Source organism: Poromitra crassiceps (genome assembly GCF_964638095.1).
Source record: "Poromitra crassiceps genome assembly, chromosome: 14".
Lineage (NCBI taxonomy): Eukaryota > Metazoa > Chordata > Actinopteri > Beryciformes > Melamphaidae > Poromitra > Poromitra crassiceps.
In genome coordinates this window covers 23,182,158-23,254,246 of record NC_139633.1, presented here as the reverse complement: position 1 = coordinate 23,254,246, position 72,089 = coordinate 23,182,158, and the positions used below count along the sequence as shown (strand labels likewise).

At 43.8% G+C, this 72,089-nt stretch overlaps 3 protein-coding genes across 4 annotated transcripts in view; 1 reads left to right on the top strand and 2 right to left on the bottom strand.

Annotated features, from left to right (window-relative positions):
* Positions 1-2,531, top strand: part of smndc1 (survival motor neuron domain containing 1) — a 6,821-nt gene extending 4,290 nt beyond the window's left edge. The window contains exon 6 of the mRNA XM_083651033.1: positions 1,600-2,531. Within this exon, the coding sequence (XP_083507159.1) occupies positions 1,600-1,737 (138 nt within the window). The 3' untranslated portion in view covers positions 1,738-2,531. The remainder of the gene's footprint in view (positions 1-1,599) is intronic.
* A 2,368-nt stretch (positions 2,532-4,899) lies between these two features.
* Positions 4,900-15,675, bottom strand: LOC310789392 (max-interacting protein 1-like; the record flags this gene model as incomplete). The annotated part of the gene is made up of 6 exons (XM_083651032.1): positions 4,900-5,063; positions 5,977-6,151; positions 11,302-11,416; positions 13,753-13,782; positions 14,153-14,258; positions 15,441-15,675. 6 exons carry the CDS (start codon positions 15,673-15,675, stop codon positions 4,900-4,902), a joined length of 825 nt encoding a protein of 274 aa, XP_083507158.1.
* Positions 15,676-22,404: 6,729 nt separating this feature from the next.
* add3b (adducin 3 (gamma) b) lies at positions 22,405-54,808 on the bottom strand. 2 transcript variants are annotated; one of them, XM_083651030.1, is made up of 15 exons: positions 54,671-54,808; positions 42,820-43,040; positions 41,275-41,419; positions 40,325-40,476; positions 38,561-38,641; positions 37,659-37,808; positions 32,225-32,368; positions 30,366-30,464; positions 28,568-28,741; positions 26,265-26,531; positions 25,926-26,042; positions 25,530-25,619; positions 25,174-25,297; positions 24,608-24,703; positions 22,405-24,354 (listed from the first exon to the last, which is right to left on the bottom strand). In XM_083651030.1, the coding sequence occupies exons 2-15, from the start codon at positions 42,997-42,999 to the stop codon at positions 24,107-24,109; spliced, it is 2,067 nt and encodes a 688-aa protein (XP_083507156.1). In that variant the 5' UTR covers positions 43,000-43,040; positions 54,671-54,808; the 3' UTR covers positions 22,405-24,106. The 2 variants fall into 2 exon arrangements, with proteins under 2 accessions (XP_083507156.1, XP_083507157.1); XM_083651031.1 differs by lacking the exon at positions 54,671-54,808 and adding an exon at positions 44,027-44,162.
* Between the last annotated feature and the right edge of the window lie 17,281 nt (positions 54,809-72,089).

Below are 72,089 nucleotides of genomic sequence, written 5' to 3'. Positions count from 1 at the left end.
GCTGGAGGAGACCTGCTCGGAGGAGACCTCTCTCTCCGTTAACGGAGAGAGAGAGAGAGAGAAGGAAAGAGAGATAGTGTGTGTGTGTGTGTTCGCGCGTTGCTCGATGCATAGCACAGACAGAGAGGGTTTACAGAGAGGAAGAGATCTCTGCGCTGCGAGTGCACAGCGCTACTGTGTGCGTGCATGCGTGTGCGTGATGCGATTAAATCTTATGACGTGATAAGATCATGCATTTTAGCACCGCGCGCTCCGCTCTCTTCAATGAGGTAATGGAAATCAAGACCTTGTAGAAAAGTGGCAATTTTAAGGCTTTGGGTTGAAAGTAATGGCTCATACTTTCTGAGCCACACAATTACTCACATAAGACCCTAAATAACATTGTTAGAACGTTTTTGTGGATTTTGGTTTCCAGGAACTTTAAGGACCTCTAATTTAGTACGCATTAGGGCCACAGACCCCCATTTGATGATATTGTGTCTCGGACGCAAATCTGAAAATACTTTTACTCTTATATGATATATGACTTTGTCCAGAATTCCCCCTTTTTTTTTTTCTTCTTCTTTTGTAGGTAGAGCGGTAACAGTGAAACTATAATCGAAATAGCCATTCTTCTACATTCTCTAATTGTTAGGTTCTTGTAAATGAAATAATGACGAGGTTTAACAACCCATCAATTGGGACCCCGTCAAAGCCCCTTAAAGACCCCTGGTCGTCACCAGACTCCATGTTGAGAACCACCACACTCGTCGTCGTATTCTCCCCTCTCCCCCAAGTATAAATCCCCCCTATCTGAAGCATGTAAGGAGAGCCCCCCTCCATTTTTTAAAATGAATTTCAGGCAACTGATCTGACCATTGAGTTACTGCAGCATTGGTCTATTAGTGTTTAGGATGTATTTATTGAGAAGTTAAGCTCCACTTTCATGAGTGAAGTTCCCAGTGGGGACTCTTGGGAGAGATGTTCGCTACTACAGAGACTCTGCAGAGAAACTGTACTTTTGATTATTTCATCTGGGCTGCATTGCGGTACTTGGCCATGCCACCTGTGCTAAGTCAATGCCTTTCAAAGCAGCTGCTTTTGCTGCCTGGCCCTCTGTGTGTAAGTAATCAAGTTCCCTCCAGGGATCATAAAAGTTTCATGTTATAATAAGACCCCAGCCATAACTTGTGTAGCGTTACAGCTGAGGTTTAAACTGCTCACTTAGGTGGCTGTCTAGCATCAATGTGTGCTACATCAGTAAACATACAAATAGTAACATAGCGTATAAGAAATAAAAAGCAGTTCAAGCACCATTTAGATTTGAGTGAGAAATTATAAAAAATAGCCTAATGAATGTAAATTTGGCTTCAAATTTGTGAACGTTGGCAGCTATTCAGCCAGCTAATTAGCTCACTGCTTGTCCTTCTGTGTGCTGTTGCATAATGCAGTGTGCTGTGGGCCTGGAAGATTGTGGAACTTGAACAAGTTGGCACACAGCGAGTCCATTAAATGAAGCCCATGAATTGCTGTTTAAGATCGACTTTGGTAGAAGTAATCTATAACCTCAAGATTTTTGGGGGGTGTTATTTTAATTAAATTTCTTTTTGTGTTTTGCAGGTCAAGAGGAGCATATTTGCATCTCCAGAAAGCGTGAATGGGAAGGTGGGAGTGGGAACTTGTGGTATTGCAGATAAACCCATGACCCAGTACAACGACACATCCAAATACAATGTTAGACATCTAATGCCCCAGTGACCTAGTATGTTGTGTAAATAATAGTCCACTGTATACCAGCTGTATCAGTGCTTTCCATTGTGTTTATACATGATTTAAGTTTCTCAAGTAAAAGCTTTGAAATGAATCGCTTGCACACCATTGGTTGAATTATTGATGTAGTTTTCTTATATATTATGTAGGCAGAACAACACAATTCCAAATGGATGGAATTCCCCCTGTTGTGTAAGAACGGGAAGTGGTGTTTAGGATTTTCATAGAACTTGCTGTTATGTATTTGGATGTCACAGAGGCCAAATACCTGCTAAGATTTGTATAATTGATTTTGCAGGCTGAGCTGGATTTTAAACACTGACCAGTTCTTCTGTACAGTATAATATTTAAAAGCAGATATCGGTAACACTTTATAATATTCAGTCGTAAGTCATTTTTAAGCCTTTAGTTAATGAACTAATCATTTACAAAACCTTACATTTGTACATGATTAATAAGTGTTTTGTTAACATGTCACAGATGTGTTGTAGTCATCTATAAACTTTTAGTAAATAAAGTGTTCATCTGAAAATGTGTTAAAGCGGCATTCTTTCGAATGGCCTGCAGGGGGGTGTTCCATTAGTTTGTGGACTTGTGTTTTGAAGCCTCAAGTATGTCATTTTGGCTGTTGCCATCTTGGTTCTTGTGAAGCTATATTAATATTTAAATGATTAGTTCATCATTTACTAAAGGCTTAAAATGACTTACGATTGAATGGCTAAATTTACATTTCATATTTGTACATAATATGCAAGTGAAATAAACATTGTTTTTTTTTCAGATTTTTTGATACTTGCTTCCCTATCATTTTTTTTAATTCATGTTTCCCTTGTGGTATTGTTTGTTCCTGTAGATGGCAGTGTAAAGACTTCTACCTGGTAGTATATTTATGTAATGAGCTGCATGTCATAGCTGTTAATACCATACAAACATATTTTTCTCCATAAAAATCAGGGACCCCCCCCCCCTCCTCCTGTTCAGCTTTGTTAATTCAGGTTCATTTATGGACAGTATTACATCTCACTTGATAATATACATGGAATACTTATATTTTCTCTGAATAAAATGTGTCATTTACTGATGTGGAGCATGTGCTATGTCAACATGAGAAATGCACTGAAGTTGAAAAGCTAAACATAGGTACGCTTAAAAAAAGAGAGACGGCACTTCACTGTGGTGTACTTCTGGGTGGTAGAGGTTTATTATGATTCCAGGGACAGTGATCAGGAACCGTAACTAAGTATATTAGCAGGGGACCAGCAGCACGTTTTGCAAAAGTCACCTTGGATGGCTGACGACTAAGCACAAGAGAAAATGTTCTGGGGTGTGCTTAGACATACTTTCTCACAAGTCTTTTTCATAGTGCATTTTTACATTTTCCCAAACACATGTTGGGGAAAGAAAAGACCTGTAACAAGGAGCTTTGTGCAAGAGTCCATTTATCCATGTTAAGACACATTTTGGTGGTGATGATCTACTTGGGACTTGTAGCAGAACAATGCAGATACGTATGGTCATATATTGTGGAAATGTCTTATTTGGTTTCTTGGAGTAGAGCAGGATAGCAGTGCAAATCTACGTGTCAAATCGACATTAAATTGTTGATGGGAAGTCTCCAAATGTAGCCCGACTCCAAATGAGTAGGATTTTAACTTTTGAATACCTTTCTGCTACAATACAAAAAAGGACGATACAGTATTAAACATTGGTGGATTATAAACCAAAATTACTGTTCTTTCTGTAGCATTTGTGTAGTTCATGCTACAGACATTTTTAACGACTTGTCGATCCAAAGCACATTACAACATAATTAGAAAGGCTACATTAAATACACATGCACCATAGTTTTTTTTTTCAACCATTACAATCATTTTTTTCACCGCTGATTATTAATAACTGATATCCACTGTAGCAAGTAGAAAACTAGCAAACTTCAACTTGGTGTTGGACGGACAGAAACTGTGTGCCAAACAAAGCCAACACTAAATATTCAGCAAAACAAGGTGTTATTGCTTGAGCCTTGTGCTTGGACAAGTGCAGGGGTAGCTTATTACTGTCTAAATAAAATGAAATAGAATTTTCTTACAGTTGAATGAGATGTACATTTTTTTGTTTCTTATTTTATTTAGTATTTTTTTTTTTTATAAAATACCACTGAGTACATTAAGCCCGTCTTGTAGCACTGCATAAGCTTTGGTGGGGATTATGTCCAGTAATATCGGTAAACAAGGTGGCAAAACATTGAGAAAATAACTTAACGGCAGAGTATTTTTTTCCATTCTTTTTTCATTCAAGCATGACCAAGACCTAGCTACAGTACAATTAAATATAACAAAAAAATAAATACTACACATATGATCATCATAATATGCAAAATAAATTAGAATATCATTGGTGGGCTGAACCACCTGTTTGGATAAGACTGTGTTTCAGTCATGAAAAGGTGTGCCACATGGCTCTCGGATGGTTATGGGTCCTAAAGCAGCGGTTCTACAAATGTAAGAAACATCTTGGAATGCAGGTATCGTAGCCCTTGCCACTGGCTTGTTCACTGACAAGAAGTGCTGTTTGGTTAGATAAGGGCAATGTTTTTACAAGGCAAATGGAGCAACCTTTTTCAATGGTGAGCTTCTAGCTGGTATTGGGCTTTTCCCCCCGCTGGTTTCAGGAGATCAACTTGACTAAAGGTACAGTTGTCCTTTCACATGTTTGACATACGTGTGGATATGAGTCCTCTACAGGTTCAGATAGGATTCATATAGAATGCAGGTACAGTTGATTGAAGCTGGTTATAGGAAAATTGACTTTCAGGTGATTATTTTAAATTTGGAATTGAGGAAATTGTATATTGCCGCAGAAGTTAAACTGGAGGTTCACTGTAGTGGAAAATGCCAGTTTCAGATTGTTGTAGAGGAGCCACCTAGTTCTTGGTAGGAGACCACTTTAAACCTTTAGATTGAGTTGAACTTAAGGCTGGTTCTTGGGTGAAGGGTAGAAGTTTCATGCTTCAGGTAAAGTTGGGATTTAGGCTGGTTCTTCTTGAGACGATTATCTTAAATTGCGAGGGCTAATGGAGCTGTAGGCTGGTACTTTAAAAGGTGAAAGCCATATAAGACTGCAGCTGAAGTGAACGTATGGGCTGGTAGTACTTTAAGCAGAGAAGGCCAGTTTGAGACTGCAGGTGGAGTAGCCCTCATCACTGACGGAGCTCTGTCGGCTGCTGTGGTCGTCCAGGTCACTTCCACCACTGGTGCTCACACTGTCCATTTCTCCATGGGAGAACTCAGTGCTTTCCACATCCACCTCAATCTCCTCTGTTTAAACATAAAGACAAAAACAGCACAGCAGGTGAGTGGAGATCTTAAAAAAGTGTTCTTAGCACCTCTCGGTAACAACATGGTAATAAGGGGGATAATACCGAAGTAATACTTAGGTAATACTGTACCATGTAATTACCAACCATGTAACCATGCAGTAACCAGTAATAGCTTGGTATTAAGACTGGCGGGCTGCTATCAGCGGCGGCAGATTAGCCAGGTGATCCCTACGTCTCTAGATGTTTGGTTTAATCTAAACATTACCATGAATCATTATTTGTTTCTGGCCCTGTTAGCCTATTCTTTCTTAGTTAAAATGAGCTAAGTGGGTGGTGTCTGTGGTGGCGGTGTCTGTCACGATTATGATGTCATCATCAGTGATGATGCCATCAGTGATGCACTTGAGCAAATTGTGATGTCATCAGTGATGTCACTCGAGCAACTGTGATGTAGTATGAGCCGATGGCGCACAGTTGCATGATGCTGCCTAGGTGGGTGGGTGGTGCCTAGGTGGGTGGGTGGTGTCTGTCTGTCTGTCAGTCAGTCACGATTTTGGGAGTCCGCGGAGCGGGAGATTTCCATAACTGCAGCCATGGCGCGCGCATCATCTCCAGAGTCTCCACCCTAGGAATCTCGCACGCGTCGCGTGCAAGATTCCATGTTACATACATTTCAGTCTAATTACTGAAGATATGCCCATTGTTAATACCAAGCTATTACATAATTATTACTTCTTTTTTATCACACAATTACCCCCCTATTACCATGTTGTTAGTTACTGAGCTGTAATGTAAAGTGCTACTGGCTTACACATTAGAAGCACTGAGACTTATGGAAATACAAACAACACGATGCCACCAGTAAGCTGAGTTTGCCCTTCAATGATAAAGGCCCTGATTTGGAAACAAACCTCTGTCAGACTCGGTCTCGCGGTCAGAGTCCATGGGGGAGCCCAGGCTGTCCATGCGGACCCTCTCCCTCTCCCCAGGGGTCTGCAAGTGGGCTAGCTGCCTCTGCAGGTGCCTCTGCTCCCTCTCCAGGTTCTCCAACTGGTGCTGACTCCTCCGCTCCATGTCTTCAAGTTTCTGAGAAAGAGAGAGAGAGAGAGAGATGCTTAAGAGTTATTACCTAACTTTTGTGAGAGGTAATGAGTGTTTAGTTCCGAATGTGTCACGCTTGATATCTATGTGATTTTTTGATTTTGATTTTTTTGCAGAAAAGTACAAAACAAAATTGTTCATTAATAAGAAGATGATACTGTGTATCTACCAGCTGATTGTGTTGAGAGCATAGTGGAATTGTCTTGTATGCAGTGGGGTGAAGTTAACATGTAGTTGCCTCTGGCATCACGCCTGCCTGACACCCCCTGTGCCCTCTAATAAATCATTAAGCTAACGAGGACAGCAAGGTGCCGGTTGGATGCTAGACCTGAGAAACAGCTGATAGCTCTAAGTTAAAGGCAGCAGGAGGATGGATGAAAGTGCTGGTTGGATGCTAGGCATGATGAACAGCTGATAGCTCTAAGCTAAAGGCAGCAGGAGGATCGATGAAGGTGCTGGTTGGATGCTAGACCTGAGAAACAGCTGATAGCTCTAAGCTAAAGGCAGCAGGAGGATCGATGAAGGTGCTGGTTGGATGCTAGACCTGAGAAACAGCTGATAGCTCTAAGCTAAAGGCAGCAGGAGGATCGATGAAGGTGCTGGTTGGATGCTAGACCTGAGAAACAGCTGATAGCTCTAAGCTAAAGGCAGCAGGAGGATCGATGAAGGTGCTGGTTGGATGCTAGACCTGAGAAACAGCTGATAGCTCTAAGCTAAAGGCAGCAAGAGGATGGATGAAGGTGCTGGTTGGATGCTAGACCTGAGAAACAGCTGATAGCTCTAAGCTAAAGGCAGCAGGAGGATCGATGAAGGTGCTGGTTGGATGCTAGACCTGAGAAACAGCTGATAGCTCTAAGCTAAAGGCAGCAAGAGGATGGATGAAGGTGCTGGTTGGATGCTAGGCATGATGAACAGCTGATACCTCTAAGCTAAATGATGGATGCAACGAAAAGATGACAGGGTGGATGAGGCAGGGTAATTGGATTAAGGCTCTTGATATACTGTACGTCGTACGTGAGCAAATATGAGGCTCCGCCTATTCCACATTTGGTACCAAAAATCAATACTGCTTTAGCCGTATCCCTCTCCTCTCCTCCCAGAACCAAGCTGAAACGTCCCCTTGGTCACACCAGTTTTAGTTCATTTGTGGTGTCAATAGTTACTATAAATTAAGTGCTCTCTGAACCTCACTATTAATCATATGGAAATACAACCATTCACATCTGACCATGCCATGAGTAAAAATTGCTTCGTACAACTGTCCAAATAAATCCTGACAGTGTATGCCAGCCAATTTACAGAAGAGGATTTACTACTGGTAGACAAACATGGGCAACTGCAGGGCGTCTATGCAGCTTGCTGAGGAATAGCAACTAAATGCTTCTTCCACTTGAGTTGCATGGAAATTAAAATAGGATGATATTGAACCTGTATATTTTGCAACTTTATTTATAGGCTACCTTTCAGTTGAGTAGACCTATTTAACTGTAGGGAGAATGTAATTGATTGTACAGTATGTGAATCCGCTTGCATAGCATGTCCAGACATGCATGTTGCTTTGTTAGAAGAATGTATTATCACCTGCATCAAAAACAAATGATCAGTAGTTCAGCTGTGGTTTTTCTTGCACAGTATTTTTGTGAGCCTGTTCGTGACTGTCATTATGCGTCACGCGACGGACGCTAGAAAGCACGCTCAGTTTCTAGTAAAGTGCTGCTTGGTGGGTCGTCGTCTACATGTCATAATGGAAAAAATAAAACCCCATGACTCAGAAAACATTTTGAATCGTGTTGAAAGAGGTATGTACCTTTCTGAATCAAACAACAAGAATGAGTTTGGCACAGTGTTCCCTCCATACAAGAGAGAACAGCACCTATCCAGGCTTAACTCTTAAAAACACACCACACACAGTGGGCAGTGGTGGGCCAATGGTTAGAGAAGCGAGCTTGTGACCGCGAGGTCGTCGGTTCAATCCCCGGGACCGGCAGGATAAATCTGGGGAACCCCAACTGCTCCAGTGGAGCTGGAGTGGCCAGCAGATCAGACTGTGGTTGTACTGGGCAGCGTTCAGGTGTGAATGTGTGTTTAAATGTGAACAGGGCGCTCCTGAAAAAGAGAGCGTTGCTCTTAGTGAGACTCCCCCTGCATAAATAAATATAATAGTTGGGGGCTTCACCCTTTATGCGAACTCTGATTCCAAAAATAGAACAGGACAGCATCCAGGAACCCCACTTCCTCTTCCTGGGCTTCAAACCGGCCAGTTGAAAGTCAGCGTGTGACATCATCACTGTCACTTTGTCCATTATCCCCCCCATGGACTGAACTCCCATTGTCTCACTAGACATAACAATAACACTAGCCATGATCTTTCTCTAGCCATAACAGAGCCAGAGCCATTCCTCTCTGTGGACTCCAGCACATCTGCCAAGCTGTACATGTTGCCCGTGGACTGGTATCATTTATCATTTTGGGGGTAGGGGATTCTCCTTTTTGCAAAATTTTGAGGCAAGACCCAGAGAGAATCAGGCACTGTATGATCCCCAATGACAATGCAAGAACTTTCTCAAGACCAGTTGGTCTGAACTGACCATGCAGGACACAATTTGAGCTACGCTTAAACAGACTAGGGTTAACCCTAACCTTAACCTTATAACTTTAACCCTAACCTTAACCTTAACCTTAACCTTAACCCTAACCTTAACCTTAACCTTAACCTTAACCCTAACCTTAACCCTAACCTTAACCCTAACCTTAACCCTAACCCTAACAGACACAGATCTGTCATAGCCTGGGTAAACCCATCCCCCACATGACCTGCTCTCAGAGTTCTCAGTCACTAGTGACTGAGAGCAGGTCTGAGAGCAGGTCACGTTGGGGATGGGTTTACCCAGGCTAGATCTGTCACCTCTGCCTCCACAGTTACACCATGGTGTGAGTTGGCTTCAGTGGCTGAATGTAAGCAGGCTGCCCAAGCAGACAAAGGAGGTAGAAGAAACATTCCCGCCTTTTTTCATCTGTGTCCCGTTGTGACCACATGTGTGACAAAGTCGGATTCCGTTTTTCCAACATCAATTTCAAGTGTTTCCAGAGATCGTAAAATGTCTGCCAAAGTATTCCAGAAGGCTATTCATCAACGTCTTAGCTCCGCTCCTGTGGATCTTTTTGCTGCCACAAATCTGGCCACAAAGGAGGACTCCGTACTTTGGAACACTGGTGAGCTCGCCGGCGCCGCTAAGGTGACCAATAGGTGACCGCTAGTTTTCTTTTCTCTCTTCTCTTTCCAGTGTAAACTGAGCCCCAAAAAGAGCGCAGAGGAGATTCGGAGGCGGACTGGCTGCTCTAACATCTATGAGGAGGAGGGCCCTCCAGTCCACTGAAATGTCATTCTCAACACAAATTAAGCTATCAGAGATAGCACAACTATACATTCCATTCCTATAGTGTGCATACAGTGGCAGCTACCGTTACAAAACAAGCGGGAGTGGTATCATATGTCTTTATCCACGGATCACTTTCAGCCAACGAGGACTGGACTGAGATCCTAATGCAGCCAGGAATGTTTAGACTTTCAACGTTCAAATGGATTTTCAGGCTCAAACTGATATGGAGCTGAAATATTCCCTATGTAGAAAGAGCTGCACTGTGATTAAGTCTGGTGCTAAAGTTTTGTTCTTCTGTGAACTGATATATGGACAGTACAGTAGTACAGTGCAGTACAGTACAGTACAGTAGTACAGTACAGTACAGTACAGTACAGTAGTACAGTACAGTACAGTACAGTACAGTAGTACAGTACAGTAGTACAGTACAGTAGTACAGTACAGTACAGTACAGTAGTACAGTACAGTAGTACAGTACAGTATAGTACAGTAGTACAGTACAGTACAGTACAGTAGTACAGTACAGTAGTACAGTACAGTAGTACAGTACAGTATAGTACAGTAGTACAGTACAGTATAGTACAGTAGTACAGTAGTACAGTACAGTAGTACAGTACAGTACAGTAGTACAGTACAGTACAGTACAGTAGTACAGTACAGTAGTACAGTAGTACAGTAGGCTACAGTACAGTAGTACAGTACAGTACAGTAGTACAGTACAGTACAGTAGTACAGTACAGTACAGTACAGTAGTACAGTATAGTACCGTACAGTAGTACAGTAGTACAGCACAGTATAGTACAGTACAGTAGTACAGTACAGTATAGAACAGTACAGTGCAGTACAGTAGTACAGTACAGTAGTACAGTACAGTACAGTAGTACAGTATAGTACAGTACAGTAGTACAGTAGTACAGCACAGTATAGTACAGTAGTACAGTACAGTATAGAACAGCACAGTGCAGTACAGTAGTACAGTATAGTACAGTACAGTAGTACAGTAGTACAGCACAGTATAGTACAGTAGTACAGTACAGTATAGAACAGCACAGTGCAGTACAGTAGTACAGTACTACAGTACAGTAGTACAGTACAGCAGCATAGTACAGTACAATATAGTACATTATAGTACAGTACAGCAGTACAGTATAGTACAGTAGCTTGTAGCTCAAGGCTAAACCAGAGACTGACTCAGAGAGTGAGAGTTAGGGCAGTAAAATATAATTAACTTTGACTTTACAATGAAGTCTTCTGCTGTGCAAATACAGCACTCTGCAGTTACATTAGTGCATGTCCATATAAATAAAATGGATAAAAGAGAGACTTCCTAGTGTAACACGGGCTTCTTCTGTGGTAGTCGACTTTAGATCTACAATGGCTGTAAATATTAAGTCAGGTGTATCTTTAGTTACTCAGGTAAGTCAAATATATTTTTGCTTTGTGACTGTTTTGATTTGAAACTGAACCAGGCGCAGGAGGATTTGCACCGTGGATGTTTTGAGCATTTTTGTGCTGCTAAGCGTAAATACTTAAAACAAAAGTTATATTATAAGGTTATATTGCCAAAAGTCATGCCTTAAAATACTACCATCCCACACAGGTATTGCCCAAACGTTAACGTGTGTGCAGTCAGCAAAAGGAAGGAGAAGGAACAGTGATTCTTATAATTACATTAAGTTGTGTTTACAACCTGATGCATGTAACCCCTGACCCCATGAAGTAGCCATAATGGAAAGGCTGCTTGGGCTCGCCCACCTTGATATGTGCTTTGGCCTTATTGAGCAGTCCCAGTGTGGTGTGCCGACTGCAGTCTGGTCCCAGAGGTATGAGCGACTTCAACCTCTCCAAACACAAGCGGAGATGTGCTCGCCTGTGGGAGGAGAGACACCATAAAGAACGGTTGAATGTGTTGTTTTCTTGTTCTTGTTAGTGACAGCCTACACAGGGATATCATCGGTATTATAGGGCGAATTCAGGGTGAATGGGACATTTTTTGAATTTCCCCCTCGTGGAAGCTTTCTTGCCATGAATTTAAAAAAAAAATATCCCAACACATGATACATATCTGTAATACTGAAGATGTTACGCATTTGAGGGGGAATGAAGGTTACATCATATTCCAAGGAGGCGTGGCATACCCTTTTGTGTCAACTGACCCAAAACCTTTTTTTCTGTAACATTTGGGTGATTGGGACAGGACGTTTGGGTGAATGGGACAGCACGCATTATGATTGATTTAGGCTAGTCTAGTAGTAGTAGTATAGTAGGCTAGCATATTTACTGCACAATTTAATTCATACTTTGATATAATTTCACATGCACATCTTCCTTTTCCTGTCCATCTTTATAAATGAAGACTCCACGTTCATTTAAACTTAGGGTGACCAGATCCCAACAAACCAAATGTGGGAAACTTGTGTGGGACAATGTGGGACACCATTACCGATCCTTTCGAGGTAGTCTAAAATTGAGATATATTATATACAATTATAAAAGATCCTTCACTTGACATGGTTTTACTGCTTGTGGTTGTGCACTGTAACGGCAGACTAAACGATTAATTCCTGAATGGCTGTATTTGTGTCCCGCTACATTGGTCCTGATCAATTGTAATTATGACAATAGTTACCTGTCCCTCCCCCCAGTATTATGGTTAATAATTGTATTTATTTAATTTTTGCTATTCTATGGCAGCCAGCCATGGACCGCCATCTGTAAATAATCGTTATCGTTCATAATTGTAAGTATTAATAATCGTTACTGTCCAATTGAATAGGCTACGCACAAAAGCTGGGGTGATGCATTAGTCTAATGGGAACCTTCGCATCAGTTTGTTGTTGATGGGGTGCAACACACAAGGAAGATAAGATGTGTCCTACTCCCTCTGATGAACTGTAATTGTGTGTGTGTGTGGGGGGGGGGGGCATATTTTGACAAGACGATCATGTTTGTGCTGACTGAATTTGTTATTGAGATATGAATGTTTGTGAAGCTACTTAACCCAAGACAGTTAGTGTGTAAATGTTACTTAGCAGCATGCTAGCACAGGCTACACCTATCGAACTCCACCAACACTTATGAATGTATTTCATTAGTATTAGTGTTTTCTTGCAGAGCATTTGTTTTGAGAACCTTGAAAAGGTTCTAGCCCATTGAACTGTAGTTGTGGCCTTGTAGTCAATGCATGAAGGCATTGATTTATCTCTTTATCCATTCTGCTGGTTAGCTACGCTCAACTGACCAATCGGAAACCCTCCTGCAATTACATATGGATCTGTTTGGGGCCAGCTTTAAAAGCTGCTGAGGTCAGCCACATTCTCTGGTTCTGATCCACCAAGGCCTCTGGGCCTGTGTTCTGACATACGACATACTGTACTGGCCAAGGACAGTCACTTTCCTCTCAAATAATAGAGTAAAAATGTAGGTCAAGTTGTGATGTCATCTCTCCTGTCTGCATTGGCCACCATTTTGCAATGAAAGAGTCAAACATGAGAAAGAAGCCATCATAATTGCCTGAACTCATACTGAGATTCTCACATTGGTTGCTCTTTGGAGACAAAGCGGACATGTCATTTGAGAAGGAATATGTGGCCTGATGTTTGTTTCTTCTTCAAATCAAAGGACCAGCTTAGCCCAGCAGCAATATAAGCAAGCTGCTGTTAGGTTTGCAGCTGAGAATCTCTCAGGAAGGAGCTCTGTTGTCTGGAGACAGACAGATCCCATTTGCCGAGTGTGGAAATGTCTGAATGTCCCCCAGGAACACTGTGGCTGGGTTACACCTCTCTCTCATTTGCCTTGCAAAATGGACACTTCTACCCAACAACCCAAAGTTAGTGATACAAAAATGGCTTCTTTGAAGTCCAGTAATGATAATAATCTGGATGTATGGTCAACATATTTAGCATAGTACCAGGATAATGTAAAAATGGCAGCCTGGAGAGTGTTTTTGGATTAAGCTCATATTTGCTACAGCAGTGTTAAGGCCATGACAATGCTGTATCCATCCTGTGTGACTTTTGCATGTCCACATTCTGAACTGGAAATCTTCTGCATTATGGTGAATTAAAGTATGAGTGAAGTAAAAATCTCAAAGCCATCTCATCGCGTCTCTCATTGCCTTTCTATGTAGTCTTTACCTTTCAATACTGACTTTTGTTTGGCGAAAAACATAAAAATTTCACACTTCAATTGATTTTTTTTACTCACCTATTCTTTTCCAGTTCATTGTGTGCTGACCTGTTGAAAATAAATATAAGGAACTGTAATATAGTCTCAACAATGCAAAATAACTCACACCATACAATCTGGATACTGTATATGGACATATAAATTCCAACAGCTCTATGTTATTACTTATATTATTATTATATTATATTATTATATTATGTCATTTAGCAGTATAAATGTATAATCATGTTATAAAACAATTGTGATGATATGATAGTAATACATGATTAATTTATAAACCAACCAAATCAACTTAAATGATGCAGGGAGGATTTAAAATCCCAATATTTTTTAATCCGGATATACATACTGTAAATGAAAATAACCATATCACCTCTGCTACATCTGTGTGTTGACATTCTCAAGACATGTAACTTACCTATTGTGAATATTATCCATTTTCTTGTTCTTGAATTTGCGTTGTTTCTGATGATGTGATGATGTCTGAGTTGCAGGGTATGTTGAAGCATACCCATGTTCACATTCTGTTGATGAACAAACAAACAAAAAACATTAAATTCACAGTTTTTTGTTTAAAAGCTTCGCAAAGTTTTTTTTCTCCAAATTTGATGTTAATTTGTATTTGATCTGTGACACACACACACACACACACACACACACACACACACACACACACACACACACACACACACACACACATTCCTGGAATTTAAAAAGCTAATTATAGGCCTAATGAATAGGCTATAGGTTGATAGTAAAACAATTTCTCTGAACCAGACATTAGCCTACAGTCCTCTCAGATGGTGTATTGTCTATTCTATTCTATTCTATTCTATTCTATTCTATTCTATTCTATTCTATTCATTTTTGATGAGGAGCCTACAAATCCCATGATCCCTCGCAACCGACCCCCATGAGTCCGACCCAGTAACATGCGACGTTTTAGAGATGAACCTGAGCGTGATTGGCTATCCGCAGTGACTCTCTCACTGGGAACATGAGAGCAGACCAATCAAAACGTTACAATTTGTTCCATGTGGAAACCATGTGAACAACAGATACAAGGAAGCGCAGTCTGCAGCCCTGATGCATGAGCATGGGCTTTGAATTGGAAATTTTGATAGGGGGAAAGATTAAATATAACTTCTGCCATTTGACTGTGCAGAAGGTTCAATGAATGAATGCTATATCTTTCCTTCACATACAGGCACATTGTGAGTGGAATAATAACCCATATTTCAATGTCTTGAAATGAGCTGCAATAAACATTAAAGTTTGAGTCTCAAAATAGCCACAATGTATTAAACTAAATATGCACTACACACACATGCCCAAGTAAAATAAATAATAGACTATAACATGCTTATCTCTCTCACATAGCTGCAAAAGACCAATTGCTAGCACATTATTTCTAGACTAGGTTGGAGAGATCTATTTCCTTTCAATTCCATGTCCAAATCGATGCATTTGCAGCCTGCTTCCCAACATCTTCTGACTTGTATTATGATTATGACTCACATGGTTACATGAGCGGTGGGTCGCCTATAGGCTATAATGCTAATGCTACCGTTTTCCAAAAGCAGGTGAAATATTGTTCGCTGTCAGGGCAATTCATCTGTCCGCTGCGCGTCTTTTGTCGCCTTCTATTGTTGTCTGCCCTGCGCATTTACGTGAATATCCCACACAGCCCATCATGGCTTACTTACTTCCGTTGTTCTTTTCCACATTTTCAATGTAATTTGCTGCATCGAGCAACACTTGCACGTTTTTCATAAAAGTGCCGATCTGGTCCATTGCGGAACATTCGGAGTATAAAACGTCGTTGAAAGAATAGTCGGACATCTCTGTGAAATCCTGCTGGTCCATGGACGCGTCTGACTCCGACGAGAGCAGCACCTCCTCGGCTCTCAGCTCGCTGTGCTGTCGCATGTATTTGACCATGTTGCCTCGATAGATTGTCGCTCTTATAAGACAAATAAACGACAACGGTGCTCCTGGCTGGTCCCGGGCGGCTGTGTGTGTTGCACTGAGCGGATGACTGAAATGAACTAGGCTGGATGGAATTGCAGTCCTTAGCCTCAGCCACTTGCCCTACTTGGTGGATAATCCCTCCCACTAACGCATGCACATTGCATGCATTGTCAACAGTGGCATAATAAATCCTCCGACCTTATAAATACTGCAGGAGAGTAACAAATAGGCCTGACACAGTTGTAAGGTGACTGTCTATTGATGTGTAATAGTCTACTTTACTGCAATGTTTCAATAGCAATAAACCTATTTAATGATGTACAGTGACCTTAATTACAGTTTATTTTCATAACATGCTAATTATGTATAAAAATAGGCTATGTGCAGAGTGAAATAAAGACAAAGCCACATGGCAGTAGACAATATCAGGTCTAATCAATGCTGTAACCTGGATATCAAGGGCAGCCTCCAGGGTTGGCCTCTGTGTTATAGTCTAAATATGTGATGACTTGATGCCTCTGTTTTGCTTAGTGGGTAGACCATGATGGGGATTTGTGTCTTGTTTGAAAACACGATTACCCCCAAACTTTTATTCTTGATCTGACATTTGCACTTTGTGCAATGGTTATAAACATATTTCAATCATGAGAGACCAGTGGGTAAAATCTAACAAGCAAGCTTTATTCACAAAATGGCATGGCTGCTAATTTTTGGCATAATGACTCCGTGATAAGATGTCGCTCCTCTTGTGGTGAGAGAGGGGCTATATTATACAGCTCACGTCCTGTTTGGTGATTGGCTCAGCAGACGGAGATGTATGACATCACAAATGACATCACAGCAGCAGTTATGCACCGATGACATCAGAAAGTATGACATAATCAATGACATCACCGATGTTTTGACAAAATGACATGGGCTGATTGGCTATTGAGGATGGGGTGATATATGATGACGTGACTGGGTCGTCATTCATGAAACTCGTCCATGAGAGTCGGTGATTGGCTCAGCAGACGGAGATGTATGACATCACAAATGACATCACAGCAGCAGTTATGCACCGATGACATCAGAAAGTATGACATAATCGATGACATCACCGATGTTTTGACAAAATGACATGGGCTGATTGGCTATTGAGGATGGGGTGATATATGATGACGTGACTGGGTCGTCATTCATGAAACTCGTCCATGAGAGTCGGTGATTGGCTCAGCAGACGGAGATGTATGACATCACAAATGACATCACAGCAGCAGTTATGCACCGATGACATCAGAAAGTATGACATAATCGATGACATCACCGATGTTTTGACAAAATGACATGGGCTGATTGGCTATTGAGGATGGGGTGATATATGGTGACGTGACTGGGTCGTCATTCGTGAAACTCGTCCATGAGAGTCGGTGATTGGCTCAGCAGACGGAGATGTATGACATCACAAATGACATCACAGCAGCAGTTATGCACCGATGACATCAGAAAGTATGACATAATCGATGACATCACCGATGTTTTGACAAAATGACATGGGCTGATTGGCTATTGAGGATGGGGTGATATATGGTGACGTGACTGGGTCGTCATTCATGAAACTCGTCCATGAGAGTCAGAGGAGCGATTCAAAGCAACCCTTCCACAGTTCATCAAATATCCTATTTCTCCTTATTCCCACCTATGTTGCGATATCTGCAGTCTGCATCAGATCACTGTGACCACAACCAGTGACCACTACTGTCTGACAGTGACCACTGTCACAGCCAGACATGACAGCTGTGTGTTTCAGAAGCCAGCTGAACGTTATGTTTGGCTGATCTCTACAGTAAACATTGTTCTGTCATACTACAAGGCTGCAAAATTGGGCCCTAATTGGATGCAATTGTGTGTGTCTGTCAATCACTGACAACGTCTATTGTCAGGGTTCAGTCAGGTAAGGTGTCCTACATTGAAAGCAAGGTGGTGAGACTTTGAGGTGATTGATTACTCCCCTCCCCCAAAGTCAGGAGTGTTCAGGATGTCCCCGTGGACGTGAATTCAATACATTCAAATGACCCGAGAGGCAATTTGAGATTATTTGCCTACAATAAACTCATTGTTTTCACAAACTAGCGCCTTTCTTAAAGTCTCTTGTTGCCAACCAAACCCCCCCCCCGGGTGTGTTGGTCCAGTTCTAAGACCATCTAAATCTAAGATGGCAATAAATCAGTCAAATTAAATGGTGAAATCCTTTAGGGGTGCCTCACACCCAGTGGGCGACAGCATGTAGCCTACAGTAGCTATATGACAGCATGTAGCCTACAGTAGCTATATGACAGCATGTAGCCTACAGTAGCTATATGACAGCGCAAAATGTCTATAAATTATTTCACCATCCAAAGCTAACCTTTTAAGTTAGCCATCCACTGAAAAAGTAACCTTGAAATTGAATTCCCTTCTATTCTGTTGTCCCTTTGACTGATTAAGAAGTCATTTTTCTTCCCCATGCAGACTGAGAGGCATGGAGGGGGACAGAGGGGAGAGGGGCCTGCCTTTGAGGGGGCAGCCATGCGTGCAAGGCTGTGTTGTACCTCCGAGACAATGGGTGCAGATGGCTGGCCCGCTGCAGATGTGGCCAGGCCTGTAACGGACGCCTGTGAGAGAGAACACCCTCCCATGGAGTCTATTTCAGCTGCCTGGCAAGGCCTGACACACACAGACAGCCCTACAGTCTGCACGTTCAAACACACACACACACACACACACACACACACACACACACACACACACACACACACACACACACACACACACACACACACACACACACACACACACACACACACACACACACACACACACACACACACACACACACATTTGAAAGTGTACCCTATACTGATACCATAAAAAGTTAAAACTAGCAAACATAAACCCAAAAACCAAATGTGCTTACGTTGGTAACACTACAATAAGGGCACATTAATTAATTGATGCTTAATAATGCTTAATAAGCATTAACTAGCCCCATTAACTAACCATAACCTATTAAATAGTTAACTGTTAATTGAGAGTTATTTAATGCTTATTAAGCATAAACTAACCTTTACGTTAACAGACTACTTTCATGCCCACATACAAAGGTACTTTATCAAATGACTAATACATAGAGATCTATTTTTAGCTACTATGCATTTTTACATTTAAGTTAACACTCCTTCTCTTGATCCTGGATTTCCCTTCCACTCTGTCAAATGGCAACATTCATGTGAACATCAAACCTCATGCAGTCAAAAAGATAGCTAAGCTCAATAGAGGTATACATCAGGGATGGGCAACTTTGATGATAGAGAGGGCCACAAAAAAAATTCCTCGCTACCGGAGGGCCAGATTGTGACCGTGCACTTCCACCAGTAGCCTACTGTAACACCATCACTTTATAGCTACTAATTTGATGAAAAGGACTGGTAATCAAAGTTTATTATATCAACAATTATATTTTTCATATTTAAATGTAGTAATTCTTCCATTCAGATGGCACCAGAAACTTTGCTCTAGCTTTAAAACAGCCCGCTACAGCAATTTGATGGGGTACATCACCCAAATATGTCATATTAATCAGATTAGTAATGTTTCATGTGCAATGCGCATCCTGGATAATAGTTTGTTACAATAGCGTTAGCTCAAATGCTAACGTTAAACTGTATGTGGATGGACAATGCTAACGCCATTAGCGCCATGTTCTGGGACGTACAGGAAAATAAAAACACAGATTTGGGTTGTCTAACCTAACCTAACCAAAAACGTCCGCCTTGTTAAAAAAAATAAAAAAATAAATTGAAATTGAAATTGACCCAGGGGCCACATTGAGTGAGGTCGGAGGCCGCATGCGGCCCGTGGGCCGCCAGTTGCCCACCCCTGGTGTACATGGACAGACATGTCAGTGAGGGTTGCAAGCTGACAGCCTTTGAGCAGGAAAAGGCCCGTGTGTGCTGAGTGGCTGTGCAGGCTGCAGGCGGGCTGATCCGTGTGTGCTGAGTGGCTGTGCAGGCTGCAGGCTGGCTGATCCGTGTGTGCTGAGTGGCTGTGCAGGCTGCAGGCGGGCTGATCCGTGTGTGCTGAGCAGTGTTGGGGGTAACTCATTACAAAAGTAACATATTACATGTAATATATTACTTTTAGCAGTAACTCAGTAATATAACTTATTACTTATAGGATTTAAGTAATATTATACCAGTTACTTTGTCAAGTAACTCAAGTTACAAATTGAGTTACATTTCATTAAATCAAAGCACATATTTAAAAAAGATACAATCATTTCCTAATCAAACTGTGTGTTTTTATGCAAATAACCACTATAGATGACAATAGCAAAGGAAAATAATAACATTTAGAATTTTGGATTGTTTACACTGACTTCAAGGCAGTTTAAATAGTTTTTCGGGATGGTTCCGGGGCGGCGATGTCATTCTGCTGCTGCGGTTGTTTTGGTAAAAGTAATGCAAAAGTAGTGTAATAAGTAACGAGTTACTCTACAAAGAAAGTAATATTGTAAAGTAACTTATTACTTTCAAATAAAAGTAACTAGTAATATGTAGTATATTACATTTTGAAAGTAACTTGCCCAACACTGGTGCTGAGTGGCTGTGCAGGCTGCAGGCGGGCTGATCCGTGTGTGCTGAGTGGCTGTGCAGGCTGCAGGCGGGCTGATCCGTGTGTGCTGAGTGGCTGTGCAGGCTGCAGGCGGGCTGATCCGTGTGTGCTGAGTGGCTGTGCAGGCTGCAGGCCGGCTGATCCGTGTGTGCTGAGTGGCTGTGCAGGCTGCAGGCCGGGTGATCTGTGTGTGCTGAGTGGCTGTGCAGGCTGCAGGCAGGCTGATCCGTGTGTGCTGAGTGGCTGTGCAGGCTGCAGGCGGGCTGATCCGTGTGTGCTGAGTGGCTGTGCAGGCTGCAGGCCGGCTGATCTGTGTGTGCTGAGTGGCTGTGCAGGCTGCAGGCCGGCTGATCCGTGTGTGCTGAGTGGCTGTGCAGGCTGCAGGCGGGCTGATCCGTGTGTGCTGAGTGGCTGTGCAGGCTGCAGGCGGGCTGATAGCGACAGCATGGAAAGCTGACCCACTGGAGGTTGGTGGAGAATGTGACCCCAACTGGAGTAATCTGAAAAGCCTGTGGATTACACCAGTGGCTCGGCTGTCACAGAGGAGGCAAAGTCACACGGGGTGTGTGTGTGTGTGTGTGTGTGTGTGTGTGTGTGTGTGTGAAAGAATGTGCCAAACATCCCACACTGGTCTCACTCAGCAGGGAGTATAAGGCATGATGTGTGTTGTTGAACAGAGAGCTGAGTAATCTATCTCTGTCTGTCTGTCTGTCTGTCTGTCTGTCTGTCTCTGTCTGTCTGTCTGTCTGCCTGTCTGTCTGTCTATCTGTCTGCCTGTGTGTCTGTCTGTCTGTCCATCTATCTATCTGCAGGCCTTTTCAACTGGCAACTCAACTAGCCCTGATCTACTCTATCTATCTATCTATCTATCTATCTATCTATCTATCTATCTCTCTATCTATCTATCAATCATCTACTGTATCTATCTATCTATTGATCTATCTATCTATCTGATGCTAGTGGTGGGTTGCTCTCAGTCAGATCCAGTGTTGTGTGGGTGTGTGCTCTCTCTTTGTTTGAACACAATAGCTGCACTTTGGCCCGAGGTCGCAGCAGAAGGACACTGCAGTGTGTCACCTGCTCCTTAACGCTGTCAGGAGACGAGGAGGAAGAGGTCAGCGTTAAGCTCGCTCATCCCACAACATGCTTACGGGATTGTTCACTTTGGAGTCTGCTCAGCTGCCTGCTGCCCTGCTTCCTGTGTCCTTTGTAGTAGCTTATACAGCTGGAAGAAATGACAGAAGAATCCTTTTTCCAACGTCTTTTTCTTCCATATCTGCATTTTCCTGATCAGAGACCATTCATTCCCCATGAACTGGAATGTAAATCCTATAATGGCAATCAAACTGTGATGTGGTTTTCTTAACTTCTGCTTGATTTCTTATTTTGAAATACAAGGAAAGTTATTATTGTTCTATTTCTCCTAAGAAGTGTGTTCTTAATCTCTGGCCCTCTGCTCTTCCCCTGTGTCACCTCACAGGCAGGCAGCCAGTGGGTGGGGGTGGGGAAGGTATGGTTCCTGTCACTCCCCTAACATGAACACCTGTTGGAGACACAAAATCCCCTCTTTGTCTCCATGGCCCCTCTCAGTGGATTACCATGACAACAGCCATTCATATCATGGCAGAAGACTGATTATACGCTTCCACACGGACAATTATCACTGAACAGAGCACATTGTTTTAGGGGGACGCTGCTATTTTCTTCACTGAACGCTGTGCAAATAGTTTGGTAGAAAGCTTTAATTCGTACCTGGGGTGTTATTTTGTCTCTAATAATGAGGGGCGTTCAGAGTCTCCAAGCAGTATGGTTAGCTGGCCTTTCATACCCATCATAATGAAATATAGCAAGCGAAATAAAGATATGATGAATAAAACATGCTACTTGGAATATAGCATCGTGAAATGAATGCATAAATCTTCAAAATAATCAAAAACCAGTCCATGTTTTGAGCTATATTGTCAAGGTAAGATGTAGCGAGGAACACTTATAGCTTTCAATCAAAGAGCAAGAGAGCAATAAAACTATTAAGTAAACACATCCCAGTTTTTATTACATCAGGTGGAATGCAATTTTAAAGGGACTATCATTGAGGCAAGGGGGCTGTTATGCAAAGGACCATAACCTATGCAAATGCCCAGGCGATACAAATAGCAATGTAAACAACCGGGGAAATACAAGCACTATAGGCACACAAATTACTTTAGTAATACAATCTGTAAACATGATCTACTGTGTATATTCAGGTACGAATGTAAATAAGGAGCTTACAATGAAAGGCATTATGACAAAGGGCATGTTGGAATATTGATATTAGATTGTACTGTCACATTTCCATATCTCGTCTTTAATACCTTCATTTTGGTTTAGCGTTACAAAAAAAAACGTCACAAAAACATTCTATTTACAAAGGCAAAGAGCTTTCTCCCTTTGTGTCAAAGCAGGTCATTCACATTATTGACTGGGATGTTAATATATGGTCCTCTAAAATACTTTATATCAATCTCAAACAGTGGCTACAAAGAAAAAGCTTTCCACAGCAATATTGCCATCAACTTACTATTTGGACACAGTCAAAAATATCCATGACATCATTTAACTTTCGGGATTCGGGCCTGGCACTTGTCACGGTCAACTCACGCCCGTGCTCATTAGCCGATTAGCTTCCAACTCTGTAAAATTAATTGCTAAGTTCTCACTGATAATAACCATCAATATGCAAAAATATGTCTTAGGCCTTTACGATCCTTAACTCACTCTCAGTCACAGTCAGTTACTATCCTTAACTCACTCTCAGTCAGTCAGTTCCTATCCTTAACTCACTCTCAGTCAGTCAGTTACTATCCTTCACTCTCCGCCAGTCAGTTCCTTGTCACAATTACAATTAAGCAGCAACCATGGGAAAAAGCATCACTGACATTATTGCAATAACATGCCTAACTTGACTTATTTTCTGTATTATCACCAATTATAGAATGTTATAAAACAGTCAGAAGTATGTAAAGAATATCAAATCATTTATTGAACTATCAAACACTAAATTGTATATCCTAAACCAACATATTTTTTACAAGATAGTATAACTATGGATAAGTCCAGATAGAAATCATACTGCTTAAAGGCTCAACTTCAGATTTCCAGCTGCTGTGACTGTTCACTGGCATGATCGTTACTCATAAATTGTTTAACAATTTTCTCACCTTTCAAAATACATTCAAAAATGAACTTGCGCAAAAATAAAATATAAAATAAAATAAATCACAAATACTTAATAAGCTTAAATTTGATGTATCCATGAAGTTCAAAGCGTGGTTAGTGTTTTGTGCCATCAGTTTTCTTAAACCCAATGAAAATATGGGTAATAAGAACCACCCGTTTGCAGCCTTAGGTTCACTTTCATCTTGTTTAATTTTGCCGAGCTGGCAGAAGCAGCCGGCTAAAACCTCTCTGAGGAAAAACATTCATATTACCATCTGCTGGCACGTTTTGGAAAAACTCTCACATGAAATAATAGCTGTGAATGAAAGATGTGTTTAACAAAGGAAGCAGGGTATGGCCTTGAATACATTTCCTGTGAAACCAGAATGTTCCCCCAACTGAGGGGAAAACCACACTGTCCTGGGAGATTTTCTCTCTTTTTTTCCTGACCAAATTATATTCAGTCATATGTGTTATTTTACTTCCCTTCAAAAAGCTGAGAATCAATTAACAAATCACATCTAAGCCGGCGATTCACTTATCTTTTTTCCTTCTTTCAGTTTTTGCACTTTTAGGCTTCTGTGTTTTCTATCTCCTTCTGCTTTTTCTTGCTCTTTTTCAGGAACGAAGGTGTGCGGAACTTTTTCTTTTTCTTGGGGGACTTGCTTTGGCTCTCTGGGGTCTGCTGCTTGCCCGTCTTCTCCGTGCTCATTATGGAGATTTCAACCGTCTCTGTGGTGCTCACGCTCAGCTTGGAGACCTTGATGCTTAGATCCTCCTCCATCTCTGCCAAGTGGTCTGTCCCATTGGGCATTGTCTCTGGCAACAGATGAAACCAAATCAGTGAGGAGGGATGTGGGAAAATAACTGTGTGCATACAGGGTACAAGGCTGTGGTGATAATGTTACAATGAGAGTGTCCATACTGTGGCAGACAATACAATGGCCTTTTATTTCAATTAAATTATATTAGACAATGTAAAAAACACATACTAGCCGACAACAGTTGTTGTTTGCTTGGAGCAAACAGTTAACAACTAAATAACTTAAATACCTATTGAGCATCCAATTACCTTGCTTAACTGGAGTCATTAAGGGGGAGAAGGAGAGGGAGATGGTCGAACCGTCGAATGTGGTCATCTCATCTGCATCAGTGGCATCATCCTCATCTGCAAAATGATTCAGAGGGCAATTATTCAGAGGTCATTCATCAAAGCTGGTGTGTTCATGTGGTGTGAGCTTTACCAGATGAACACATGTATTTATTTTTAGAAGTTAAAAAAAATTTCCTTCTGGTTTTTCTCCCTTTTTCTCCTTCGCCAATTCCCCCCTGCTGTCATTGCTCCACCCCCTCCGCTGATCCGGAGAGAGCCGTAGACTAGCACATGCTTCCTCCCATACATGTGCAGTCAGGACTTTCACTGACAAGACATAGTGCGTGGGGGGTGGATCACGCTATTCCCCCCAGTAACCCCCCCCATCCTCGAACAGGCGCCCTGACTGACCAGAGGAGGCACTAGTGCAGCGACCTCCGCGGTGGTAGGCGAGTGCTGTTACCTCACAGTGGTATTAGTTGTAGCTATATATAGATACCACTATATATAGATACCAATAGGCTGTTCAATACAAACATGACTACCTTCTTGTCCTTGCTGCTTTCGCTCTACTGTGCTCTTGTATTCCTCCAGCAGCTTCTCCGTCAGCCCGCTGAAAGGGTTGGGAGGAAGAGAGCGAGTCTGCTCCTCATCCTCAACGATGAAAGCCTGAGAGAAGAGGAGCATACAACCATATTAGGGTCACCTGAGGTTGATGTACCATATTTTGTGATCACAGAGCCACAGAGACTTGTCTTTCTATCCGTATCTCAAGACTAGCAATACGTTCAATTAAAAACTAAAACAACAGGCTATATTATTCTTTACGACGTGGGATGGTTGAAGCGTCAGTGATGTGCCACTTTATTGTGTGTGTGTGTGTGTGTGTGGATGTACTCACTGGTCCTGGTATGGTGTCCACAACGATGCCTGCGAGTAACTGAGACTTGGGTCCTGAAGTCATCTGGACACCTCTGTGCAGGTCTCTTATCTAAGTAATTGAACAAATGGGTTAAGGGCCTTGCTCAAGGGCACCTAGGTGGTAGTAATGAGGGAGGGGAAAACGCTGCTTTTTCACTTTCCCCACCCAGAATCCTGGGGATTGAACCGACAACCTTGCAGTTACAAGCTCTCTTCTCTAACCATTGGGCCACCACTGCCCAGAGCAGTTTCCATAGCTGATGAAAATGAGCCAAACAACAGTGAGAGGTGTTTGTGGGTCTTTGGTGTGCTGGACTGTAACACTTGGTGTGCAAATGTAGTGTGAAAAGAGTGACGATGATGTTTTCAGACTGACCCGGTTCCTCTTGTCCAAAGCCTCTGTTGGATCAGTGTTGAGCGGAACAAACTGGTTCGCGTCCTCGATCCTTATCGGGGTGCCGCTGCTGATGCCCGGCTCTGAAGACTTCATCCACTGAAAAAAGGAGGCCAGAATCATGAGGGGAAAAAATGAGAAACTGTAGATTTTAAAGGGTGCATTTTATTAAACTTGCCACAAGAGGGCAGGCTTATATAGAAGAACGGCAGCTTCTTCTCTCCAGTTACAGGGTTACAAATACCTTGTGAGGCCAAAACAACACTGGTGGTAAGGATTTAGGAAGTGAAATTCACAGAGAGGCTATTGTCTTCCACGCACCGTGGTTTTGGTCCTGGGGCTGCACTCCCCGCTGGGCGAGCGCTCGGGCACGTTCACCTTCAGGTAGCTGTTGGGCGAGGTCAGCCAGCGGGTGCGTTCCCTCTGCTGCTTCTGGGCCAGGAACCTGAAGGGGCTGGGCAGGCCCAGCTCGCCGCCGTCCTCCTCCGGGGGCACGGCCCACACCGTGGCGGGGATCTCCACGTCGTTCTTGGACCGAGGCTTCTCCCGCACAATGGGGTTCCTGTGAGAGAAGCCCGTCCTGTATCCCTGGCAGGGTCACAGAGAGAGAGGACACCTTGTTCTTCCATAGACTTTTTAACACGAGCATCCTTTGCCAGAGGCAGGCGTCCCACACAGCTTCTTATTCAAGGACTTCTCAGGCCCGATTCCCTCAAATTCAAGGAGCTAACTTGGCATAGTTTGAGACACGGATCAAGGTTAATTACAGTTAGAACACGGATACATTTTAGAATGAGAACTAGCAGGCTTTACAGAAGCTCACAGACAACTGAAAATGACCTGCAATTAAATGGTTCATTCATCCATTCATTTGAAAAGAGAGAGGCTTGAATGTGTGAACAACACCTCTCAATTGTGCTGTGTTAAGCCTATTTATTACTAACGTCAAGTAAAAAACAACATCAAAATAACGTCAATCTTGCAAAAAAAAAAAAAAATCTATAGAGGGTATGCACGGACGTGACTTTACCACCGGAACACGCCCCCTCCATCGGGACTGAGTGGCAAAACCAATGGGCAAAACATTCAGCAGGTTCCTCTCTGTTGTAGGCTGATTACTGCATTCACATCAGAGATGGGGACTTGGACTTGGGACTTGGACTTGAGTCGCACTTAAGTCACCCACACAGTGACTTGAGACTTGACTTGAGACTCGTCCTCAAAGACTTGAGACTTGACTTGGACTTGAGTTTTGGGACTTGTGAACAATCTTTATTTTTTATTAAAAAGAAATTGGTGCATTAACATTAAGGAAATCTATACTGATGTCATCCAATCAATGCTGATAATGTATGCTAATAGATAAAAGAGTGAGGATAATACAGTACATGCTTTGAATTCCTTGGTTTTAGCTATGCAGTGTTCAAAGCAGACCGGATGACCCGTGGGAACCCTGTAGACTGTAGAGCTGAAAACACGTGCACTTTTCGGCAACATTACGTACTATTCTGTCACACAATCTGTACGTGAAGGAACTCACTACTATCACAGCTATAGACAAGGTTGAATGTAAAGGATGCACAAGCCACCCAGGATGCACTTACACAACGCTCCTGAAGGCTTTTCACAGTATATCGAAACAGCACTTTGCAGACGTGCCCAGTTTCAAAGCGAAAAGACGAGACTCGGTTCTCAGTTGGCAGCGGGGATCGAAAGAGTGTGCTGCTGTTAAGAAGGCATCAAAGGCCAACTAGAGAGACACAACTAGAATGTGCCGAGTCCGGTCCCACACTAAGTGATTGTGCTCTTAACTCCCCGCAGCACGCCTGGCCATCTGGCAGCTCTGGCAGAGAGGCTGGGCGGGCTCTGATCACAGAGAGCCGTGCGAGGAAGACAACACAGCTGCAACCTACTCCGGTTGTCAGCGAGTAGCAGTGTAGCACACACATGAGATCAGACATGCTCCCCCACATCTTTTGTGCCCACAGAAGTTGTTGTCAGGCACTGGTCTTTAGCAGTGGAGTTAGAGGAGCACATTTCAAACAGCATAGAAATCTTCAAGGGTTGACAGCACCAGCATACACAGCATCTCAGCCACAGGCCAAGATGAAAGCAGCACTGTCTTTGGTGAAGGCCAAAGTCCTTAACATGGTCTGATAGAGAGTCTGCTACTGTGTTGAGAAAGTGGTATGGCACCTATATATCGGCAGACCATTGACATCAGCTGATATCAGCTTTAAAAGCAATATTGGTATCGATATTACTGACGATATCTGGCATCGACAGTTGTGTGTGTGTGTGTGTGTGTGGGGGGGGGGGGGGGTTTCTAGGAGTTTCTAGGAGGGGTTTCTAGGAGTGTGTCACTTAATATAAATTATCAACAGAATGATACTAACATGGTCTTTCATTAAAAAAAGTAATGTCTGAAAATCGTAACCTGTTTTGCATTTGTACTAAGATTCGTGCAAAAAATGTGATCATCCAGTCATTCAGCTAATTCTAAGGTTAAAGAACACGTCCAGTTTGATTGCGTGCTCTCTAATCAGACACTTCCCCAGGAAGTCCCCCCGAGAGAGGAAACTCAAAGCATCATGGGTAAGGGGCACAGGTCAGGGTTCACTCACCAGGTTGTCGAGCATCCGCATCAGGGACTCGAACTCCGCCTCGCCCACTCTCCATTTGACCTCGTTGTCCATCAGCACCCCGGCCGCGGCCACTCCCTGGGTCAGGGGCTTGAACTTCTGTCTGTCCAGCAGCACAAGGTTGTCGACTCCACCAGAACACCTCAGGGCGCTCACCTAAAGTTACAGATTTTACTAGCCATATTATCACGTCTGTGCTCAATCAGTCAATTTCAAAATTCCATTAGCAAGTTTCTTTGATGCAAATGCAGATGCAAATTCTGAAATTTAAATAGGACGTGCAAAAGAGAATACCCAGTCTGGAATGAATAAATATTTTCCAAATATCTTCCATAAGTCTTTCAGTGCAGGGGAATTGTAATTATGTGTGAACTGAGTTGTAAATATGTGTCAAAAATAATGGAAAAACAAATCCAGACACATAGGATGATGAAAAAGCAGCCAAGCTGCCTCCCATCACAAAGCCACACTCTCCAAATCCTGCAGTGTTCCACCTCGGGATGGGCATCAATAATCGATAATTGATCGTTAAGGAGTCAATTCGATCACGTGAAGTTTTGATCGATTACAAAAAAAAATTGCGGAATAGATTTGGGTGGAATTCTTTCCTCCTCTCCCCTCTCCATTGCACAGCTGACTAACGTGAGGTGTAGCTTTGTATTAGTCTCTAGTTTTCTGGCTGGGCGGGGTCCTTCGTGCCAAACAACACTGTTTTTAATATGGGTAGTTCACACCGGCATGCGCCGGGGACACAAACAAACGCACACAGCTGATTGTTAATTTTCCCGAATTTCTATTATGGACATTTATTCAAAATGCCCAGCCCTAGTTCCACCTGTTGCCGGCTGGGAACAACGACCTCAACCACATCATTTGATTGAGCTTTTTTCAAACACATGCTTGCACAAGTCTGATCTTGTCAGCTTTGCTTCCAAAGTAGGTAAAGCAAGAAGACCATGCAATTCAAAATATAAAATTAAATGGAAAAACAGCCAAAACCAAGTCTGAGTGATTTCCAACAACTTTGCAGATACTGTTCTACAAGACCTGCATCCAGAGTGTACTGACCTTCTGTATTCGGTTTGTGTGTGTGTGTGTGTGTGTGCGTGTGTGTGTGGGGAGGGGGGGTGAGCACAAAACAAGAATAAACTAGACAGGGTTGCCTAATTGGGTGGTAAGATAACTGGGGAACCAATGTGCAGTATTACAAACATGTCAGACCAGTACAATTAGCACAAAAGATCATAGCTGATCCACTGCACCCTCTATGGTCTGAGTATGCACTTTTACCTTCAGGGCGAAGGTATTGTATGGCCAGGATGAGAACCAAATGAGGCATCACATCCTTCCTCCCACGCAGCATTCAGCTGCTTAACAAGTTTGAATTACTTGGTCTGTTTTTAGCACTTTTGAACTTGCACCTGATGCCCTTATTGATCCTGCAATGTGATGCATTTTTATGGTGTATATTCTGCTTATGTTTGTGCAGTATTATATGTGTCCCTGTTATGTTTATTTTTTGGGCTCTCTTTGTGCAGAGCAAATTCCCTGAGGGGTGATACAAGTTTCATTCATCCATTCAAACAATATTCTACCAAAATAAACCAGTATATCACTATGATTTATACATACATACAGTATGTAGTTAGTTTATAAATGGGTAAAAAGTGTATCAAGGCCACATTGTCAAGTTTAGGAAACCGTTCAACCTGAAAGTGGTTATTATATTTCACTAGCAGACAGAAACAGTGTCAAGAATGAAAAATGAAGTCTTATCTACCTGGATTTCACAAGCCTGCTGTGAATGGTAAATGTAGTGAAAAGCCTCTTCAACCGTTTCCCCCAGAGCAACCACGCCATGGTTCCTCAGGACGATCACCTACAAACACATAACAAGTCCTGCTATCATCAGCATGGCAGTTATGCTAATGAGGTCATTAATTAAGCTCATCAACACATTCATTACAGAATGTTTCTGTCAACATACTCGTCTTCACATAACACATGGGAGGTATTAATATGAAGTATGTCTCATAAAGCATTAAGGAGTTATAGTCGCTTAAAGAGAATCATTTTCCCCTCACTAATGTGCAAATTATGCAGGAAGTTGATGAACTATTCTTGATGTGTTGTGTTCAAAAGAATGTGTCTGAACACAGACAGAAAGGTGAACAGACAGATGTCACCATGCAGTGTTGTAGTACTCGAGTCCAGGACTTGTGACTCGACTTAACTTGAGCACTGATGACTCGGATTTGGAGTCGACCATTCATGCAGTTGGACTCGGAAGTTGGAGAGGAGGACTCGGACTTGTTAATTGATAATGTTTTTTTTTTTTTTTTTTGTAATAGATGCTTTGGCATAAGATGTTGATAACTATATCTGACATGTGACATTATTAAATTTCGTACAAAGGGCAGGCACGTGTGTTCCACCTACATGTGGATTCACACGTGTTCAGTAACTTTGGACTCGGACTCAGGGGTAATGGGGACTCGACTCAGACTCTTCTTTGGTGACTCAGACTCTTTGGTGACTCAGACTCTTTGGTGACTCAGACTCTTCTTTGGTGACTCAGACTCTTCTTTGGTGACTCAGACTCTTCTTTGGTGACTCAGACTCTTCTTTGGTGACTCAGACTCTTCTTTGGTGACTGACTCTTTGGTGACTCAGACTCTTTGGTGACTCAGACTTGGACTCAGACTCTTCTTTGCTGACTCTGACTCTTTGGTGACTCTGACTCTTTGGTGACTCAGACTTGGACTCAGACTCTTCTTTGCTGACTCTGACTCTTTGTTGAGTCTGACTCTTTGGTGACTCAGACTCTTCTTTGGTGACTCAGACTCTTCTTTGGTGACTCAGACTCTTCTTTGGTGACTCAGACTCTTTGGTGACTCAGACTCTTCTTTGGTGACTCAGACTCTTCTTTGGTGACTCAGACTCTTCTTTGGTGACTCTGACTCTTTGGTGACTCAGACTCTTTGGTGACTCAGACTTGGACTCAGACTCTTCTTTGTTGAGTCTGACTCTTTGGTGACTCTGACTCTTTGATGACTCAGACTTGGACTCAGACTCTTCTTTGTTGAGTCTGACTCTTTGGTGACTCTGACTCTTTGGTGACTCAGACTTGGACTCAGACTCTTCTTTGTTGAGTCTGACTCTTTGGTGACTCTGACTCTTTGGTGACTCAGACTTGGACTCAGACTCTTCTTTGGTGACTCTGACTCTTTGGTGACTCAGACTCGAACACTGGGGACTCGAGACTTGACTCGGACTCGAGATTTGTCACTTGACTACAACACTGTCACCGTGACGACATGATACCTGCATACCACTTTTACAAATACCCTGCAATGACTGAATTGAGTTATTTGAAACATCTCAATTTCACATGTTTCACACGTTTAAATTGGAAATATAGGATTAGCAAATCAAGCATGTTCAATTTGAGTTACTATGCATTATTAGCATAACATGACTAATACATGTGTTGATCAACAGGTACAAAACACAGTAATATTAAGAGTAATCACAGGTTGTTGAGACTACTCTCAAATGACTAAACATACAAGCAGCGTTTTCCCCCCGCGTGCATGGAGAAGAGTCTAGTCTTTAATGAGTCCCTTGGTCTGGCATTACCTTGGCAGTAGGGCCCAGGGCTTTCTGGAACTCCACCTTCTCCTCTTTATCATCCAGGCAGCCATGGTAACCAAAGTAGCTGACGTCGCCCAGCAGCAAAGCCTCCTGGGAAATGGGCAGGATGCCACATTTCATAGAGGACACCTGTTAAGATGGGATAACAGCATCTATCAGGGATCCTGCACCTTTTTCAACATCAAATTCAGGGACTTTCCAGGCCCAATTCCCTCAAATTCAAGGACCCAACACAGCATCGTTTGAGACACAGACACTTATAGCCTACAGTTACAGTTACAACACTGAGCATTTTTATCATGAGAAGTTGAACTAGCAGGCTTTACAGAAGCTCACAGACAACAAGTAAAGAGAGAGGCTTGAATGTGTGAATGCTTCTCAACTGTGCTTTTACCTGTGTGTTACACATTAAGTTACATATATATATATATATATATATATATATATATATATATATATATATATATATATATATATATATATATATATATATATATATATATTGTGGAAAATCCCCTCATTTCACATTCCTCCAACTGCCTCCTCACTGCTTCCCTTCACTGCTCTCTGGATGGGCGGAGCCCGAGAGCTAATAAGGCCAGTCACTTCACCTGTGGCAAATCCCTTTGCTGGAAACCATCGGAGCACAAGCTGGCTGGCCTCCACTGGATTCCACACCTTCACCTTTTTGCTGTGTAAATGATTAGTAAGTTTTCCTTTTATTTGACTTTGCTTTGGTAATTTATGATCATTGGTTGCACTGCTTAAGTTCCTTTAATAGTTATTTCTGTATTTGGATATTATATAATTAGTAATTGTTTGGATTTAATTGTTACTTATGTTGAATCACTATGGATTTATAATATGTTCTTCTTTCTTTATCACCAGCAAACCAGCAACAACATATGGTGTCCCAGGGACCACCTGCGCCTGTGCCTCCTGCACTGCCAGTCCCGGTGGTCCCCCTGGCTCCAGTCCCAGTGTCCCCCGCACCACCAGTCCCGGTGTCCCCCGCACCGCCAGTCCCGGTGGCTCCCCTGGCTCCAGTCCCAGTGCCCCCCGCACTGTCAGTCCCGGTGCTTCCTGCACCACCAGTCCCGGTGCCCCCCGCATCGCCAGTCCCGGTGGCCCCCCTGGCTCCAGTCCCAGTGCCCCCCGCACTGCCAGTTCCGGTGCCCCCTGCACCACCAGTCCCAGTGCCCCCCGCACTGTCAGTCCTGGTGCTTCCTGCACCACCAGTCCCAGTGCCCCCTGCACTGCCAGTTCCGGTGCCCCCTGCACCGCCAGTCCCGGTGGCCCCCCTGGCTCCAGTCCCAGTGCCCCCCGCACTGCCAGTTCCGGTGCCCCCTGCACCACCAGTCCCAGTGCCCCCCGCACTGTCAGTCCCGGTGCTTCCTGCACCACCAGTCCCGGTGCTCCATGCACTGCCAGTTCCGGTGCCCCCCGCACCGCCAGTCCCGGTGGTCCCCCTGGCTCCAGTCCCAGTGCCCCCCACACTGCCAGTTCCGGTGCCCCCCGCACCGCCAGTCCCGGTGGCCCCCCTGGCTCCAGTTCCGGTGCCCCCTGCACCGCCAGCCCTGGTGGCCCCCCTGGCACCAGTCCAGGTGCCCCCTGCACCGGTGCCCCCCCCGGCTCTAGCCCCAGTGCCCCCTAGACCTCCTGCTCGGGTGGCCCCCGCACCTCCATCTGCTCCCTTGGCACCCATCCCTCGGCGACGACCTACCGTGGCACCATTCCACCACCAGCATCCAGGTCGGCCTCCGGAAGGGTGCTGCTACCTGTGTCATCAGCGTCTGGGCCATCGTCCAGGGTTGCACCACCCTTCTGACCTTCCCCCTGGACGCCCTCCTGACCCGTGGTGCCCTTCAGCCATCCTGCCTGACCTGGAGCCTGTGAACCCAAAATTTGTCCTCATGGGGCGGCTGGAGGCAGCCCTTCCACAGGTTGTATATGCCCGTCCTGACCTTCTGGGCACAAGGAGATGGCGTCACAGTCAAGTGCTCGCGGATCAATTCTGGGCGAGCTTTGTGAAACATTATCTACCGGCACTTCAATCACGACAAAAATGGACAGCGGAGAATCCTAATCTCGCCCTGAACCCCATGGTTATGGTTGTGGACTCTAATCTGCCCCGGGCATCATGGCCCATAGGAAGAGTTCAGAAACTTCTCCCCAGCTCCGACGGCAGAGTCAGAGTGGCCGAGATACTGATGAGAGGAAAAACCTATGTGCGACCCGTCAGTCGGTTGGTTCCTCTTACACAGATCAAAGATGACGATCCGGACCCTCTTCATCCCATCTAAGGATTTTCCTACAACTCAAATATAGTTCCCCAATTTGAGGGGCGGCTGTGGAAAATCCCCTCATTTCACATTCCTCCAACTGCCTCCTCACTGCTTCCCTTCACTGCTCTCTGGATGGGCGGAGCCCGAGAGCTAATAAGGCCAGTCACTTCACCTGTGGCAAATCCCTTTGCTGGAAACCATCGGAGCACAAGCTGGCTGGCCTCCACTGGATTCCACACCTTCACCTTTTTGCTGTGTAAATGATTAGTAAGTTTTCCTTTTATTTGACTTTGCTTTGGTAATTTATGATCATTGGTTGCACTGCTTAAGTTCCTTTAATAGTTATTTCTGTATTTGGATATTATATAATTAGTAATTGTTTGGATTTAACACGTTCACTGCCAATGACGTGTTTTTACGTCAAACAAAATCCAACGGTTGACTGCCAATGACGTGTTTTTACGTCAAAAAATGTTTTTTTTTTTTTGACCGTGGGATGTGCATCTAACCCTTTTACATCTCTTATATAAATATTGAAGCCACCGAACGTGTACAACCCATTCCACCGACCCACTAAGTGGCGACAGTGCTCTCCTGACTAGAGGAAGGCAAGCAAAAAGCAGTGTGAGGAAGCCATTCTCATGAAAATGGATTGGCGAAAACGCTTTCGTTTTCGCGCTGATTGCTGGCGGTGCGGGATTCCAAATTTGCATAATAGATTACGGGTGGAACACACTTTGAAACACGCAGCATAAATATGACCAGAATCGCAAAAGCTTCATCAAAGCTCTCAACCGAAACTCCAAGAAACGAGCGAGCAGCATCCAGACTTGCCCAGCGGCCGCCAGCAGACAGGCACAGTAGCAGCAAAGCAGTGAGCCTGGTGACGCGAGGTTACAGCAGCAACAGAAACGAGCTTGTGACACGCCCGCTGCAGCCAAGAAGAACACACACGGAGGGAGGAGTTTGAAGGAGAGGGGTGTTTCCTGCTGTTATGGAGGAAATGACTGTTCAAAACTATTGTTTAGATGTCTGACGTCTTACTGATGCCAAAAATGAATGGTTAAAGTGACTGTTCTATCGAATTTCACAAAAAGCCGTTTATCTCAGAATAAATTTTCAGACGCTGAAACCATGCTGTATTCAACTGCTAATGCTTACATAACTACTAACTCTACAAACTAACTCTTTTAGACAGAGAAAGCACACATTCTATTAGTTCTTTTGAGATATTGTGTGTTCACAAAATCCTAACAGAAACAAATCCTCGGCTCTTGAAAGATGAGCCAGAATCCTCAATAAAAAACCTTGGCAGAAGCTAACTACAGTATTGAAAAACGGCTGGCAGTGAATGTGTTAATTGTTACTTATGTTGAATCACTATGGATTTATGTTCTTCTTTCTTTATCACCAGCAAACCAGCAACAACATATGGTGTCTAAATAAAAGTACTGGTGTTGGAATCCAAGCCTCTGCTGTCTTCTGTCCTGGCCGACAGGCCATTGTGTTGGGCCCTACCTGGAACCAGGCCTTAGACCTGAGCTGCACCCACCCTCACCACCATTCCTTGCAATTTATATTTTTCATATATATATATATATATATATATATATATATATATATATATATATATATATATATATCTTCACTGGCCTCACGATTCGATTGCGATTCAGAGGGCTACGATTCGATTCGATTACAATTATCGATGCATCTCGATGCATCACTTTTTTCCCCAATACATGATTTATTTTTTCTCATTTTCTTTTTTCTCACTTTGTGGCTACTTTTAAAATAAAAGTGCATTTGGAATTGCATTGTATTATGATCCAAATAAACAACTGCATGTACTTCCATTATATTTTATTCATTATAAAAATTAAAAATTAAAGTTTTTTTAATAATCGTTTTTTTTTTACATTTGTGAATTGATGCAGAATCGTGCACGTCCGCATCGCGATGCATCTTATAATCGATTATTTTTGACACCCCTAATATATATATATATATCAAAAGAACTTCAATTTCTATTCTTGCAAAAAATCTATAAATTGAAGCACTTTCAATGACCCAGACTGATGTCTATTTATGTCCATTTTCAAAAACTTTGAAGGCCTTGGTTCCCCCGACCCCCTCAAATTCACAAACTGACAAGGATTTCAAGGAGCCGTGGGAACCCTGATCTGTGATCATGATGCGTCCACAACTAACTGAACTAAGGCACCTTTTTTGCTGTAAGGTACAAATAAAACTTGACATAGTGGTGTTCATCATGTGCTGTGCGTTTTACAGCCGAGCTTCAAAGGAAACGGCAACATCACATTACAGGGAGTCTGCATCCAAAATAACTCAGCATGCAGCGGGCTGGTTTGAATCCCGATGTTTCCCTCTGGCGCCAAATAAGCATTTAGCCGCCGCTTTTACACCCTGATTAAGATGAAGCTGACAGCGCGCTCGTTTAATGCTAGCTTGGAGCGTACAGTACTTACAGCAGCTGAGGTAGAGTGTGTATATGTGTGTATACAGTACTTACAGCAGCTGAGGTAGAGTGTACCGGTATATGTGTGTATACAGTACTTACAGCAGCTGAGGTAGAGTGTGTATATGTGTGTATACAGTACTTACAGCAGCTGGGGTAGAGTGTGTATATGTGTGTTTCCAGTACTTACAGCAGCTGTGGCAGGAGTGTGTATATGTGTATACAGTACTTACAGTGTGTATGTGTATATACAGTACTTACAGCAGCTGTGGCAGGGCTGTGTATACAGTACTTACAGTATGTATGTGTATATACAGTACTTACAGCAGCTGTGGCAGGAGTGTGTATACAGTACTTACAGTGTGTATGTGTATATACAGTACTTACAGCAGCTGTGGCAGGAGTGTGTATATGTGTATACAGTACTTACAGTGTGTATGTGTATATACAGTACTTACAGCAGCTGTGGCAGGAGTGTGTATACAGTACTTACAGTGTGTATGTGTATATACAGTACTTACAGCAGCTGTGGCAGGAGTGTGTATACAGTACTTACAGTGTGTATGTGTATATACAGTACTTACAGCAGCTGTGGCAGGAGTGTGTATATGTGTATACAGTACTTACAGTGTGTATGTGTATATACAGTACTTACAGCAGCTGTGGCTGGAGTGTGTATATGTATGATGCACCTCACATCAGGGCGCATGGCGTAAATAGCGGCATGAGGACTGAAACCAAACCGGTCGATTCCCAGGTCCGTGGAGCCCTGGTCCACCACGTCACCAATCATGTTCACTTTCACCTGAGGAGGGCAGGAAAACAATGTGCTGTGATGGCAGTCAGCTGGTACACGGTTATTATTATTATTATTATTATACATACACTATCTATAATATGTTTGTGTAGGAATTTAAAAATATATATTTTGGGGGGTCTAAAAAATGGGGGCATTTACAAAATTTTGGAGGCACTTAAAAAAAGTAATTATTACTGCATAAAGTTGCTAAAGCGTAGTGTGGACAACAGCGCACTGTTTGTGTGAGTGTGTTCTTCGTCATCTTCTTCTGGCAACCAGCTTGCAGGTGTTGAGCGTGTGTTAGAGATGGAAATTAAATGAATTGAATGAAAATAAAATTATACAAATCACGGGGCAATTTTCCCCCCTGGATCATGGTTTTTAGGGGCATTCTGAGATTTATTGGGGGCATTTTTGCCCTTGCCCCTGGCTAAATTCCTACACGTACAGTATATGCTACACACAAACACCCTATGGCCGCTTTAGAGTCTTCAATTCACCATCTATAAAGCTAGCTATCCATTATTCTCTTCTATTAATGAACAAACCATCAAATCTAAATGACTTTAGATTACGATCTAAATGACTATCTTTACTTTATCTTTACGTATACTCTCTCTGTAACTTATATCCATCTACATTGATGAGCATTTGCTTATGGGAAACACTCATCTATCTATACAGCAAGGGTTCATGACAATGTGTATTTTGCTTCACACACACACACACACACACACACATACAGCCATCGTGCTTACCAAATTTGCTCCTGTAACTTCAGCAAAAGACAGGCCTTGTGGACTGATGAGAACGTGGTCCTGCTCTGTGCTGACACGCACCTGCGGCAAAAGCAGGGATGGAAAAGGAATGAAGGAAACTCCACGCAAACAACATTTATACAACAAGTTATAATTATGTGAAGAGCATATTAAGTCAATGCCAATGATGGGAAATTACTGTAAAATTGATAGTAAACTAAAGAACTGACAATAGAACATCAAAGATTTTGTTCCCTTGTCAACAAGTCCCCCCCACCACAACAGTAATACATTTGTTCCAGCAGGAAGAATTATCTGAAATAATCATACTAAATCATATATAGCATAACAATTCACAAACACTCTACCTCACTGTATAGAACCATAAAGCAAGTGAAAACTCAAAACCGGTACGATCCGTAAGACTCGGACTTGTGAGAAATCTGTGATACTCATCTGTGCTAATAAGATGTGAAATCTGCAACTGCTCCATAAAAAAGTATGACTTCCGTGGAGTTCTTGCAGGGAAATTGGGGATAGGGATATTCCTGGCTCAACACTGATAACACGACTGCAGCAGTTTTCCCCACCAGCATTGTATTCTGGTCGGGGTGGAATAACTTCTGAAACAGCATCAACTGTGGGACACTAAAAACTCTCCGCTGAAACCCTTACTCATGACATTCTTTTAGGTGGGTTAGCAGCTCCTTCAGTCGGGATGACCAACCCCACCTACTCAATGGTAGGGGAAACTCTGCACTGCAGAATAAAGCTCGATTTACTATGAAAAGCTCCAAAAACATTGTGTGGTTAGACTCAATTGACTTTCCATCCATTGTTTTTGGGGCAACTCCCAGTTACACATTTTGATATTAGAATTTTAGCTCTTCAAATTCTGGCTATGCGAGCAATTCATGTTCCTAAAATTCAACTGTTAGTAGACCATAAATAATAACATAATATCATTCTGTCTTTCAGTCTTACAAGAGCTAGAGAACTTAAAGTTAATGTTCACATTAAGATACACAAATTAAAATTCATATTTTATGCCTCCTCCACTCGTGTATATTGTATATATTGGACTGCACTTGCAATGTTGTCATTGTCTTTTGGTTGTTTTCATATTTCTTTATCTCTGAATTATTGACATGACCGCTACGCTGCATAATGACACTAAGGGCCTGTGTCGACCTAGCGTCTTTTCATCAGCTCCGGCGTCTATTTTCAGTTGTTTCCAATGAGGAGAGAGCGTATGCGGGCGCACACGGACGTCTAGAGAAAGTGCGCTGCGCCCTGCGTCTATTTTCACAGTGTTCCGGCGTTTTTGTGCGCCCGACTCCCAGCGCTTCCAGCTGAAAATATTTTAACTTTTCAGAAAGACGCTGGTGTCGGGTGCTCCTTTTCTGGCAACTAATCATGGAGAAACTATCGCAACAGAGACTGAAAGGCTCAATTGTGGGAGCAGATTGGCTAGACACTTAATATTTCTGGTGAGTGTTGACCTAAATCACTGTATGTGTCTTGTTTGCTAATGTTAGCTGTCAGCTATCAAGCTACTACCGCACTAAACTAACGTTAGTTTCAGACTGCTTCCTTGTATAGTGTGCGCTGAGATCAGCGCTCCCCAGCGTACTTCCAGCGTTTAACGGTCGGAAAAAGACGCTAGATGGACACACGGCCTAAGACTAATTCCTCGTATGTAATCGTGCATACTGTGTGGCTATAAAAGTGCTTGTGATTGTGATGAAGTTGCACTCCACTCACGGTGATGTAGGAGCTTGTCAGAGGAGCCCAGTTGAAGAGGTCGACCAGCCTGTAGAGGCTGGCCAGCTTACAGCGACTCTGTTTCTCTCCTTTGACACAGAACGGAGAGTCCATGCCGTACAAGTCGTTGACTGGACTCACCATCCCTAAGCCTGGCACAAAACACACCAAGCAAGAACACAACCATCTCAACAAGCGGCTTGCTACGCATTAACAACATTACATTATGATTTTTTTTTTCCTTTTTTGTTGCTGACTCGTTTACAGTATGTTTACATGGTGTTTCTCTCTGTGTTTCTGCCCTAAAGTGTTTGTTATGTAAAAAGGCCAACGTATAAAATTAGAACATCGCTGGGAGCTTGAGTGTGCACAGCTGAATCGCAAAAACAGCTTTTCTCAGAAGTTCTAAGAAGAAGCTTCGGGGTATTTTTGGACCGTAATACCATATAAGGGCGTTCAACGGAACAGGCCCCGCTATGTTTTATGGCCACTTTAGCTTTATAAAAGAGCAGGTCTGCCTCAATGACTTCAAGTCATTTACTACGGCCGCCATGTTTTGATTTTCCACACAGTAACAGTTTCGACAGTTAAACTTTTGGAAAAGGGATATTTTGAACCCCAGGGCGCTGTGACCTCCGCTGAAACACGGAGGGTAACATAATTGACGCAGCAGACAGCTGTCATTCATTATTGGGGCCGGTCATGTGGGCCGCTTAATAGAAACATTCAAGATGGAGAATGCTGTCAACAAGCTTTCTGCCTTTCCGCTGTTTCGGTGTTTCTCAATGTCACGAGAGTCTGAGAAGTTCAGCTTTTTCACAATCAAGATATTCACTCAGGCTGCGTAATGCAAACCGACAGAGAGAGGACATGCGGAATGACAATCAGACACAAAGAAAACATTCACACACACACGCATCCCCCCCCCCCACACACACAGGGCTACTCACTGATGGGGGAAGTCAGGGGGCCGGCCCCTCCCACAGTGCTGGCCATGATCAGGTCAGCTATCTGCCTCAGAGCCAGCAGACCTGTGGGGTTGTTGCCCTTCGTCACCTGATCCTGGATCAGCCCTTCCAGCTCGTCTTTAAACACCTGTAAAGAAAAGGCAGATTATGCGGCTCATAAGTATGTTAAATAAAACAGTCCAAGAGAAACATCCCACAATCCTCCATCTCTAAACATCCTGGGGACACACAGCACAGACAGGCTTTTCCTAAACAGTCCCTCCATAATAGCCTGATTGACTTCACTCTTTGTCTTGCATTCATCCGCTGAGCGACAACTCGGTGAGGACAGAGGGGGAGAGGCGAAGACAGGACAGGACCGGACAGGACAGGACAGGACAGGACCGGACAGGACAGGACCGGACAGGGGGAAGAAGAACACATTACCCTGGTAGCTCATGTGTAGCCAACCCTAACCTTGACCTAGTTCCAACACCTTCTCGGGGATCTGTCAGGGAGCACCGCGGGCTTATTACGAGTTTACACAAATCACCAAAGACCATCAAAAACCTCTTTGTCTGTGTGTGAAAAGAGCTGACCAGAGGGGGGGAGAGAGATGTATTAAGCTCGACTATCTAAAGCCACTTGTATGCGTCAGAGTGGCTTGTGAATCTTGTGTATCCCTTCCAGTGAAACAGCACTATTCTCTGTGTGCCGCGGCTACGCGCCAGCATTCTGCCTCATCTTACCACGGTTCCCATGGCGACCAGATAAGTTCCACTTGTTGGAGGCCGGTTATGCAATCGCAGCGGAGTGTGGGCTCATCTTATTTCAGTGCACTCCATGTGTTCACTGCACTGCTCAATTCCTTATCCTTCTGCTTTACGTTATATTGTATATTGTATAATTTGACATTATATTCTGATTCAGGCCCAATCCCCTCAAATTCAAGGACCTAACTGGGCATAGTTTGAGACACGGATCAAGGTTAATGACAGAACTCTGATCATTTATATAATGAGAACTAGCAGGCTTCACCCATATGTGTATATGAAAAAATTTTAAAGAAGCAAAACACTGCAAACCAGCATAGGAAATTGTAGAGAATATCCATTTCCATTTGACCTCTGAATATATTTGTTTAGTATGCTTCAGCGGTAATAACGTTGGTAAATATTTGTAAGACACCAAAAGATGCATATGAGATTCAATCTGATGTGTCAATATATTAACAGACAGCAGGGGGATTTGGGCTGTTTATCTCACTCTGACAGCAGTACATTCCATCACTGATGATTATCGCTGAACAACCGCTATTTGTTGATGAGCTTGGACAAGGCCAATACGCCTATTCTAACAAGTCAACCGGCTGCTAAACCTATGCCTGGTAGAAACACTGCTGAGTGGATGAAATGGCCTTCACATAAACAAGGGAGGAATTGAGTGAACTACAAAGGTTATAATATCACTCCGGCCCTAAAAGGAGCGTCCATTACTCAAGAGACACTGAAAGCTAACGGCCGGGGGCGCACCCTGCGAGATACATACGGGACTCTGGAGGATCTGGGTCACCCTCTTCTTCTGCCCCATCATGGTGAAGTCCTGCCTGAGGTCCGGGGACATGTCGTCGCGGTCCACGCGCTCAGAGCAGCGCGGCTCCTTGGAGTCGCTGCTGGACAGCGACAGGGTCATGGACCCCGCCGCCCGCCTGACCTCCACCAGACTCATGAGGGATTCTCTTCAAGATGCTCACGCTTCCCTCTGGAAACCTGCAAAGATGGAGGGGTGGAGAGGTTAGAGCTTTTAGTTCACTAATAACCACGCTGTCAAGGCAACGCGTGTCAGAGTGCCAAAACAACAGATATGGGCGCACAGTGGTGACTCATGTCATTACAGGGATGGATGGAGACAATGAGTGGAGAGATAGTTTCGTATTATCGAGGTTTTTCTGTGACCTGCGAAAGGATATTTCAGCCATATCTGCTGCAGTGTGTGCACATACAGTATTAGCCTCAGACTACGGTAGGCCTACTCAATATTGAATACCGGTAGTCAAATTCTGAAATGAGGGTTAACAATAATGTAAGTGATTTTGCTACACTGTAATAACACAGTGGTATCTTACCGACCCCCCCCCCCCCCCTTCCCCACACACACACACACAGTCTCACACACACACACACACACACACACACACACACACACACACACACACACACACACAAGGCTCCAGCTGAGAGAGTTGGGGATGAAAGCAGCAACAATGTAGCTACTTCTACTGTCCAGCCAAAAGCCATAAAGAAAGTCAACAGACAACAACAGTTGGCCTCATGCAAATCAACTGATTTGAATAGCTGTTAATAGCACCTCTTACCTTTGGGGGAGGGGGGTGGCTGAGAGAGTAGGAGGGTTACATGAGTTGATCTCTTCTGTAAATACTTCTAACCTCTACGAACAGAAAACTAACGCTAAATGCAAAGCCAGGAGCCAGCCGACAAGGCATGAATAAGTTGTGTATGTTTTCACTTTCATTCGTCCTCCTGGAACTCAGTATATATAGCAGGCTAACGTACACTGCATCAAATTACAATGTTAAAGTCGTGAAGTTACACTATGCAGATTGACGCGGGGGACTTTTTGAGACTTGAAATACAGTTTGCGCTAGTATTAGCATCGCTCCAAAAACAAACACAACACGGACAATAGTAGGCTAATACAGTAGGGAAAACCTAGCCTACTGTATGTGAAATTTTACCTGAAAGAAACCACTCAGTTCGTGAATTAACTGCCTCCAGACGATGTCGAATCTGCTGGGTATAGGCTCCAGAAATAAGAAACAAATGTACAAACCAGCCGTAATGTGTTATTATTCCCAATTCGGATACATTGTGAAATCCTGCAGCAGCGCGCAACTTGGCGCTTCTACACGCTGCATGTGTGTGTGTGGGGGGTGTGTGTGTGTGTGTGTGAGAGAGAGAGAGAGAGAGAGAGAGAGAGAGAGAGAGAGATAGAGAGAGAGAGAGAGAGAGAGAGAGAGAGAGAGAGAGAGGAGAGAGAGAGAGAGAGAGAGAGAGAGAGAGAGAGAGAGTGCATGGACTGGAGGAGGGTTTGTGTGTGTGGGAAAAAGGAAAAAGTGACCATGTGACCCAACTATCCACCCACCACAGGCCTTCTGCCGAATTTAGCGGGACAAAGGAATGGACATTAGCTTCAGGCTCTCCCTAACCAGAAATCACTGTAATATTCATAACGATCTGTGCTGTGATAGCCTACTGTGGTATTTCATCTCATGTGGAAGCCCTGTGATATTCTATCCCTACTACAGGAACTTATTATAGGACTACAGTTGTGAGGATGTAACAAGGGTTTTGATGTTTTGAGGAGGAAAGTGACTTGCATCAGATGTGAATTTCCCTCTCCTCGTGAAAGCTGTGGCCCAGAATTACCAAAACAGAGCACTTCAAAGCCAGGACAAGTGCCTTCTAACCATAGCGCCCCCGTCTGGCAGTGTCAGGTAAAGTGCTCTCCTCTGTCAGTGAAGAGGTGAGTGTGCAGCCAACAGATGTGTTCTAAAACATATAGGATGTTTGCTGGCAGAAAGCAATGCAACACAGATGTGGAGGAGAGACTGCCTGGTTTCTGCCTCGTTCATTCGCAATTGAGGGCAATCTCAAACTTAAAGGAACACTCCGCCCATTTTCAACCAGCTTTGTATCATTAGAACATCAGTAGTATATCAGAAAACTGTAAACGGTTTTGAAGTCTGTCATTTAATTTGACAGTTATTGAGTGTTAAAGTGTGGACCAGTGACATCACTGGTCCACACTAACTCAAATTAATAACTCATTAACTCAAATCAACTCTCAAACTGTAAACGGTTTTGAAGTCATTCATCTAGTTTGACAGTTATTGAGAGTTGATTTGAGTTAATGAGTTATTCATTTGAGTTAGTGTGGACCTTAACACTCAATAACTGTCAAATTAAATGACAGACTTAAAAACCGTTTACAGTTTTCTGATATACTACTGATGTTCTAATGATACAAAGCTGGTTGAAAATGGGCGGAGTGTTCCTTTAAGCTAGAATAATATGTGCCCAAGTTATAAATGAATAAATATTAAATTGAGCCGATATATAAATGTATACATTTCAGTTGACAGTCTAAGCTGAACTGTATCAGGTGTAATATGAAGTCATTTATCCACCACGCACACACGCAGAGAGAGAGAGAGAGAAAGAGACAGAAAGAGACAAACTACTTTTTTCCCAGTTTCTTGGTCAAAATGACCATTGATGAATTTCCTTGGTTTAGCTTTCTAGGAAAAGCCTAGAGCCCAAGTTGCAGCTATAATGAACAATTTAATGATAAAGAAAGCTACAGCTAATGAAATCTGCTGCTCGCACACTGTTTTTGTCCAAGCGAATTAAATTGGCTCTATCGCTGTGGCCGGGATAAGATCGAGAGCAAAGCGAATGCAAAGTGGCGCACATTTACTGTGTGAAGAGCAGGGGGCCGCTCCGTCTCTCCAGAGAGCCTTGTGGCAATATTCAAATCTCTTCCACATTCTAAACGCTCAACAGTCAATGCAGCTATGGCCGTTTCTCATGCGCCAGCCCACATATCACTCACACACACACACACACACACACACACACACACACACACACACACACACACACACACACACACACACGCACACGCACGCACATATCTGGGTTTTTTTGGGGGGGAGAGACAGAGAGGGATTGGATCACTGACTGACATAACAATTCCAGGAAACAGAGTGGAGTCTGGGAGGCGGAGCAGATATGTGGACATATGGGGTCGATGTAATGAGAAGCAGAACCCTCTCACCGCGGAGCTGTGTGACCCCTCAACTCCCCATGGTTACCCTGAAACCCTGCCTGCCTGCTCTGGCACAGAAACCACATACACACACACACACACACACCTATATATATTATGCACAAACACACGCATATACACAAATACGAACGCACATATGCATAAATACAGGCAGCGCGCAACATCCTCCCACCCACAGCCCCCGCATTCTGGCCGCTGACTCTCCAAGCAGGGCAGTCTATCTTGGACGCATTGAGCAAATGTCAGATGTTATTAGCAGAAAGCTCCATTCCGAGAGACTGCTGGTGAGGATATCGATGCCCACAGATAAAAGCACACCTCTGTCTTGTCACTAACCCGCTGGAGGAGATCTCTTCCAGACACAAACACTCAAACACCGCCTGGATCAATCCATCCCAAAACATTTAGAATATAGAAATATCATCTTGTGCATTATTAGTCTTCCAGGGATAGATCTGAGAGATACCGCTGTAAAAAGATATTTATTGATGCAGTAACCCAAGCAAAAACTTGCACATGACAGCTTGACAGAGAAAACCCTAAGAAATAATGATGTGAAAATGATTACAGTTGACGATTAGACTGGATCTCTGGTTCCTTCAAGAAAAGGAAGGAGGAAGGAGGTACTGCACTGTACGAGACGAGCAATTTGCAGAGCCAGAGTGACGTGTGGACCGTCATCTTCATTGTGCTTTTGTGTGTCTGGCCTGACCCTGAATCATCTGATTCGTTGTGCGTCACATGCTTATTTTCTCAATTCTTGTGCAATTTCCCTCACAAGCCGAGTCTGCCTTCCTCACAAAATGGTTCTTATTTTCTCCAACCACCCCCTTCAACAATAGTGAATGCGTCACATGGAGCGTTGCTACAAACTAGACGTTGTGTCTCTTGGCGTCTGTGTTTTGGTGCAACCCGCTCTCATGGGAGCTCATGAAATAGTATCAAAATTGTAATCTATCTAATTGTAATGTATAGATTTGTCTACATGGATTTTTAGCTGTGACCAGCAGCTCTATAAGGCTACGTCCACACAGCCATCCTTAGTGCTTGAATCTAATCTTTTCCCCCCTAAGTGACTCAGGTCAGTCTTTTTCATGACTGTGTGAACAGTACAAGTCACATTGAAAGTTACTTTTTTAAAGATGACCTGGGCTACTTTCAAATGTGGAAAAACATCAGATTCAAATCTGATGTTTTGGAATGTGACTCCGGTGTGAACAGACATCTGGCCCATATCTGACTTAATGCTTCAATGTGACTTTTACGTCATTCCAGAGCGACATTCGTCACTATTCTGCACTGGTGGGAGGAGGGAGGACCAAGCGGGCAGATTGTGATTACAAACATGGAGGACAGCTGCGAGGGAGCTAATCAGTGGAGGGACAGTGAGGTTTTAGACCTTATAAGTATTAGCAAGAAGTAGCAGCTATTGCTCCACAGAAAGCCATTATTAAAATTTTGGCTCTCTTTCTCCTCTTCCTCGCTATCATCTGCTCCTGTATTCGCTGGCTTCAACTGCACAATAACTTGTAAATTAAACTGTAAACAACAGATGAAACAACATCGTCAGCTACCACCATGTTTACTGCTGTCTTCTTCCGGGTTTACGTAGAACAGCAGTGTGCTGCGTGTGATGTTATTGTTGTTCTTCTGCGCATGCGGGTTACTTCAGGGCCGTGACCTGTTTACACTGGAGTCTGATATGGGCCACTTTTAAAAAGTCTGTGTGAACAGCCACACACAAAATCAGATGTGAGCAACAAATCAGATTCAAGCACTAAGGTTTGCTGTATGAACGTAGCCTGAGTCACTCTGTCGGTTGGTCAGTCCACAAAAAGTTCACCACCTTTTAGCAGGCACAGTTTTCGCCCTAGAGGGCTGCAATTTGGCATGGAGGTCAAATGTGTGTGTGTGTGTGTGTGTGTGTGGGGGGCATTTCAAAATCCAGGGTGGCAGAGGCAGAGTAAGGTGGGCTGACCCTGCCATCCTGCATTTAGGCAAATGTGGTCACAGCTATTGCGAATTCGCGTTTTTGTTGTTGTTGCATGACTTTCAAACTAATGTATTTCAATTGGAAGTATCTTTCGTGGATGCAACACGTTTTTTCTTGTCAGTAGAGACAATAGATACAGTCGGTCTGTGTGTGGGAACGCCCACAAAATGTTACTACGGCTGGCGCGCGAGACTAGACGGTGGGGTAAAAACCCCCATATACTGTATAACTCAATGGGCTGACTCACCAAAGGACGGTGCTGCGGCTCTACACTACAGGATTGGGGATTTAAAAGCAGGTACATAGACGTCTGTTCAGATGTTACTGTTCACTCCGGGGGTTGAATCCCTGATCCTGTCTGCCAAAATGCAAAATCTGCTGCATTGGAAGAAGGTGAGGATTTACCCCACGCTGAGCCATTGAACACGCGTCTATGACGAGACACTGACTGAATCTATAGTGTGACACTGAAATAAAATGGTGGTCAGAAAAGAGCTAGTAAACTCTGCTAGCCACACTGTGCTCTGCTAGCCACACTGCGCTCTCAACTGCGATGGGACAAGAGACTGGATGGTGTTTTGGAATAGTCAATGTCCAAATGGCTGTCACTAATGAGAGTCACTACTGGAACAGTCGAGCTCCCCCTGGCCCACAGTGCAAAAGTTGTAACTCATGACTCACTGACTGTGCAGAACTTGAAATAGAGTGAGGATGGTAAAAATGTACAAAAATACATTTGAATTATAAAGTAGGAGGAGGGAAAAGAAAACACCCCACATTTTTTTCTGTTCAATATTTTATTTTTCAATGCTTTTCAGAAGAACACAAGAACAAAATTGAACAGTCTCAGACAGGAAAAAGAGAGAGAGAAAAAAGAAAAGGTATACATACATACACTACATTACGTGTTATTACCAGCTGCGTGAGCTGCTTATTTGCTTTCCAGAGATGTTTTGCATAAGATCCCACACAAGGTGTCCATGAGAAACCGGCCGGGCGAGTCACCTGTCGCCCCTAGCGTCATCAAGGTAGGCCAGAAACGGGTCCCAGATAGCCGAAAATCTCTCAAGTGATTTAGACCTCAGGAACTTGAGTCTCTCCATCCGCACAACTGAGGTCCATCAGCCACCGCTGAAAGGAGGGTGGAGAGAGGGACTTCCATTCCTTCAGTATGAGTCTCTTGGCGACAGTCGTCCCTTGTGACAGAGACTGTTGCACAGCCGAAGGGAGGAGCAGAGAGGTTTCCGAGCAGCCGAAGATGGCGAGTTCCGCTTCCGGCTGAAGGGTTATTTTATAGGCCTTAGAGTACTCGTCAAATATTTTGGCCCAGAATCCGGATAGTGAAGGGCAAAACCAAAAAGCATGGGACAGTGTGCCCTCCGACACCCGACACCTATCATATAGTGGTGAGACAGAAGGATAAATCTTGTGTAAACTATGCTTGGAATAATGAAGACAGTGAACGACTTTAAATGGGATCAACTCGTTCCGAGCGCTGCCTGAGTTGAAAAGTAGCCTAAAGCTGTTTGAAGGCGGCAGAGCTGTAGACTAGCACATGCTAGTTTGACCTGACAGTGAGAAGTTTCACCGACAGGACGTAGCTATTCCCACCAGTTCCCCACCCCCGGAACAGACTGACCAGAGGAGGCAAGTGCAAGTGCAGCGGCCGACCAGGACTCATACCCCACCGGCTTCCCACACGCAGACACGGCCAATTGTGTCTGTATAGGAACGTCGGACCAAGCGTGAAGTAGCGCTACCCGGGAATTGAACCCGGGTCTTCACGGTGCATGGATGCTTTTACCTCTACACTACCCAGACGCCCCTTCAAGGTATGCAAGAGTGAGAGCAGCCTGAAGGCATCAGTGATGTGGAGGATGGGAAGCTGGAGGCAGCAGTTGGAAACCCTGAGACATCAGCACAAAGTGGCAAAGCAGCCTCTGGCGCTTCACCAGGCTGTGAGGAAACAGCCTGACAGCGTGCAGCCACCTGTTACACAGTGGATTCTCCCCTGCCTGCACAGCCAGGCTACTAATAAAGTGTGGCCCAATAATAATCTGTAAGTGGGAATAGGAAAACACATTCGTGAATAGAACAACAACCTTTTATAAAATCATTGTGCAATGTAATTTTTTATTATTAATCGATTAAAGACATTGACCTATTTAATTTAAAGGAACAGTTAATCCAAAAATGAAAATTCTGTCATCGTCTACTCATCCTCATGCCTGTTGAAACACAGCAGAAGTTTGTCCATATAAGTCAAGTTTATTTGTATAGCACCTTTATATATAACACGCAGCGACACAGGGAGGTTGCCAGCACAACTCGAGAGATAACCAGTCACTCACTGAGGGTGAGTAGATGATGACAGTTTTCATTTTTAGGTGAACTGTTCCTTTAATCTATCTATTAATTAATCAATAATAATCAGTACAGTGGCACAGAAAATGTTCCAGACATAAAAATCATGCAGTATAACTATTATTATGCAGCAAGTGCTTTCTTGGGCTCATCATATTGTAATATATTTTTGATAGTTTGGGCTTTTTTATTGTCAGGTCATAAATAGTAATTGCACACCATTCTTTTAGCTAATTTGAGCATCAGCATCAGCATTGCTCTTATGACATCACTGATGATGTCACAATGTCCATGACATCATCAGTGATCTCACAATGCACCATTGCTCAAGTGACATCACTGATGACATCACTTCCGGGACAAAATTGAAACAGAGAACATTGCCCACATGCTCCCTTTTATAATAGATAGAGATTTGTCTTAAAACATTGACAGACACTTGTCTTACAACCATAAAACACCCTTAAGAGTCTCCACTCGACTCAACTCACCACAAACCCAACCACCAAGTGCGGTGCGACAAAAAAATTCTAGACCAATCTGCTCTCAGTGAATTGGTGTTAATGGGAAAATTACATTAAAACCATCTATGGTTTATGTGGACCCCATTGGCCTTTCCTAAGGCCCGCCCCTTTTTGCTATGTGCTCCAATAACAGTTGCGTAAAAACAGTTGAGCAAGCTCTGGATTGGATTGGATTTAGAATCGGTCAATTATACCTAAGTTGATAATAGTAGTTTTTAGAATGGGGGTTTTCAAAGTCTGAGACTGTGGGCCTCCCCCCAGACAAAGTTTGGAAAAAGGCGCCTCTCACTCAATTCCTGGAGGCCTATTGGATGATGATTATGTTATTTAATCCCATAGACACGCAGCAATTGAGCCAAGATAGCCTGATATTGCTGTTTGGCATACAAGACTACACCAAATACATGGCATTTATGTATCTCTGAACTACCTTTAACCAAATCACACACATTTAGGCTATTCTATGTGGTCTGCTTTTGATAACTAACGTAATAACTAATGTAATATTCTTTTCACTTCCATTCACTGAGCCTCCCCTGAAACTGCTTGGAGCCCCCCTGGGGGAGGCCTGCCTCACACTTTGAAAATCTCTTGTTTTAGACAATCATCCAGGTACTCTGTGACCTATTTGAGATATGAAACATGGATAATGTGAACAAGTAGAAAAAAATAGATTGTTTCCATGATAAAAGCATATGCAAATTATTCACATTGAATTCTTCGAGAGAGAGAGAGAAAGCAACAACCTTTTTTTCAGGTCTATACTCTGTACCAGCTCAGTTGCTATGGTAACAGTGCTTACGCACGCTGTCTGTGTCTGAGGCAAAATTAGGAGTGTGAATGAGTGAGGTTTAACGTCTATTTTTGCAGACCAGCGGGTGTGTTTTTTCCCTACTGACCAGTTTATCTTCATCTAAACATTGTCAGTCGTTGATTTAAGCCAGAAAATGATATAAGAAACAGAGGGAAAGAGATGGGGAGAAAAAGAGGAGAGATTGTGTACAGTGACAGCGAGTGTACCATCCAGTGCTATACTCCATAATAACAAGGCTTCCAGCACGAGCAAATCCAACCAGGAGGTGAACATAATGATCTTCTCATCAGGGAGAAAACACTGGTTGTGTTGCCCCTTTGACTGATCATTCTTCCTTGTCATGAGAGCACAAGGGTCAAAGTTCATCATATTTCCTCATTAGCCGAAGCTCTGTGGATTTCCTCAACTACTTCAACATTGAAAGCACAACTGTTTCCCTTCCCACTGCAGTAGTGTATGAAATATATCGGCATAACACTTAAAGAGTTGTGTCGGCCCGCCCCCACATATCAACGTCTGCCAATTATGCTTTGGCCGCTGAGTTGGGTGGGTGGGGGTTTGGGGGGCTGTGTGTGTGTGTGGGGGGTTGCACCATTTCTTTTTTATCAGCTCAGTGACCCTTGACCCTGAGCCCAAGCTAAATGATACCAACTGTTGGGAGCCAGATGACAGCACAGTAGTCTGGGAAGCATCACTTGTGTTTAATGCCGAAAACTATTAAGAGTTACAGATATATTTAAGTCATTTCACCAGCCATCATCATCTCAACTCAGCTCCACAAAGTAAAAACGTCCCTCACCAAAAACCTGAATGAGAATATTCAAAGAGCATTTTGGACAAGTTGAGACAGACATTTGAGACATCAGTTCAATTCTCTCAACATTCACAGGCATGTTGTCTTTGGGATATACCGTAATCTTATATAAGATATCCTATCATCTTCACACCTTGTGCCTGTGAATGTGCTTTTCTCCAGTGGTTTTGTTAGAATATAATGAAATGGGTGTAATCCTGTAAGAAATGCTGCCTTACTGTATATGAGAGATGCTTCCTGCCTTCACGGTCATTTGGCCAATTTAGATGATTGATTGGAGAGCACTTAATTGTCCGCACTATCAAATGGCTGAGCATGGTCTATTTCTGAAACACAATTAAAAGATATTGAGCGCAGAAGAGTTTAATTGCATTCTCTTTGGCTTTAGAACCAAGAGGCTTACCACTGTTTGGTCTTTTAAGTATACATTCAAATAGACATTTACATGAACCCTTTTGCATCAACCTATAGGAGAGAGATGGGGGGAAAAAAAAAACTTTGACCAGATTTTTAGTTTTATTTCTGTTGCTGCAAAACATACGCACTGTTTTTGAAAACTTCACACGGTATAATTTCAATCCACAACCTGCTAAAAATGGTGCTGCTACACTCCCACAGCACGGTGGGTGGCGACAACAGAGGCCACTTTGAACCTGGAACAATTTACATTGTTACAGTTGGAACGGTGCCTTCACAGCTTTAGGATGTAGGACTGCATCAGCGCGCACACACACACACACACACACACACATGCAGGCACGCACACACTACACACACACACACACACGCACACACACACACACACACACACACATGCAGGCACGCACACACTACACACACACACACATGCACACACACATACATACACACACACACCCTGCAATCGTCTGGGAAGAGAACGGGGTTTGTTTATCTAAGTGGAGGAGTTGGCTAGCCTCGCTGTGGTTGTCTTTGGATGGCCTCCATGTTGGAGCTCAGTGTCTAAGGTGCGGTTCTCTTTAGCCCAGCACTGAGGTAGAGGGTCTGGCCGACAGAGTCTGACTCCTGCTGCTAAGTTATCACAATTCAAACCACAACCAGATTGAGAGGGTGAATTGAAAATAAATTGAGTGGGAGAATGCTCTCTGTTTAGAAAACTGCGTAGTGAAGCTGTAAAAACCCTGAGAACGAAACCAGACGGCTGACATTTACCATCAACAGAAAAACTAATTTTACTTTTATGATTTTATTTACTGGAGTGAAAGTGAAAATGTGAAGAATGTGAAAATTATTAATGAAATCAGTTTAATAGTTTGATGGACACAAAACATGTGGAATTGATGATATCCTAAAAGTTAATCTAACATAAAAAGAAAACAGCAATAACCTCTTACATGGGCGAAAGGGTTTGGGAGTCATGATCCACATTTTCAGTTTTATGGGTGTCTATAACTCACAATGTGGGACGCAAGGATTATGAAATCCAGTGCTGCTCCAACCCATCTAAAATCAACAAATGCTTGTTCAGAGTTCTACAGGGTGACGTTCATTGAAAGCAGCTGTTCGAAAGCCGCTGCAGCTGCAGTTGCCAAAAGCCTATAGAGACGCAGATGGGCCACTCAAGCTAGGAAGATGTACTATATATTATAAGCGCTAGCAAGATCTTGACAACACTGTAAAAACGAATGGAGACCATCAAGGCTACATGCGCAACAGTCAAATGCATGACATTCTCACTTGGCTGCATTCTACCTAAATACTGTATATTATACAGAGGGGAACCATTTATTCTGATATATTATATCTATTTTTTTTAAAGTATGAAAGCCTGTTCCCAACAAATTCCATTCTGATGGACCTTAAATTGTTCTTGATCTGCTATCAGTGCATTTAAAATAACATCTCGCTCTCCAAAAGTTTCCAAGCCGATAGATCCTGATTGCACAGTGCCAAATAACTGACTTTGCTTTGATCTTCAGAACTTCAAGCACCAGCGCATGCCTGCCACGATAGATTAAAAAAAATTAAAGAATAAAACTTACAATGTCTGTGGATAGCCTCTTTTCCTGAAGGAGAGATTTTCTTCACGTCTTAGTTCAAACTCCCACGGTTCCACCAGTAGATCAGCTGTTTACATTATCACTTTGAAAAGGGTCATCTGGTGCGTTCCTCTGATCTCCTCTACTCCCTCGGCTCCTCGCTGACAGGGGGCTGCCTAGTTTCACAGCAGAGTTGGAGAAAAGCAAGAAAACTTGTCAGAGGAGCTTGTGGAGAGCAAGCTACTACATGGGACTGGTCTGTACTGAAAAAAAGAAATGGGAGGGGCCACACCTCCACCCCCACAAAACACACACTAAGTATCTTATATATACACCTAGAAATACACAGAACTGCTTTGTAATGTAGGTTCATTCTTCCTTTTCATCTGTACGTGTCAAATCTAAAAAATCCAATTACAAGAATTTGTTTTACAGGTAAAACTGAATGCTGTGTTGAGGAGGAGTTACTAGCAATGACTATACTTCACAGTAAATGGAGAGAAAACTGCAGCAATCTCCTTCCAGTACTGTAGCTGTCTGCGAGGCATATTTCCCCTCAGCATGGTGAGTGTTCTAAATTCTGCTGTAGAGGAGGACATTGCACACAGCGAATGCTTGCCCGCTGCTATCACCTCCTCCCACATATAGAGTCTCTGAGAGCCAACGAGTGGGAGAGCGCCGCGCACCCTCTTTCCTGTACCACCTGGATGCATCAGGCGTCCAAAGAGGTGCGCTACTGCCGCCTGGGAGGAAGTGGATAAACAAGACAATTACACACTATAGGCAGCACATCTGTTTGAGTAAAGAAGCCAGGGCACAATGAAGACAATGTGACGCACGATGTGAGAGGGATGCAGAGTAAAGAGAAGCCATGACACAAAATGGAGACAATGTGACACACGATGTGAGAGGGATGCAGAGTAAAGAGAAGCCACGGCACAATGAAGACAATGTGACGCACGATGTGAGAGGGATGCAGAGTAAAGAGAAGACACGGCACAATGAAGACAATGTGACACACGATGTGAGAGGGATGCAGAGTAAAGAGAAGCCATGACACAATGAAGACAATGTGACACACGATGTGAGAGGGATGCAGAGTAAAGAGAAGCCACGGCACAATGAAGACAATGTGACACACGATGTGAGAGGGATGCAGAGTAAAGAGAAGGCATGACACAATGAAGAAAATGTGACGCACGATGTGAGAGGGATGCAGAGTTAAGAGAAGACATGACACAATGAAGACAATGTGACGCACGATGTGAGAGGGATGCAGAGTTAAGAGAAGCCACGGCACAATGAAGACAATGTGACACACGATGTGAGAGGGATGCAGAGTAAAGAGAAGCCACGGCACAATGAAGACAATGTGACACACGATGTGAGAGGGATGCAGAGTTAAGAGAAGCCACGGCACAATGAAGACAATGTGACGCACGATGTGAGAGGGATGCAGAGTAAAGAGAAGACATGACACAATGAAGACAATGTGACGCACGATGTGAGAGGGATGCAGAGTAAAGAGAAGCTACGGCACAATGAAGACAATGTGACACACGATGTGAGAGGGATGCAGAGTAAAGAGAAGCCACGGCACAATGAAGACAATGTGACGCACGATGTGAGAGGGATGCAGAGTAAAGAGAAGCCACGGCACAATGAAGACAATGTGACGCACGATGTGAGAGGGATGCAGAGTAAAGAGAAGCCATGACACAATGAAGACAATGTGACGCACGATGTGAGAGGGATGCAGAGTAAAGAGAAGCCATGACACAATGAAGACAATGTGACACACGATGTGAGAGGGATGCAGAGTAAAGAGAAGCCATGACACAATGAAGACAATGTGACACACGATGTGAGAGGGATGCAGAGTAAAGAGAAGCCACGGCACAATGAAGACAATGTGACACACGATGTGAGAGGGATGCAGAGTAAAGAGAAGCCACGGCACAATGAAGACAATGTGACACACGATGTGAGAGGGATGCAGAGTAAAGAGAAGCCACGGCACAATGAAGACAATGTGACACACGATGTGAGAGGGATGCAGAGTAAAGAGAAGCCACGGCACAATGAAGACAATGTGACACACAATGTGAGAGGGATGCAGAGTAAAGAGAAGCCATGACACAATGAAGACAATGTGACACACGATGTGAGAGGGATGCAGAGTAAAGAGAAGCCATGACACAATGAAGACAATGTGACACACGATGTGAGAGGGATGCAGAGTAAAGAGAAGCCACGGCACAATGAAGACAATGTGACACACAATGTGAGAGGGATGCAGAGTAAAGAGAAGCCATGACACAATGAAGACAATGTGACACACGATGTGAGAGGGATGCAGAGTAAAGAGAAGCCATGACACAATGAAGACAATGTGACACACGATGTGAGAGGGATGCAGAGTAAAGAGAAGCCACGGCACAATGAAGACAATGTGACGCACGATGTGAGAGGGATGCAGAGTAAAGAGAAGCCACGGCACAATGAAGACAATGTGACGCACGATGTGAGAGGGATGCAGAGTAAAGAGAAGCCATGACACAATGAAGACAATGTGACACACGATGTGAGAGGGATGCAGAGTTAAGAGAAGACATGACACAATGAAGACAATGTGACGCACGATGTGAGAGGGATGCAGAGTAAAGAGAAGCCATGACACAATGAAGACAATGTGACACACGATGTGAGAGGGATGCAGAGTAAAGAGAACCCACGACACAATGAAGACAATGTGACACACGATGTGAGAGGGATGCAGAGTAAAGAGAAGCCATGACACAATGAAGACAATGTGACGCACGATGTGAGAGGGATGCAGAGTAAAGAGAAGCCACGGCACAATGAAGACAATGTGACACACGATGTGAGAGGGATGCAGAGTAAAGAGAAGCCATGACACAATGAAGACAATGTGACGCACGATGTGAGAGGGATGCAGAGTAAAGAGAAGCCATGACACAATGAAGACAATGTGACGCACGATGTGAGAGGGATGCAGAGTAAAGAGAAGCCATGACACAATGAAGACAATGTGACGCACGATGTGAGAGGGATGCAGAGTAAAGAGAAGCCACGACACAATGAAGACAATGTGACGCACGATGTGAGAGGGATGCAGAGTAAAGAGAAGCCACGACACAATGAAGACAATGTGACACACGATGTGAGAGGGATGCAGAGTAAAGAGAAGCCATGACACAATGAAGACAATGTGACACACGATGTGAGAGGGATGCAGAGTAAAGAGAAGCCATGACACAATGAAGACAATGTGACACACGATGTGAGAGGGATGCAGAGTAAAGAGAAGACATGGCACAATGAAGACAATGTGACACACGATGTGAGAGGGATGCAGAGTAAAGAGAAGCCACGACACAATGAAGACAATGTGACACACGATGTGAGAGGGATGCAGAGTAAAGAGAAGCCATGACACAATGAAGACAATGTGACACACGATGTGAGAGGGATGCAGAGTAAAGAGAAGACATGGCACAATGAAGACAATGTGACACACGATGTGAGAGGGATGCAGAGTAAAGAAGACATGACACAATGAAGACAATGTGACACACGATGTGAGAGGGATGCAGAGTAAAGAGAAGCCATGACACAATGAAGACAATGTGACGCATGATGTGAGAGGGATGCAGAGTAAAGAGAAGCCACGGCACAATGAAGACAATGTGACACACGATGTGAGAGGGATGCAGAGTAAAGAGAAGCCACGGCACAATGAAGACAATGTGACACACGATGTGAGAGGGATGCAGAGTTAAGAAGACATGGCACAATGAAGACAATGTGACACACGATGTGAGAGGGATGCAGAGTAAAGAGAAGCCACGGCACAATGAAGACAATGTGACACACGATGTGAGAGGGATGCAGAGTAAAGAAGCCACGGCACAATGAAGACAATGTGACACACGATGTGAGAGGGATGCAGAGTAAAGAGAAGCCATGACACAATGAAGACAATGTGACACACGATGTGAGAGGGATGCAGAGTAAAGAGAAGCCACGGCAACAATGAAGACAATGTGACACACGATGTGAGAGGGATGCAGAGTAAAGAGAAGCCATGACACAATGAAGACAATGTGACACACGATGTGAGAGGGATGCAGAGTAAAGAGAAGCCATGACACAATGAAGACAATGTGACACACGATGTGAGAGGGATGCAGAGTAAAGAGAAGCCATGACACAATGAAGACACTGTGACACACGATGTGAGAGGGATGCAGAGTAAAGAGAAGACACGGCACAATGAAGACACTGTGACACACGATGTGAGAGGGATGCAGAGTAAAGAGAAGCCATGACACAATGAAGACAATGTGACACACGATGTGAGAGGGATGCAGAGTAAAGAGAAGCCATGACACAATGAAGACAATGTGACACACGATGTGAGAGGGATGCAGAGTAAAGAGAAGCCATGACACAATGAAGACAATGTGACATACGATGTGAGAGGGATGCAGAGTAAAGAGAAGCCATGACACAATGAAGACAATGTGACACACGATGTGAGAGGGATGCAGAGTTAAGAAGACATGGCACAATGAAGACAATGTGACACACGATGTGAGAGGGATGCAGAGTAAAGAGAAGCCATGACACAATGAAGACAATGTGACACACGATGTGAGAGGGATGCAGAGTAAAGAGAAGCCATGACACAATGAAGACAATGTGACACACGATGTGAGAGGGATGCAGAGTTAAGAAGACATGGCACAATGAAGACAATGTGACACACGATGTGAGAGGCATGCAGAGTAAAGAAGACATGGCACAATGAAGACAATGTGACACACGATGTGAGAGGCATGCAGAGTTAAGAAGACATGGCACAATGAAGACAATGTGACACACGATGTGAGAGGGATGCAGAGTTAAGAAGACATGGCACAATGAAGACAATGTGACACACGATGTGAGAGGGATGCAGAGTTAAGAAGACATGGCACAATGAAGACAATGTGACACACGATGTGAGAGGGATGCAGAGTAAAGAAGACATGGCACAATGAAGACAATGTGACACACGATGTGAGAGGGATGCAGAGTTAAGAAGACATGGCACAATGAAGACAATGTGACACACGATGTGAGAGGGATGCAGAGTTAAGAAGACATGGCACAATGAAGACAATGTGACACACGATGTGAGAGGGATGCAGGGTAAAGAGAAGCCACGGCACAATGAAGACACTGTGACACACGATGTGAGAGGGACGCAGAGTAAAGAGAAGCCATGACACAATGAAGACAATGTGACACACGATGTGAGAGGCATGCAGAGTTAAGAAGACATGGCACAATGAAGACAATGTGACACACGATGTGAGAGGGATGCAGAGTTAAGAAGACATGGCACAATGAAGACAATGTGACACACGATGTGAGAGGGATGCAGAGTTAAGAAGACATGGCACAATGAAGACAATGTGACACACGATGTGAGAGGGATGCAGGGTAAAGAGAAGCCACGGCACAATGAAGACACTGTGACACACGATGTGAGAGGGACGCAGAGTAAAGAGAAGCCATGACACAATGAAGACAATGTGACACACGATGTGAGAGGGATGCAGAGTTAAGAAGACATGGCACAATGAAGACAATGTGACACACGATGTGAGAGGGACGCAGAGTAAAGAGAAGCCATGACACAATGAAGACAATGTGACACACGATGTGAGAGGGATGCAGAGTTAAGAAGACATGGCACAATGAAGACAATGTGACACACGATGTGAGAGGGACGCAGAGTAAAGAGAAGCCATGACACAATGAAGACAATGTGACACACGATGTGAGAGGGATGCAGAGTTAAGAAGACATGGCACAATGAAGACAATGTGACACACGATGTGAGAGGGATGCAGAGTAAAGAGAAGCCATGACACAATGAAGACAATGTGACACACGATGTGAGAGGGATGCAGAGTAAAGAGAAGCCATGACACAATGAAGACAATGTGACACACGATGTGAGAGGGATGCAGAGTTAAGAAGACATGGCACAATGAAGACAATGTGACACACGATGTGAGAGGCATGCAGAGTAAAGAAGACATGGCACAATGAAGACAATGTGACACACGATGTGAGAGGCATGCAGAGTTAAGAAGACATGGCACAATGAAGACAATGTGACACACGATGTGAGAGGGATGCAGAGTTAAGAAGACATGGCACAATGAAGACAATGTGACACACGATGTGAGAGGGATGCAGGGTAAAGAGAAGCCACGGCACAATGAAGACACTGTGACACACGATGTGAGAGGGATGCAGAGTTAAGAAGACATGGCACAATGAAGACAATGTGACACACGATGTGAGAGGGACGCAGAGTAAAGAGAAGCCATGACACAATGAAGACAATGTGACACACGATGTGAGAGGGATGCAGAGTTAAGAAGACATGGCACAATGAAGACAATGTGACACACGATGTGAGAGGGATGCAGAGTTAAGAAGACATGGCACAATGAAGACAATGTGACACACGATGTGAGAGGGATGCAGAGTTAAGAAGACATGGCACAATGAAGACAATGTGACACACGATGTGAGAGGGATGCAGGGTAAAGAGAAGCCATGACACAATGAAGACAATGTGACACACGATGTGAGAGGGATGCAGAGTAAAGAGAAGCCATGACACAATGAAGACAATGTGACACACGATGTGAGAGGGATGCAGAGTTAAGAAGACATGGCACAATGAAGACAATGTGACGCACGATGTGAGAGGGATGCAGAGTTAAGAAGACATGGCACAATGAAGACAATGTGACACACGATGTGAGAGGGATGCAGAGTTAAGAAGACATGGCACAATGAAGACAATGTGACACACGATGTGAGAGGGATGCAGAGTTAAGAAGACATGGCACAATGAAGACAATGTGACACACGATGTGAGAGGGATGCAGAGTTAAGAAGACATGGCACAATGAAGACAATGTGACACACGATGTGAGAGGGATGCAGAGTAAAGAGAAGCCATGACACAATGAAGACAATGTGACACACGATGTGAGAGGGATGCAGAGTAAAGAGAAGCCATGACACAATGAAGACAATGTGACACACGATGTGAGAGGGATGCAGAGTAAAGAGAAGCCATGACACAATGAAGACACTGTGACACACGATGTGAGAGGGATGCAGAGTAAAGAGAAGACACGGCACAATGAAGACACTGTGACACACGATGTGAGAGGGATGCAGAGTAAAGAGAAGCCATGACACAATGAAGACAATGTGACACACGATGTGAGAGGGATGCAGAGTAAAGAGAAGCCATGACACAATGAAGACAATGTGACACACGATGTGAGAGGGATGCAGAGTAAAGAGAAGCCATGACACAATGAAGACAATGTGACATACGATGTGAGAGGGATGCAGAGTAAAGAGAAGCCATGACACAATGAAGACAATGTGACACACGATGTGAGAGGGATGCAGAGTTAAGAAGACATGGCACAATGAAGACAATGTGACACACGATGTGAGAGGGATGCAGAGTTAAGAAGACATGGCACAATGAAGACAATGTGACACACGATGTGAGAGGGATGCAGAGTAAAGAGAAGCCATGACACAATGAAGACAATGTGACACACGATGTGAGAGGGATGCAGAGTTAAGAAGACATGGCACAATGAAGACAATGTGACACACGATGTGAGAGGGATGCAGGGTAAAGAGAAGCCATGACACAATGAAGACAATGTGACACACGATGTGAGAGGGATGCAGAGTTAAGAAGACATGGCACAATGAAGACAATGTGACACACGATGTGAGAGGGATGCAGAGTAAAGAGAAGCCATGACACAATGAAGACAATGTGACACACGATGTGAGAGGGATGCAGAGTAAAGAGAAGCCATGACACAATGAAGACAATGTGACACACGATGTGAGAGGGATGCAGAGTTAAGAAGACATGGCACAATGAAGACAATGTGACACACGATGTGAGAGGCATGCAGAGTAAAGAAGACATGGCACAATGAAGACAATGTGACACACGATGTGAGAGGCATGCAGAGTTAAGAAGACATGGCACAATGAAGACAATGTGACACACGATGTGAGAGGGATGCAGAGTTAAGAAGACATGGCACAATGAAGACAATGTGACACACGATGTGAGAGGGATGCAGAGTAAAGAAGACATGGCACAATGAAGACAATGTGACACACGATGTGAGAGGCATGCAGAGTTAAGAAGACATGGCACAATGAAGACAATGTGACACACGATGTGAGAGGGATGCAGAGTTAAGAAGACATGGCACAATGAAGACAATGTGACACACGATGTGAGAGGGATGCAGAGTTAAGAAGACATGGCACAATGAAGACAATGTGACACACGATGTGAGAGGGATGCAGGGTAAAGAGAAGCCACGGCACAATGAAGACACTGTGACACACGATGTGAGAGGGATGCAGAGTTAAGAAGACATGGCACAATGAAGACAATGTGACACACGATGTGAGAGGGACGCAGAGTAAAGAGAAGCCATGACACAATGAAGACAATGTGACACACGATGTGAGAGGGATGCAGAGTTAAGAAGACATGGCACAATGAAGACAATGTGACACACGATGTGAGAGGGACGCAGAGTAAAGAGAAGCCATGACACAATGAAGACAATGTGACACACGATGTGAGAGGGATGCAGAGTTAAGAAGACATGGCACAATGAAGACAATGTGACACACGATGTGAGAGGGATGCAGAGTTAAGAAGACATGGCACAATGAAGACAATGTGACACACGATGTGAGAGGGATGCAGAGTTAAGAAGACATGGCACAATGAAGACAATGTGACACACGATGTGAGAGGGATGCAGAGTTAAGAAGACATGGCACAATGAAGACAATGTGACACACGATGTGAGAGGGATGCAGAGTAAAGAAGACATGGCACAATGAAGACAATGTGACACACGATGTGAGAGGCATGCAGAGTTAAGAAGACATGGCACAATGAAGACAATGTGACACACGATGTGAGAGGGATGCAGAGTTAAGAAGACATGGCACAATGAAGACAATGTGACACACGATGTGAGAGGGATGCAGAGTTAAGAAGACATGGCACAATGAAGACAATGTGACACACGATGTGAGAGGGATGCAGAGTTAAGAAGACATGGCACAATGAAGACAATGTGACACACGATGTGAGAGGGATGCAGGGTAAAGAGAAGCCACGGCACAATGAAGACACTGTGACACACGATGTGAGAGGGATGCAGAGTTAAGAAGACATGGCACAATGAAGACAATGTGACACACGATGTGAGAGGGACGCAGAGTAAAGAGAAGCCATGACACAATGAAGACAATGTGACACACGATGTGAGAGGGATGCAGAGTTAAGATGACATGGCACAATGAAGACAATGTGACACACGATGTGAGAGGGATGCAGAGTTAAGAAGACATGGCACAATGAAGACAATGTGACACACGATGTGAGAGGGATGCAGAGTTGGGCTATGTTTGTGTAGGGCAGTGGTTCTCAACGTGGGGTCCGGAACTTCACCATTATTTCATTGACAAGAACTTAACACAGTTATAGAATGGAGAAGAGTGATTGTTTTGATCATAGTTTCAGTGTTCTCTTTCTGCCTACAACACAGATAGTCGTGGAATTCTGGACAAAATCACATCTGTTGATAAAAAATATTCTCAGATTTGGGTCAGAGAGACACAATCTCCTCAAATGCTGGTGGTCTGTGGTCCTGATGTGGACTAAATTAGGGCTCCTTGATGTGAAAAGGGGTGAGAAGCACTGGTTTAGGCCGGTCATGGTCATGGTAGGTGGGTGTGGGTGTAATTTGCCTTATCAAATATGATCAAAGGAGAGGAAATGCATCAAGCATCATCAAAAGTATCAATAGTATATGGCAACTTCTCATATGTCTGTATGTCAACGAGCCTTATTATGCTTCTCATATGTCTGTATGTCAACGAGCCTTATTATGCTTCTCATATGTCTGTATATCAACGAGCCTTATTGTGCGTTCATGCAATAGCTTGATAATCACAGATCATATCCATCTAAGGAGAATCATCACTATCTGCTTGGGAAGGGGAAAGCCACAGGAAACGTCCCAGTGGTGATTTTATTTGGGTTGGCAGCAGCTGATGAGTTAAATTTAGATCTTTCTTCTTCCCCACCCACTATGGCGTTGTTGTTGTTGTGGTTGTTGTCTTTTTACAGGCTGATAAAACACTCATTTCCTGATTCTGCTGCAATCACAGAGTCACACCCACAGGATACCCCCAGTCAAAAAGAGCACATCCAACTTTCAACAATTCCAATGTGTATTATGTCATTACACACGCACGCACGCACGCACGCACGTACGCACACACACACACACACACACACACACACACACACACACACGCACGCACACACACACGCACACACACGCACAAATGCGGCAGTTTTGGAAATGATAAAGTCACTGTGGAAATGTGTAACTTTTTTTTGCATATCTTGCTAAACAATATTCCAACACTACACTGCCATCTAGTGAAGATCAGGCACAACACTGACAGCAAAGCGTGTCACCACTCCTCCTGTCAAGATGATCTGGCTCTGTTCCTCCTGCCTCTGTGTGTCTATTTCTTCTAGCCCTCTCTGACACAAATAAAGGCTTTTAGGCACACACACGCACACACGCACGCGCGTGCACACACACACACACACACAGCTCGATATGGTGTTTTGGATCTGTGTCCCATTCCAGGAAGAAACTGGAAGGAGTTGTGTTCCAATCAGGTGTTTATAAGCTCATTAACTTTTAACAAGGTGTCACAGAAAAGAGTCAAACGAGCAGTATGTAAGCCAAGAGAGTTTGGAGCAGGGATTTGACAGACGAAAACATATTACCGTAAATTCCGGACTATAAGCCGCGGCTTTTTTCCCGTTTTTTGGCCCCTGCGGCTTATATAACGGTGCGTCTTATCTATGGATTTTTTCAGAAAAAAAAAAAAAAATACAAATAAAATCTCTCTTTTTTAGCACTCTTTCTAACTATAAATCCACTTCTGTTTTAATTTCCTCTCTTGCCCTCTTTTCACCACACCGCGGACACTGTGTGCACTGTAAAAATAAACAACGGTGGTGTTGTGTTATGTTGTTTTGTTGAAATGTTACGGTAATACGGTAAATGGGAGCTTCCTCAAACAGCCATCTCTTTCCCGACAATCCCCTCTGTGCGTGACCACTTACATATGGTAATTACGGTAAGCAAACGGCCACTCGGCCATCAACTCCCTCCCCCGACTACCAGGAGAAAATCACAAACTTCGGCGAATTCACACAAAGGAAGATCAAGGAATATTCCATCGAACCGGAGCAGATCATAAATATGGATGAAGTGCCTTTGACGTTCGACCTGCCACTCACTCGGACTGTTAACAAGAAGCGCCCTGGAGGATTCTTTCACCAAAAAAAAGCTTTGCTCGTTCTCGACAGCATGAGAACGAGCAGTAGAAGCAACACTCTCACTTACCATGGGGAAGGTACGCAGAAATTCACACGACGCAGCTTTCAAGTTGAAAGCAGTCAATCTCGCATTAAAAGAGGGAAACAGAGCAGCCGCGCGTAACCTGGGCATCGATGAGTCAATGGTGAGGCGTTGGACGGTGCAGCAGGAGGAACTGTCTCAGCACGGAATATTATAGGAGTGTGAAAACATCCACAATCACCAACGGGTTCCAAAACGCTGGACTGCTGCGGGATGAAGAGGATGACGCCGCCACAGCTGGCGCTGAGGGCCGTCAGAGGCTTCAGAGGCTGTTCGATGCCGACAGTGACGAAGAGGAGTTTGTTGGTTTTGAGTGACAATGAAGGAGAGAGGAGAGTGGTTGATGAAGCCACCCTGAACCTGTTCGTTTCCGACACTGAAGATGAGGACTTTGGTGGTTTCAGTACGCAGGAAGAAGAGGAAGACGAGGATTAGTGACTTGACTTCTCTGGTTACAGGTTTGCTGCACATATAGCCTATTGTTGTGTGATTTTGTCTGGGGATTAGTGACCTGACTTTTGTTTTGTTTTGTTGAAATGTTAATAAATGGGAGCTTCCCCAAACAGCCATCTCTTTCCCGACATTCCTCTCTGTGCACGAACCCTTTCATATGGTAATTAAACATCAAAACACCCGCGGCTTATAGACCGGTGCGGCTTATAGAAGAAAAAAATAGTCAATTTTGGTCCCGCGGCTTATAGACCGGTGCGTCTTATAGTCCGGAATTTACGGTACTGTGAGCCTTGTCAAGAGTGCTGGCATCACACCTTGCTCTAGAGTCCTTCAGAACATGTAACCATTCACAGATGGCTCTGAATGGTTGGTTTGGTCACGTCATCTGGACCGATGAGTCCAGACAGAGAGTGACAAATGAGCAGCACCTCGTCAGGAAGGACGAGCGGTGCACAACAACAAGGTGCTGGACTCCGTTCTGGCTGCTCAGCACTCGGGCCCAACAGTCTGTAAATAAATCAATGCTCCTCGTTGGGTTCTATACAGGGTTACGGCCTCTATATTCAAGAGAGTTTGTGGGCTGCCGGTGGTGCGGCGCGCTCTTCAGCCAGCGTCTACTGAAACACAGACACAGAATGAGAGGTTAACCAGGCGTGGGCTGCCCCTCTCATCGAGTGGCTGGACCACTCCTGCTCAATCCCTGCCCGGCCACTCCTGCTCAATCCCTGCCCCGGCCACTCCTGCTCAATACCTGCCACAGTGAAGGAGCAGCACTCCTCATATGAAAGGCACAGCTTGACTAGGCTTTCTCTTTTATTCTACAGTATAGTTAGAAGAAGGCCAGGGTGCTGTCAGACCAGACTAGTCGTCTCTGGAACAGGGCAATTAACTGTTGGTTGTGATGGAAGAAAATCCGGGTGTGCTGCCTGTTTAATTAGACATATATTTTTGTTCTGTATTGACTTTGATAATATCACAAGTGATCATATAATTGTCAGGGTTCATTTGATCTAATTTTCTCTCATGCTTTGGGGGTGTATATCATCATTATATGGTTTTCCCCCTCACCACATTTGAGAGAGAAGAGAAAGAAATGCAATTATGTAATGGGTTTCATTACCTGTCTAGTCTGGGTCATTTTCTTGACAACAGACAGAGCTAGCATTAATAATTGATTGGTCGAGAATTGAATCCTAAAATGACCCGACACAGATATCCTAATGGCTGTTGTACTTGTAATGCGGGGTAATTTCTTTCTGCAGAGCCGTAATAAAGACAGAAATAACCCATCTTTTTCCCACCAATTATGCCCCAATCATTCCAAACAAAACCAATGGACTTGGACAGGCTCACTCAGGACGACGTGAGGCACTTTCCCTCACTGCACTCTCTTTTAACTCTGTAAAAGCTCTTCATTTCATCACCCTGTTCAAACGACCCCCGTTCGATAGCAGACACTACCACATATAGACTCTATAAGACTTTATATACAGTGTTCATGCACACACACACACACACACACACACACACACACACACACACGCACGCACACACACACACACACACACACACACACACACACACACACACACACACACATGCACACACTGACACACACAAACACTGCCTCTCATACATATAGATCAGCCCCCGTAGGCCTACTGCACCACACAGATTGCCCAATCCAGCTAGTTTGAAGAGCGGCAATATCTCCTGAGGTGACTCAAACCTTAATTACCCTCGGAACAGAGGCATAGATGGATATCTAAGACAGCGTCTGTGATCCCACAGAATCCCTCCAAAGCAATTACTGCTTCTGCAAAGAATCAGAAGGTAGGAGGAAAGAAGAGAACGTAGACTTCATCCAAATGAAAAGCATCTCCCTTCCTCTGATCATCACGTTCTTGTCCTGCAGTTCCCTAAGTCTGGCTAAAGCTCACAATCACAGCACCCTCAAACTTCCCAAGCTGAGCTGAACAGTTCTCCAACTTGCTGTTAAACCCAAAGACATCATTGCTATTGCTTCAAGTTGAAGTTTAAATTGATTTCTTCGCCCTGTAAACATGCCCAAAGGATTTGGATTCTAGCCTCTATCTCCATTAGTTTTATGGCTAAAAAACAATAAATCATCTAATGGTGGTGGAAATCTCAGTTCTGGATAACCACCAATTGTTTGTTCCTTTGGCCCAAAGCCTATCTGTCCACCGGATTTCATGGAAATGCGTTCATAAGTTTTGGAGATATCCCGCTGACAGACAAACATAACCTGCTTGGCGGAGGTAATAAGAGTGCTGATCTGGGCTAAATATTGAGAGAGTGGAGTAACTTCCTATATTTTCTAGGTCAGTGGTTTCTAATGGGTCTTGATATTTCTAGCAGAATAACAATGGAACATGTCAATGAATCCTGCTCTCACTGATGTTTAATAGCCTAAATCAGTGGTTCTCTATTTTTAACTTAGTTAAAAAATCTTTAGATGGCATAGGAGGGGATCATGTCTATGTTCCCCGGGTTCTATGTTCCCCGGGTTCTATATTCCCCGTTTTCCACTAACCTCTCCCAGCCCCCACGCCAAACCTAACCTCCCCCCATGCCTAAACCTAACCTCCCCCAAACCCTAACCCAAAACCTAACCTCTCCCACCCCCACGCCTAAACCTAAGGTCGGCATTGCGGGTGGTCGGCATAGCGGGTGGACACCATTTGGGAAAAACGGGGAACATAGGACCCGGGGAACATAGGACCCGGGGAACATAGGACCCGGGGAACATAGGGATGACCCCCATAGGAGCCCAGTGAAGTGCAGTGGCCTCTGTTAGTTACCTTTGCTGCTGGAGGTGTCTGTCTCAGGCAGGTTGAGCGCTGATTGGCTGTGAGCAGCATTAGATGCAGCAGCCTGGGGGAACTGCTGGACGTTCCTCTCTGGCTGCTTGCGTCCTTTCCAACTCCACCCGCCTCATCTTCTGCCGGAGGGTGTTCAGTGCATCGTTGACAGCTGATGAGGAGAGAGACATGCTGATGAGTTGGCCTGAACATAGATTTAGGCAGTTTTGGGAAAAATGACATAGTTTAAGTTGTGCCAAGGGGTACCCTAACCCCTGCTATTCCATTTTAGAGTTAAATTGAACGAATTAATGCACATCCTGCCACAAAATGTATTCCCCCTCTTTAATGCAGGGAAACACTTCCTATTGGGGATACTGTAAGTACCTTGGCACGACTACACCAATGAATAACATTTCAACAATAACAACAACGAATTGTATTTATATAGCACTTTAAAATACAACGAAATCTCAATGTGCTCAAATGTAAACATGACATTAAGTGTTAAGCCATGCCTGCTGTCAACATTAGCTTTAGGTGTGCTGGTTGGTTGGGAAGCTGTGTCTGTCTCTCTAGCCTTGAGGCAGCCATGCTCTTTGAGGCAGCTCGTAGTCTTCTTCTTTCTAATGGCAGATCGCAACCAAGTTAGGTGCATACCGCCACCTACTGTATAACTAAAGCTAACGCTATATTTTCTCGTAGTAAATTGTAACAACCACTAGCTGACTTGCATTCTTCTTCTTCCTCTTTTTTAAGGTTTATTGGCGATTGGCAAACAACGCATTACCGCCACCAACTGGTATGGAGCTACATCTTTTATGTCTGTATTTTGCAGGTAAGCAGGGCAGGTACGATAATTCAACATTTGCCATCTGGCAATACTGAAGCAGGGCAACATGGGTTGGGTAAACAAACACTTATAGTGCCATCATAGGTGAGGATGGTGGGAATATAGTTGGCCGTTTGTAGTCCCGCCTGTGAATGTTTTTAGAGCAAGTTGGTAAACGCTAGCAGCTAAGCTAATTGTAGCTAACTCTTGCTAGCGGTTGTGCCCTGTAGTGTAGGTGCTGTTCCATGTGTATATTGTGTGTGTTTTAAGTACATTCTATAATCCAAGATGATTGAATCACTTCTACCAACCTGTGAATCCTGTAGTGACGCTAAAGAAGGGATAGGAGTATTGATGTTTTGTAACTTTTATTTAACTAAGAAAAAAAACACATAGTTTCCGGTCTGCAGTGATAGTGAACAGAAACGTGTTGATTACACAGCTACATCTTTTATGTCTGTCTTTTGCAGAATGCCAAGTAAAAAGAAATGAATCATTCCAACACACACTGACTGGAGTTGTCCTTCATCAAGTGTGTAACACATATACACACATACAATAATATCCTCATATCCTCTCAATCGATTTTGTTGTTCTAAGATACTGCTCTGACTTGCATCGTATATCTATGCTTAAGGCAGTGTGTTCAGAGGCTGCTCTGTGTACGCTGAAACTAGTGCTCAACATCACTCCATCGCCACCGGCAACAGATACTTCATGTCCGCCAGCTGCCCAGAGGTAATGACAGGACAACTTTATGGTTCCAGCTCTGGGACAGGAGGTGCTTGCATGTGGTTGTCATATACAGTATACATGTTCCTGTTTGTGATTCCCAGAGCGGTCATGTCACCTGTCAAGGGCCTGTACTACCAGCCGCCACCCACCCTCTGCTGGGATACCAGCCATCCACCCACTGCTCAGCGCTGCCCTGTGTAGAGCATCTTGCCCAAGGTCAGCAGATTTCCCCCAAGCAGGGCTTAAAGAGGAAGAGACTAAGGTAGAGTCCTGCTCTGGATGTCTGTTTTTCTTTGCACAGATCCCCATGTCTATCTTAATCATAGAATATTTCAAATGTGATTATACAGTTGCCACTCCCCTGAGCACAGCCGGCTCAACAACAGGCCAGAATCCACCTACTGACACGAACCCCACCCCCACCCCCGGCTCCCCATCATGCCTCACTTTAAATGTATACATTGGACTGCACCTTCATTTGGTTGTGATTGTCTCTATTGTTTTTGTCTTCTTTGATGTGACCGCTACACTGCATACTTACACTAAGTCAAAGTAATCTGATTACTTACTGTGGCAATAAAAGTGAAAGTGAATCTGAACACGATGGCCGCTCCACGCGTGGATTATAAACTGGTGGAGAGAGAGAGTACCAGCAGGCTTCTTTAATTGTATTCTCTCTGTTCTGACTGTGCTGTCCTCCCCTATAGCCTGCATCATTAAAGATGAAAGCAGGGAGTCATTTTCCTTTCATCGTACAGACTGGGACCAAATGTATGAGTGTGAAGCAAAACCGTCTCCTGAGTTCAAACTTCACTTAACTTTGGCCACAGCTGATGATCCCAGACAACTCATCTCTGGCAAGGCAGTGTTGCTCATACCCAGGAGGAAACCAGAGAAAAGATGTAATGATTTCTTTCATTTTTTAATAGTCCAAATAGTCAGTGACTAGAAGTCACGAC

Bases quoted from the DNA above. Each gene is read 5' to 3' on its own strand.
- add3b (XM_083651030.1), bottom strand. From the start codon at position 42,999: ATGAGTCTGGTGGAGGTCAGGCGGGCGGCGGGGTCCATGACCCTGTCG. The intron at 41,420-42,819 runs GTATGTATCTCG...TTTTCTTTACAG, and splicing joins CCCAGATCCTCCAGAGTCCC to GTGTTTAAAGACGAGCTGGA. The intron at 25,620-25,925 runs GTCAGTCTGAAA...TCAATTACTTAG, and splicing joins CTTTGGACAAGAGGAACCGG to ATAAGAGACCTGCACAGAGG.